Source organism: Phragmites australis, chromosome 2 (genome assembly GCF_958298935.1).
Source record: "Phragmites australis chromosome 2, lpPhrAust1.1, whole genome shotgun sequence".
In the NCBI taxonomy this organism is placed as follows: domain Eukaryota; kingdom Viridiplantae; phylum Streptophyta; class Magnoliopsida; order Poales; family Poaceae; genus Phragmites; species Phragmites australis.
Genome location: NC_084922.1, coordinates 46,218,673 through 46,289,660, shown reverse-complemented (window position 1 = coordinate 46,289,660; position 70,988 = coordinate 46,218,673). Strand labels below are relative to the sequence as shown.

At 44.6% G+C, this 70,988-nt stretch overlaps 4 protein-coding genes across 7 annotated transcripts; 3 read left to right on the top strand and 1 right to left on the bottom strand.

Moving 5' to 3' along the window:
• The first annotated feature begins 14,745 nt into the window (after positions 1-14,745).
• LOC133909275 (uncharacterized) lies at positions 14,746-18,828 on the top strand. The gene is made up of 5 exons (XM_062351638.1): positions 14,746-15,353; positions 16,105-16,563; positions 16,700-17,077; positions 17,165-17,232; positions 18,315-18,828. Exons 1-5 carry the CDS (start codon positions 14,949-14,951, stop codon positions 18,526-18,528), a joined length of 1,524 nt encoding a protein of 507 aa, XP_062207622.1. The 5' UTR covers positions 14,746-14,948; the 3' UTR covers positions 18,529-18,828.
• Positions 18,829-27,844: 9,016 nt separating this feature from the next.
• Positions 27,845-41,233, top strand: LOC133909273 (protein PSK SIMULATOR 1-like). Of its 4 annotated transcripts, XM_062351637.1 has the most exons (14): positions 27,845-28,213; positions 28,333-28,848; positions 29,110-29,149; positions 29,824-30,146; positions 30,304-30,396; positions 30,491-30,581; positions 30,980-31,073; positions 35,658-35,755; positions 36,592-36,661; positions 37,770-37,870; positions 39,841-39,966; positions 40,076-40,152; positions 40,248-40,292; positions 40,376-41,233. In XM_062351637.1, the coding sequence occupies exons 2-14, from the start codon at positions 28,619-28,621 to the stop codon at positions 40,884-40,886; spliced, it is 1,899 nt and encodes a 632-aa protein (XP_062207621.1). In that variant the 5' UTR covers positions 27,845-28,213; positions 28,333-28,618; the 3' UTR covers positions 40,887-41,233. The 4 variants fall into 4 exon arrangements, with proteins under 4 accessions (XP_062207621.1, XP_062207620.1, XP_062207618.1 ...); XM_062351636.1 differs by lacking the exon at positions 29,110-29,149 and having other exon boundaries at positions 27,847-28,213; positions 39,841-39,957; XM_062351634.1 differs by lacking the exon at positions 29,110-29,149 and having other exon boundaries at positions 27,847-28,213.
• Positions 41,234-50,119: 8,886 nt separating this feature from the next.
• LOC133909271 (uncharacterized) lies at positions 50,120-56,748 on the top strand. Its single transcript, XM_062351632.1, has 9 exons — positions 50,120-50,407; positions 51,172-51,284; positions 51,450-51,657; positions 51,732-52,287; positions 52,357-52,608; positions 52,759-52,950; positions 53,021-53,095; positions 53,185-55,572; positions 56,122-56,748. The coding sequence occupies exons 1-9, from the start codon at positions 50,265-50,267 to the stop codon at positions 56,425-56,427; spliced, it is 4,233 nt and encodes a 1,410-aa protein (XP_062207616.1). The 5' UTR covers positions 50,120-50,264; the 3' UTR covers positions 56,428-56,748.
• Positions 56,749-56,811: 63 nt separating this feature from the next.
• On the bottom strand, positions 56,812-59,560 carry LOC133909272 (probable magnesium transporter NIPA6). Its single transcript, XM_062351633.1, has 9 exons — positions 59,144-59,560; positions 58,881-58,937; positions 58,702-58,792; positions 58,465-58,625; positions 58,248-58,375; positions 58,026-58,163; positions 57,579-57,671; positions 57,376-57,493; positions 56,812-57,286 (listed from the first exon to the last, which is right to left on the bottom strand). The coding sequence occupies exons 1-9, from the start codon at positions 59,310-59,312 to the stop codon at positions 57,156-57,158; spliced, it is 1,086 nt and encodes a 361-aa protein (XP_062207617.1). The 5' UTR covers positions 59,313-59,560; the 3' UTR covers positions 56,812-57,155.
• Positions 59,561-70,988: the final 11,428 nt, after the last annotated feature.

The window sequence follows — 70,988 nt, the reverse complement described above, 5'->3', positions numbered from 1 at the left end:
GAGGTTGAGATCATTAAATTCGTTGGGATATGTAGCCCTCTAAGTAAGTTTCCATAGAGTCTGAGATCACCAAAATCACATATCAGGTTCAAAAGTTGTCGCTGTTTTTCAAAAGGCCAGGTGTGCAAATTTTAGAAGTTCCGATGTGTCGGGTGCTCCAATTTTTAGAAACATGAGGTTCTCGAGTTTGAGTTAGTTTTGGATCAGATGTTCTGATGTGTTGTTTTTACCGGATATGATCGTTGGGATTTGAAGGATTGGAAGTTTCAATCGGTGCAGAGTATGTTCAATGGCTAGTTTTTCAGAGTGGGGTAAGTTTTTGGAGGGGTTTGAAAGTATTTTTCTGGTGCTTGCAAAGACTTGAGAGGTGTTCGAATTTGGTGTTCCACCTTTGAGTGCTTTGCTTCTAACTCTAGGATTTCTTTGCGATATCCAAGACATTTGTGGCTTAGTGAATAAAGGAAGAAAGAGGTGTGAGTGGTGTGGTGATTTGGTGGCTCATGGTTGGCATATTAGTTGTGTTTGTTTGAGCACTAGACGCTGATTGTGCATGGGTTCAGGAGTTTGTTACTCTTGGAGACCACCGTCTCTTAGACAGTTTGGTGGTGTGATTGCCGTTGATCTCCTCAAATGAAGATTGTGAGGACGCTTGGAAGTAGTAGCGAAACTCAACATCTTCTGAGTGGATGAAGTGTTGGTCATAGTAGAGACGAGGAGTGCATTATGCAACCTCGTGAGAAAAAAGGTTGAAAGAGACACATCTCAAGTGTGATCGAGCTTGCTCAACGGAGACATAGGATATCGGTGGATATCTAAACTTCGTTAACACATTTGTCTCTGTATTTATTTACTCTTGTGCATTGCATTGATTTAATTACTTATATGCTTATTTGTATGTGCATTGAGTTAATTTTGTGATATTCTATCTAGCTAATGAACAGTACAAAATATCTGATGAACAGTACAAAACATCCGATTGGCTTTAGTCGGAACATCTGATCAGTAGAATCGGACCTTCCGATTAGAGTTTCTTGCATATTTTGCTAGATTCGAATAATCTGTCACCCTAATGTTGTAACATTAACATTTGTTTAGAGTGATTCTTCACTAGTTGAGCCTATTATATTTAGATTTTTCACTTGCAAAAAATTTATTAGTTTATTTCTGTTGCAAGTTTAGTCCAATTATTGAACAAAAGGACGAAGTTTTTAAAAACACTATTCACCCCCTCTATACGACATTATTGTCCTTTTAGCTGCTGCCACCCCAATTTCTAATCCAAACCCACCACCACCTCCCAGGCCCGAGATCTCTGTTGCCCCTCCACCATCCGCCGCTCGAGTGCCCCATCGCCCGTTCGCCCACCGCTCGCCTGTTGCACCTTTGCCCATCCGTCGCCTGAGTATGTCCGCCATCGCCCAATGGTTATCTACTGGTTGTTGTCATCTCCCTACCGCTGGAGCTTACCACCCATGTGATGACTAAGCCACCGTTGCCGTCTTCACCTCCAGTCATCAACAATCATCTACTATCGGTGTGGACCCTCTCACCTCCTCCTTCTACCCTCTACCTTTGTTAAGCCTCGCCGCCCTCTCCTCACCGTAGCGGGTAAATAGGTATACCCGTGAGCGACGAGTACTCCCTAGCGACATATTTGTTCCTTATTCTTTGCTCGTGGGTGTTCACATATATACTTATGGGTGTGCTAAAAATTGGCGGATATCATTATCCGTACCTATCACACCCGATTACCATATCTACTTCTTCAACTGATTCTTGGCGAGGCATCACCGGTATCCTTGCAACTGATCATGACAAAAAGTTGTTACCCTTTCTATTACACAGGTAGTACCTACCTCTAGAAGGTGTTCAGCTGTGGCTAACTTGGAGTCGCTGGTGAACACTTTAGGGGCAAAAATTACTTGGGTTTATTGATTAACGAGTCAACTATGGGCTAACAACAACTTCATCGATTGCTAGAAACTAAGGATCTCTGGGAAGATTTGTGCGTGCCTTGAAGCTTTGAAACCTACTTGAACAAGTAGCGGTGGTAACTAGTGTCAAGGACTGAAGGAAAAATACTGAAGGAGTACTGAGCTTGTGTCGAGGTCTGCCGAGTGTGCGAGCTAAAACGGGAGTTTTCTTTTGTCAAAGCAATTGCAAGTGCAGCAAAGTCCGCAACACGGCATGATCAGTTGGTGGATTGGAGCAAGACCAAATCCCCTGCACCCATTCAATGTGGGCAGTGGAGTTAGTGCGTGCCGCTTGCAGGCTTGCAACGTGCTCTCACAATCTCACCAGAGACAGGAAAGGGTGTGTTTGGTTGTAAAAATGGAATTGTATCGTATAGTCTAGCTGAGTGAAAGTGGTTTGAAGGAGTCATATATTTTTTGAGAAGAGTGTTTGTTTAGTTGTATGAGAGGATGTAATGACGGGTGCAGTGAGGATGTGAAGGTGTTTTGTTGTCTGTATAAATGGATGTAATGACCATATGATTTGAGAGTGACGAGTGGGTCATATTGACACTGTAGCCTATGCAGTCTGTATCCGTCTAGCCAGAATACGAGTGAAGCTCGATTTGAACGTATTGTATAGCCAAGATGACTCATACAGAATGTATCTATCATGTAGCCAATCAAACAGATTTTTGTTCGAGAACATATTAGCGGATACAAGTTGCAGGCTCAGATATAGTAAATCAAACAGAACCCAAGGTGCATTCAATGCTTGTCGCATCAACTGGAGCATGGCTTGACAAGGAAGAAAAGAAACCGAGCGTTTTCTGTCTCGTCATATTGTGTATCCATGGAAGTACCATCATATCAGTCCTCCTTCAAGTTGCAATGGTTTGAGCAAGATCTTAAACATAGTCTTATTTTAAAAAAGTCTTAAACAGGGCGATTAACACTACCATAGAAATAATAAAAGTATATAGAGTATCACAGACGGTCTTCTACGATCCGTTACTGATAAAAATATATAAAGATAGTTACTAAGAAGACATGTCTATAATATGATCTCTCGTATGGGTATGCCAGAACTCAGACAATTTTTAGAAATCTGTCTATGCATATGATAAATGCACAGACGAGATTTATCTAAACCTGTTTGTGTTTGGCACAAGTGACAGACGGTGTTGAGAAAGATCCGTATATGAATTGATTGCAAACACGTTTTATCTAAACCCTTCTGTGTATTCGGGCACAAGACACAGACGGTGTTGAGGAAAATTCATGTGTGATATTGTCACAGACGACATCTTGTAATGTTGATTCGTGGTTTGCTTCGATTTGCGTGTAATGTTGCTGTTGCGTGCATCGCAAATCTGCATACAATGCATGGATCACTTTTCAGTGCTATCAAGCGTTGGGATGATAGGGTCGTTTCTATGCCTGCTTCGACGGTCCGGATGTTTGGCGTCAATTTCGGTCCTGTGGAGCATATGTTCTTCGCTGTTGTGAAGGGCGACACCGTGGATCGAGTTTATATTCTAAATTGCATTCTTTTGTCATTTATTCTTGATGAAAAATTCTCTATTGGTATTCGTCACAATGGAGATCTTTTCATGAACTGCAAGACTCCACGAAAATGTCATCTCTTACATAAGAAAGGCAAGAAATTTAGAACCAATATTGTTTGGTTCTAATACATCCAAGAGTTAGTTAGGATGGAGCCTGATCCGGATGACAACAAGGTGTTATATGAATACAATTTTTTGTTGATGCTTTGAGGATGCCGAAACGCAAGCATTGTTATTTTTCTGTTATTGGTCAGTCATCCTCAAAGGTGGACAAAAGATCTAAGTATATTGTGTACAATGTGCTATTGTTGGGGTTTAATTTAATTTTGGTGATGGTGTAAATTCTGAACAATGTGTTGTTGATGGGGTCAAATTACTTTTAGTTTACTTTTGCTTATGTCTATTGTGGGTTCTGAGCAATTTGCTGCTGCACGCTGAGATAATGTGCTATTATGCGTTATATATATATATATATATATATGTGTGTGTGTGTGTGTGTGTGTGTGTGTGTGTGTGTGTGTGTGTGTGTGTGTGTGTGTGTGTGTGTGTGTGTGTGTGTGTGTGTGTGTGTGTGTGTGTGTGTGTGTGTGTGTGTGTGTGTGTGTGTGTGTGTGTGTGTGTGTGTGTGTGTGTGTGTGTGTGTGTGTGATGTTGAAATTGTAAAGAACAATTCTGGATAGATATCAAATCTAAAGATAGAATGTAATCTGTAATGTATCAAAAGACACAGACGAATTTCTTACAACAATTTTTTGTGTCATAGGTCACCGATGGCTACCTACATAAAATCGTCTGTGAGTTTTTCAGACAGAGACGCACGTTTTTCAGATTGGGCAGCCAATGTTGTCACAGACGGTGCCTTCTAAATCCGTATGTAGTCTTTACTCGAATAAATTTGGCACTTTGCCTCCCATAAAGCGACGAGAAGTTCAAGGGACACCGCTCGTCTCCCTCACTTGCGCAGACCGCTAGTCTCCGAATCCTTCGCTCTCCTTCGACAAAGGTACATTCGACATCGACCCCTCTCTGCTAGTCTCTGACCGAATCTCGATGGTGTAGTGTAGTGTATGATATCTAGGGTAGTATACGGTAGGGTATAGATTTGATTCGGCATCTACATTAGTGTATGGTAGCTAGGGTTGTAAATCTGCATATACAATGGCTTCTTAGGTAGGATCTTGAATTGTTTCATGTTGTTCTTGGCACATGATGATCTTGGATAGTTTCATGTTGTTCGCCCTCCTTGCAATGGAGTGTAGAAAATGTTTAATACGATAACGACACTTAGCAGCTTGTGCACTCCATTGAGGGAGAGCGAATTGCTTTTGCTGCTGCATTATGTTCCTATCCAAATTCTAATGCTATTATTGTTTGCTTTATTTAGTATTTTTTATCTAGCAATTTAACTTTTATTTCTGAGATGTTTTGGGTTTTAACAGCATGACATAAACATAACTTGAAGATAATGGAGTATTGTTTGCTTTATTCAGTATTTTATATCAAGTTGGAGAATGGTAGCACATATATAAACATGGGCTTTACCAGGTTGCTTTACCAATTAGGGAACAACAATACTTCTTACATGCTGCTATTACTGCTTTGCAGGACAATGACTCATTCTGGTCCAACATAATTCATCAAGATCTTCACTTTCCACAACATCCTTAAGATAGTAAGTATACATCTACGCCTCCGTCACAAAGCTTACATAACATTCTATTAAAACATATAATGTTTTCTCACAGTCATTCCCTTCTAAATTTATAGATCCCTTAGAATGAGATATTCCACGTTTTGCCAAGGTTACCTTAAGGAGAGGCGAAATTTTCCATGTGTACCTGACACAACGAGGTAAGACACTGGTTCTTAGGAATGGATGAATGATATTTGTAAATAGGCACAAGCTCGAACCAGAAAATCCGTCGCTCTTTCAATATAAAAGACCTCATGACTTCAATGTACTAGTATTTGACAAGGATGGATCTAAAAAAGCTTTTCCCGACCTATGTTTAGCAACCTCCACCATCACCATTTGACACATAGCCTTCCAACCATTAAGAAAATACCATTGAACAATGTACATATACATTATACAACTTGCGTTTCATACGATGCGTAAAGTATCCTTATCAGACCAACATGGTACATATGCCCATCTGGCACAACCCTAAACTCTAGCCAGATGGTTCTAGTGCAGATGTGTATCGAGCACAGCTTCATGTGCCCCTCTACGTTTGTGCTATTCAAAAAAGCAACTTGCATACTAACAATTGTTGTCTGATGAGTACATACATTTTCACAATGCAACTGCATGTCTAATTGCACGACTAGCAACACCTTAATATATATGGGCAGAACATCTTTGCAGAATATGTCACTATCTATTTACCATTCACTGGGTGAACTATGATTTTGAAACATAACGATGTTCAGTGGGTTGTTGAGTGTCCTCAGAGGAAAGTGTAGGTCCAAAAGGTTGGTCAGAGGATGGAAAGCATTTGCATATGACAACGGTCTAACCATAGGAGATCTTTGCATGCTCGAGCTCTAGTGGTATGATAGCAACATTATGATTATTCACATAGCCCGTAGTCAGGTACATAAAGTTAATAATAGCTTCCCAAAAGTTAGTTCAAGTATACCCATGTAATACATCTCCTATGCATTTCTAAAGCAACACCAAGTACAAAGGAATGAAGGACATCATAACATGTTGTCTTCTTCTAGCCCTGACATGCCATCTTTTTCTAGATCTAACATGCGCCTTCTTCCGGACCAAAGATTTATATAATTAATTAACATCATATCAAAACATTCGCACCATATTATGTCTATCATCGAACTATGTAATGTCATATTATAACCTCTTTTGAACTATGTAATATCGGTACACTAGATTTATATAATATATTTATCATCTGTACTATTTTCAGCTTATACTTTCCATCTACCTAAACTCTATATTTATATCATATTGAGATTATGTAATGTTCGGAAAGTGGCCGGGGTGCAAAATGGTAGCTGGTGGGGAGGAGCACAGACGATTTTTAAAGAAATATGTTTATGCAATTTGACAGAAAGAAAGTTTGTGTTATATGATATAGACGGTTTCTTACAACAATCGTTTGTCATTCTCTTTTGGTTATAGACGAATTGTTAACAACAACCGTTTAAGATGTCCCACATACAGATGGTTTCTTAACAAAAACCAATTATGAGACGTCCAAAACTCACATATGTTCAGATATATTACAGTCCGAGTTTTTATATAGAACCGTTTGTATAAAGTAATGTTATAGATGAATTAATCTCCGTCTATAACAAGATCAAGATTATAGACATTTTTATAAAAATAAAATTTAAATACATTTATGATAAGATTTAAAAAACCATCTATTTCAAATATTGTAGCTTGTTAACCATGCGTCCATGTCCGATAGTGCGTCGAACAGAGAACATGGTGTGGCCGAATAGTACGAGTCACTGCTAGAACCCGTGATGCGTTTGTTTTTGCAGTTCCTTTCCGGTTAAGCCCATACTGAATGTGCTTTTCTGGTAACACCAGGATTTACCATGTACAAGCTTGGAATCTTTGCGGTGTAATTTAGTGTCGGTTCTTGTTTCCGTCTACGTGAGATCACCATCAATCCTGCATAACCGACACCAGCGGTGAAGAAAAAGAACAGTGGATTTGGGCATCTGGACTGCACTGGATCGGGCCGGATCCAACCGGTCGGGGGCACGTAGCTTTCAGGGAAGTGCACGAGTAAGCACGAACCACCACGCGCGACTGCGCGAGTGCACCGTCCCCCGCTGGCCCCGCATGCAAGTGCTACGCGACCGTCCCATCCGTTCCATTCCATCCACCGAGCAGGGCCACACACGATTGATTGGGTGGCGCCAGCGCGCGGCGGCCGGGTTGGTACGGTGTCAAAACCCAGAAATTCTTTTTCACGCTTACGCGGTTGCTTTGCTCACGCCAGTGGCCGGATCCAGGATTTAGCGATTAGATATTTAATATTAAAAAAATATTCAATTTAAAATACGAGAAATTCATAATAGTGTAAATTTTAAATTATAAATTGTTTATAGTAGAGAAGTTTCAACTCATTAAGAGAAATTACAAAGTACTTAAAGAAAATTATAATTTAACTTTATATTTTTTTTATGGCTAGGAAGTATTTAATGATGTCATTATCCTTAACTTGCACAAAAAAATCACGCTCAACTGTTGACTGTCGAACTGGGCAGTCACAACATAGAGATCATGAGCTCCTGATGCTTATTGATATAGTATGAGAATATGAGCTCTTTTCAGTTAATAGGCCGAGTGAAGGATGGATAGTAGTTTCGCTCATAATTTGCTGGATGGTCTGATAGATTGAAACAGCAAACAAGTAAGTTGGCCTAATTAGAAATATATATACGTAGTATAGCTACTATATACTTAATTTTTTTGCAAAAAAGTTAGGTATTCAATTGAATACCCATGCATCATGGTGGGTCCGGCCCTGGCTCACGCCGTCCCGTGACAGACTCACTTTTCATTTTTTAGAATATTTTCTCGAAAATCTTTTCTAAATAACTTTTCTGAGTAATTTTTTTCTTATTAACTTTTTTCAAAAAAATATTTGAAATAATTATTAAAAAACTTATCTCGATATGATATTTTTTAAAAAAACTCTCTAAAGAAAGTTATGGAGAGATATTTTTTTAAAAAAATTACGTGTTAGTGTATAGCACAGTCCGTCGAAACCGTGCAGAGCGATTGCGCGAGCCCGTGACCGAGGCGCCGGGGCCCCTCCCAGTCCCACCACGCGCGCGGCCGGTGGGCGCGAGCATCGCAACAAGGGAGCAGACGCGGCGCGCTCGTATCGTACTCTCTCGCCCGCCTGGTTCTCACTGTGTGCGGAGGGCGACGCCCGTACCAACCACTCGGCGGGGGCCTCGGTGCCTTGGGAATGGCACCCCGTGGTGTCAAGTGCCTCGTCTGCCTCGGCGCGGCTAGCTCGCTGCTGCGGTGCAGGAATCGGACGTAGCGGCTTGGTGTGAAGTCTCGAGTATTCCCCGTATATTTCCTGTCGTGTTTGGGTTGGTTGGTGCCTTGTCGCGCGTACTCGTTGGGTGTACGCGTACAGGTAGGGAGGGGTCCTATGAAGAAGCCAGAACGGTCCGTGGCCACTGTTCGTTCCGTACGTTGGTTCGGCTCCCAGCACGGACCATCAATGATGATGTCACCTGTGCAACTACGAGTTTGTACCCATACGTGCGAGTGCGAGCTACTAAGCGCCTTTGCATGTGCCGCGAACTCAGTGCAGGAGACGAACCAGCCCTCAGGGCTCGACCCAACAAAAGCGCAGTACGCGGTTGGGTAGCTCGATGGCTTACCGCATACTCTACTTAACCGGTTACAGTAAAGTCCTTATCCGGACGAGCGGAAAGTCGTCCACTCAGGACGGTGGTGTTACGCTTGCACCACTTCACCTTTTGGCCCTTTCTCCGTCGTTCATTTTTGTGTCATTGAGAAGGGTCGATAGAGTGAGGCAAATTTTATATGGTTTTATTTAAAAAGATTTCTGTAAAATTTTATTCATGTCATTCATTTCGTGACAACGATTGAGTTGAAGAAGAGAAATAGAGTAAACTTGTATTATCATATGAGAGAAAATCTTTTGTAAGATCGATTCCTATAAAATTTGATTCTAGATGTAAAGCTATGTAGGCTCCACAGATAGGGTTAGCCGAACCAAACAAGAGAGAGAATGCGAGTGTTAAATCACGGTGGATTGGTCAGTTGATCCTTCCCTTGTCCCCCACTAGCCTGGTCCATGCGTGCCTAGGACAAGGATGCCAGCGCGGGAAGGCTGCGCCAAGTCAACAGCACATCGCATGCTGATTGCCGAGTACCGACCCTTTCTCCGCCGATCCTGCCTGTTCAGATATGAGTATCGATCCGTACCAGCGGCCAAGGCTGAATCGAGGTTCCAACACTGATAAGCAGCTATTGATCGGTTCCCTCCAGATTGCTGGCTAGCATAGGATACCGGGATGACCTCGTTGCTGGATTAGCTAGCCTGCCTTAAGGCCTAGGGCTCAGGAGTTGCACATGTTTTCTGTCAGTGGTTTAGTGCTTGTGGTTCTCTGTAATCTGAAGCCCGAACTATGCACGCATTACTTTTGCAATGATGATCATTTTACTTGATAAGAACTAGTTGTAACGATCAATATCTATGCTCAACGGATGGCGTCTTTGACGGGAATCTCGGTGTCTGGTATGCAAGAACCAAGGAGTGGACTCAGCTCGTTCAATTTACAGGTGGTAAGAGGAATGCTGGTGCCCATTGATTCGCTTTTCTCAAGCCAGTTAAGAATTTCTGTTAGTTGACTAGTTGGATCGGCTAGGGACTAGAGTCCGGTCAGTAAAATTGTTTACTCATTCAACTTAGATTGGTAGGAAACAGCACTCGCTTACTGTAATATGAAATGCTAGCGATCGAGAGGCAGTAATAGTGAGTTACTGCCAGTATTGTAATATATGTACTCCTACAGTCCTACAAATTGATCTATTCAAAGATGCTAGTTGAGAAATCTTATACTTCTTCCCGTTGTGGAATCTTATACGCCTTCCCCTTGAACCTTGCAGTTGTTTAGTTACTGAAGTTAGAAACAGCTCACAACCATTTCCTTGCTACCAGATTAAATACTAATCGTTAGGTAAATTCAATCAGATTCTCTTAACCTTGCAGTGCGGTGAACTATGCTGCACCTAGACACGACTAGCAGCTACCCTGCTTGCTAGGCATGATGCTACAGTACTTTGAACAGCAAGAAATAACAAGACTTTAGTATGTACCACTGAACAGCATAAATCACAATGATAAGCAACAGATACATCCATCTATAGAATTTTAATGAGTGGCAGGTCGCAACCACTCTATGTCATTGTTCATTTGCTATAGACGGGTGTACTGGAGACGCTACAGTTTCTGATCATGTGAGGACCGGAGGATGTTAAGGCCTACCGAACTGTGGCAGTTCATGGCAATCTTTTCTTTGTTTAATTATATACGCATTTTGGTCGCTACTACAACTCGTCTTGTATACCAACCTGATGGTACCCTCGCAACTTGCTGCATTATAATTTTTTTTGATTGATTTATCTCTATATATATCGATGAATCCCTGTGGTTGGGGTCGAGAGAGACTGTCAGTACTATAAAACTGGTCAAAAGTCGCGATACATCAGTACCGATTGTACAGAAATCACAATTGAAAATGTATCGGTACCGCCACACCCGAACAGTGATGAATCCGCTAAAAACCAGCACTGATAGTCCGTATAAGTGCCGGTTTGTAACATGAACCGGTACTGATATGTACTATTAGTGCCGATTCTAGTTACAACCGGCATTGATACTTCATACGGACCCGAAATTTTAGTTCATTCTAATTTTGGCTCAACAAATGTCTGACTTCAACTATCAGTGCCAGCTCTGATCACAACCGGCACTGATAGTCTATATGGACCTATTTTTTTTTTCAATCTAATTTTAGCTCACCAAACATCCGCCTTCAGATATTTTGCTCGGCTCTTATCTCTCTCGTGCTGTCTCTCAGACTCTCCTCTCTCTCGTTCCCCACCGCCCCCTCACTCTAGATCTCTCCTCTCTCCCGTTCCCCATCGCCCCTCTCTCTGGATCTCTCCCTCTCCCTCCCCCGTGATGGACCAGGACAACGACGACTGCATGGCGCACGCTATGAGCTGGCTTGGAGAAGTCGCGCACACTGGGCCACGCGCTGGCTTGAGCGGGGCCTCAGCTCAAGGAGATCCAGGTGGCGCTACCGGCGCTTGAGGCCACCATGAGCCCAATTCGCACGCCATGGGCCGAGCTCGCCGTGGCGACCCCCCACATTGATCACTCCGTGGGGATCGCCATTGCCGTGCATGGGCTCGATCTGCCGCTCCTGACGCACTGGACATTCTTGAAGCCGAGTTCCGCCACCTTCTTGCCGACCACTCGGCCCCTCTCGCGATGCAACAGCATGGCACCGCCCCTGCCTCGACTGTTCCGTCCCGCATATCCGCTACCGTCGTCCACAAGCTCAGCCTGATTCTTGATCGCCTCTTGGCCAACACTGGTGGAGAGGTATTGGCCTACCGGTTACTAGGTGTAGTAGTAGCTGTGAAGTGGATAGTGGAAGTGCTTGACTGCTTGCAGTGCCAAAGTGTCAAACAAAATTGTTGGTCTATCGTGTAGGATGAACACAAAGATTTGAGGTGTCTTAATTTAGTCCTTTGATGTATCATTAACTGAAGTTATCATAGCTTCTTTTTTAGTTTGTTGTGCTATTTATGTTAGTTTGATTTATTTGCATGGATGAGATTGAGAAGATTTAAGGTTGAGATGAGTCGATTTGACTCTGAGATAGTCAATTTAAGCTTGAGATGTGTTTGTATAGATGACAAGAGTCGATTTGAGCATGCGACAGTGGTGGCAGTGGCAGAAGCACGGCGGCAGGAGCAGCAGCCGAGCCGACTTGAAAGAGTTGGATCATTTGTTTTTTTGGCTCAGGAACCGTTTTCAATACCGGTTGGAGGCATGAACCGGTACTGAAAAAAACTTTCAAAACCAATTCTAGACCCGTGACTATCAGTGCCGATTAAAGAGTGTTGGTTGAAAAGTCTACACTGAAGCTGTTTTTCAACCGACACTCTTATGCTTTTTTTATAGTGTGGAGAGTATTTTTAACTGAACAGTACAGAACACTGAAGTTTAAAAAAAAAAGGGAAGTACAGGACTGTATGTGATATGTGACTCTAGTTTGGCAACGATAATGTTGTGTATTCCTGATTCCCCACTGAAGATGGGAATAAATGTTTAGCGTCAAGAATGTTTTCTGCACCAGTAATGCACTGCCGATATTATTTCCTCTCCTAGAAGTTTTCTGCCCATCTTACTGGCAAGATGCTGATGGTGTTTGTTTGTTTCGTCGGGCGTTGGCTCGAATTCTTAATTGGAATTCAGTTGCAGGTAGAGCAGCCCTATGTATGCAGGACGTGTGATAGTTCATCTCTACCAAACCAATGGGATACTAGTAAGCTACTTTACGTGTATAAGAAGTGTAATCCACTTTAATTTTGCGAGAGAAAACGCATCCATTTCCTTCAAAAGTGAAGATATTCACAGGCTAAAGGTATCACAAATGAAATTGTTTTAGGAGGAATCACGTTGAAGAATCAGCATGGGTAGTACAATTCGGTGAACAGCTTGAGAAAATTTTCGTTTTTATTTTTATTTTTTACATCATGTCTTAATTTCTTACACCAGATTATTTATTTATTTATTACATCAACGTGTCCTAATTTCTTAAGCCACCAGCTGCGACATATCCATGATACGAGGAGAATACAAAATCCAGTGGTAGTTGTGGGAAATGGGAGGCCATAACCACCAATGTTGTTGCTAATACTCTTCTACTCTTTTCTTTACGATGATCTCACCAACAGATGCCTTAGAAAACCAAAATCATTTGCATGACATCTTAGCACGTGCCAGCCCATTTGATTCCGTTGACACAGAAACCATAACGAGTACTTCCCTCTGATATAGAAATCAGTTACACCGTATCTCCAATTTCTCAACTTCACCTGCTCCTGTTCCGTCGCTGAACTTGGTAAACAATGACTGGATTCTGCATTCAGAATAAACCATGCCTGACTCCTCTAAAATACATGAATTCGGCTAGAATTGACTTCTGGAAAACAAACTAGACGAGGATCTCCTGTTTCCATCTGATTTTTCAAATGGCACGACTTGATCTACATCTACTGACGTTGCTTTCTTCGCATATTCGCATCATCGAATTTGTTATGGTTCGGGCACGGCTTTCGCGCTAACATTGACGAGTCTGTTAGGACTTTCCCAAGAACAGATATCGCGCACAGGTACGCTTAAAACTGTTGGTTGGTATTATACTCGCCGAGTCTTGTGGGTTTCCCTACGTGCGCGCGACTGCAACTGAATGACTGACGATAAAATTGTCAACGATAGCCTAACCGGACCGACCCTTTCAGAAAGGACACCGCTTAAAACACTGGGGATTCTGCATGATCGAGTCAATTCTGCAGCTTTTGTAAAATCAGCAGGTGAGGCCGAGCCCAATACGAAAGGAGAGCTTTAGCCCTAGCTACTCCTGTATATGCAACCTTTGCTACCTCTAAGAGATTTTGTTCTACAAGTTTTCTGTTTCTCGTCCTCTCTTCGTCGATCTGGTCGATGTGTCCTCTGATTTGTGCTGCCGCACCGGATATGTTGCTGCTTGCAGAAAGCATCAAGTCCAGCTTGACCAGACTTCAGAGTTCATTCAGACTGAAGTTGATATACATGGCAATTAACAAATTTACAGTTTAGGATCACACTCACGATGTCATCAAACAGTCTCGCAGATAAATTACTTCTGCAGTTCTGGATTTCATCTCCACCCTTCATGTTCGTCCTTACCATGAATTCTTCAAGTTTGTCAAAGCTACAGTAGTCGACTCGAGTGCACTAGCACCTAGGGAAAAAATCTCAGTTATTAATACTTCAACTTCACATTATATGTATCGCCTAGTTTTAAACATGTGCACCATCTAAGCCCAGATACATTGAAGTGTGCACTCGGATATTTAGAATTCTAGCTTCGCCCCGGTTGGTCCATATTGTGAAAGGAACCTTTCTTCAAGTGGAGCAATTGCAAAGCTTTTTTATTTTTACATTTTCTAACTTAAAAAATTAAATAAATAGACTCCGGATGAAAAAAATTACAAAAATAGATGCCTACCGCCCTTTCAAAGTATTGCAGCTCTTTGAGAGGGCGGTAGTTGTCTATTGCTGTAAATTTTTTCATCCGGGATTTATTTATTTAATTTTTTAAGTTAGAAAATATAAAAATAAGAAAGGCCCATGTTTCGCCAACAACGGGCCACTTTTACAAGGCTAAAAAAAACACGAGAAACTTGCACCCGCGCCTCGGGGTGGCCTGGCCATTATGTCAAGTCTCACAGCCCATGGCCCATGCGCGAGCGGGGAGGCTTGGCCCGTACGTGCCAAAGCAACCGATGGCCGGCAACGACCTACCCTCTGACATCCGGTCCATGCACCAGGTGCAGGACCAAAAGCCAGGGCGGCGAGACAGCGACGCGCCGGCCCGGCTCGTCTAAACGATTTGATTTCCCGTGGACCACGGCACACGTGGCTCCCGTAGACCACTCGTGCGCCATTCCCCACTTCGCCTCCCCAGGCTTCCCGACGAGGCATGGCGGGACGGGTGGTATCGCCAAAACCCTAAACCCCGCGCCACTCGCTGCCCCCGCCGCGGCCGCGTGGGCCGGCGGCCTCAACCGTAGCCGAAGCGCCATTGATGTGCCCCGTTCCTGCCGCCAGCGATGCACAAGCTCCTCCCCCGCGCCGCCGCCTTTCTCGACGCCACCACGGCGGCCCCGCTGCTGCTCTCCTCCCCCCACATACCCGCGCTCCACCTGGCAGGCCCGCACCTAGCCGCGCGCCCGAGCACAAACCCTAGCCGCCTTCACACCCCGCCGTGGCTGCGCTGCGACGGCGCGAGGAGGGGCCTCTGCTCTGTCGAGGCGGCGAGGCGCAGGGACGATGAGGGGGGCGAGAGGCAGAGGGTTGGAGCGGTGCCGGAAAAGAGGCAGAGAGGTCGGAGTGATGCGCCGATAGGGAGTGGGGAGCTGCTCGCCATTCCCGGAGTCGGGCCGCGGAATCTGAGGAAGCTCGTGGACAAGGGATTCGATGGCGTGGCACAGCTCAAGCAGCTCTATAGGGATAAGGTGTGTGCATGGCAGCATGAGCTTTTCTCGGTTATCTATTATTTTGTTATCTGTAGTGCATGTAGATTTCCTTTATTTGTTATATGGCAATTGATGGATTTATATTGCTTCATGCTAACAGCCAGCTCTATACTATGTTAAATCAACTCTATTGTTTTCTTAAGATTGTAAGCTGGTACATGCGTTAGGGTTTTTTAGTTGTTATACTCTTACGTATTCCAAGAGTTGACATTACGATCATATTATGTGTCAATTGATATCTAGCCTCGAAGTCAGCATTTAACACCAGTAGCAGTCACGAGGGATAAACTGATTTCAAGTGGCTAGCATTCTTGTTGGCGTGTCATCCTCAGATTGACATATTGTAAATACTGGATTTGTGCTTGTGATCAATCATTCCATGTTTTATTTGTTTATCCAATTTACCCCAAAAAAATCGAATTTTCGAGTTTCATTATGTGCTTGTGTGGTCTGCCAAAGCCTTACCCATTGTTCTGGTGAAGGTTAGAATTGTACTGTCTCATTTGTGTGAGAATCCAAATTTGAATCATTATCATGGTGAAATTCCTACTCTTTAGTATGAGGGAATCGGCACCGAACAGATTGCTTATATGGTTCTCTTTAGGGCCTACTTTGTGATCTTAAGTTCATTTTGGCAACCTTCTGTATGACTATTCTGGTTCTTTTCCACTGAATGATGTTTGTTTAATATAATTTGTGCTAAGTGCTAACATTTGATGAGCATTTCCAGTTCTTTGGCAAGTCTAATGAGAAGATGGTTGAGTTCTTGCAAAATTCAGTTGGCATCATTCACAAGAACCATGCTGAGAGTATAACTTTGTTCATTAAAGAGAGTGTTGATGAAGAGCTGAAAGGCACCGATACATCTAAGCTTTCTAAAAATAAGAGGCTGACCTTTTGTGTGGAAGGGAACATCAGTGTTGGGAAAACTACCTTCCTTCAAAGAATAGCCAATGAAACTATCGAACTGCGTGACCTTGTAGAAATAGTACCTGAACCTATTGCAAAGTGGCAGGATGTTGGCCCTGAACACTTCAATATACTTGATGCTTTCTATGCTGAGCCACAGAGATATGCATACACCTTCCAGAATTATGTATTTGTTACGAGAGTCATGCAAGAGAAGGAATCTGCAAGTGGAATAAAACCTCTTCGGCTGATGGAAAGAAGTGTTTTCAGTGACCGAATGGTAGGTCTATCTTTGCTTAAAAAAATTGCCTCGATGATGAATCCAAAGCTTTCATGTAATTTGAATTTCACTTTTGTTCTGTTTTATTGTTAATGTCTTGTCCTATTTTAGGAATGGATTTTGTTGATATTTTCAGGTTTTTGTTCGTGCTGTTCATGAAGCAAACTGGATGAATGAGATGGAGATCAGCATCTATGACTCCTGGTTTGACCCAGTTGTGTCATCACTCCCAGGTCTTATACCTGATGGTTTTATTTATCTAAGAGCTAGCCCAGACACCTGCCACAAAAGAATGATGGTTCGGAAAAGATCAGAGGAGTATGGCGTTACTCTTGATTACCTTCGAGGTTTGCATGAGAAACACGAGAGCTGGCTACTTCCATCCAAGGGAGGAGGTTCTGGTGTATTGTCCATCAGTCAGCTTCCAAGTCATATGCAGGGCTCCCTGCCTGCGGATATACGAGATCAGGTATTCTACTTGGAAGGAGATCACATGCATTCTAGTATCCAGAAGGTAACTTCCTCCTGCCTTTTTTTTGTGAGGATCTAGTAAGGAATTATTTGAATATTTGGTTACATGGGTGAGGCTCTTTCTCAATAGGTTCCTGCTCTGGTCCTGGACTGCGAACACGACATTGATTTTAACAAAGATATTGAAGCCAAACGACAGTAAGTTTCATACTTCATAAGTGTCAGTGTTCTTTTAATTTTGCTTTAGTGTTAACCATTCATTGTATTCAGAACTTCTTTCAAGGCGAATGAATTGGCAACTTCTCTACTCTGTTTGTTTTTGAGCTAGTTGTTAACTACTCCCTCCAATCACAAATAAGTGTTGTTTAGGACATCGACACGGTCGCCAAAACACATCTTTGACTACTGCTTTTCGGTGTAATATGTTTATAAGTTATACTATTATGAAATTACTTTTTGAGACAAATATACCTGTATTATTTTCAAATATTCAAACTCAATATATAAAGAGTAATTTGTAGCCAAGTTTGAAAATATTGACTCCACGCAACCCAAAACAACACTTATTTGTGACTGGAGGGAGTATTTGAAAATAATGATCCTTGTGTAGATACATGGTTCAAAATTGGAATCGGTGGCTAGTGTAGTTTTAATTGGTCTAGCTGATACAAATAGTGTAGATGAGCTATGATGTGGTAGCATAATGGGCTAATCGTAGGCTCGGTGTGTATATTGTTAGCCTATCGGTTTGTTTTTGGATAGCATTGGGGTTAGGTTCGGCCTTCATGTTTCCACAAGAGATTTTTTGGTAAAACGTTCAACTACTTTCTATTTGGCCTTATTATATCTGTAGTTTATTTCGTGGCTTTTGTTCCTTCACCATCTTATGTGGCCCTAATTTTGTAGTTCCTGACATCCTGCCTGCTAAAGTTTTTCTAACAACTAATTGATTGAAGAGTAGGTGTAGTTCCTTTAGAATACGAGTATATAAGTATATGTTTTTCTCTTCATGAACAATCTGCAGTTCTTTGAGATGCTACAATTACAGTTTGCTCCATTAATTAATATTGAATTGTTGAGTCGAAGGCTATCCTACGATGAACTAATTCTGGAGACTGATTTTGCATACATTTATTGTGGTGGTGACATAAATTGCTGTTTTATTTTGATTTTGATTTTCCATATTAATATCAAATGCAATTTTTATCCGAACACCCCATATGCTGTTAATTTTCTCAAAAATCCTACGCTTATTTTATATTTCAATATTTTCCTTGAAGATATGCTCGGCAAGTTGCAGAGTTCTTTGAGTTCGTGAAGAAAAAGAAGGAATCTCCTACTGCAGAGACAGATGATGGTGATAAGAGTATAAACAAACAGATTATGCTTCCCAACAAAGGTGGTTTGTGGGTGCCTGGAAACAGCCCTTTACCAGAATCTGTTCTAAAGTCTCTTGATTTCAGAAGGACGATGTCTTCCTTCCTCTCAACTTAGGGGCTAATAACATTCCATATGCACTATCGATTTCTGTCCACAACTTGGAGCCTTGCAAATGTTGCATGGTCCATCGACGCATCTGGATTGCAGAATAGGACCTTTAACTGACAATCCTGTAAATGTCTAAATATTACCCATTTAGGTTTTTAACTAGCGGTAGTGTGTGCTGTATGATAGTTGGTATCCAACTCCATGTGCCTGTAAATGATGATCTGACTGCTTTCGTGTCAGTACTTGTTAACATTGGGTTAGCATCAGATGTGCCCAGCTTTGTGTTCTATTTGTGTTGCAGCGCAATCTTGCTTCGTTTCATTGTTCTGCTTTTCATGACGGCCCGCTAGGCTGCCCAATTGCTTGGCGCAATATCTGTGTCATATACTAGAACCACATCCACAAAGCTTCATTTTATTTTATAGGACGTATTAGGATTTATTTTATAGGATGCATTAGGATTTAAGAAAGTCTTTTAAAATAAACTTTGACTATTAAATTCTCTTACAGTATATTATCAATTTCTATAAAATTAATATCTTATTAAAAGATATGTGAAATATGAATATATTGATTGATCTTTTATATATAGTAAATATGTATATAATTTGACTAATAATTGATCAAAATTTATAAAATTTGATTTTATCGAATTCTAATACGTCTTATACTTTGAAATGGAGGGACTACTAGTCACGTTGTTTATGCATGCAGTGGTGCTGCCCTACATTTCACTCCATTACCAGTCACGTTGTTTTACTTCGCCGTTTGGTTTGAAAAGGAGTACTCTAGCTGTCTCATGAAGACCTGAACGTGTCCCATACGTAGAGGTAGAGGGTTCAGTCCTTCACCCAGAAATCCTGGCTGGTGAAAACAGCACTGCCATCATGGAGCACGTACTTGAGTGAATGCACGATGGATGGTGCGTCGGTTAGTGGTTGGCAGTCCTACTTGGCAACCGTAGTACCGTACGCATGCATTTAAACGTATCATCATCTCAGAATACTATCAAACTTTTATGATGTTTCCTTCGACCAGATGGAACGTTCATTCGCTTCTTTGCAGAAGGACCGGATCGGGCGACCGTCCCTCTCAGGGCTGGAAAGAACACCGTGTCGACGAGGCACCCGCTAGGTCTCCAAGAACCATTTTTGTCATGAGAAATGTTGCTGGTCGCTGGAATTCCAGGTTCATAGTACGTCCGTGCATGGAAAACGAATGGCTTGTCCCGTCTGCTTTTTTTTATTTTAGCCCCTTTTTAATTAATATTTTAAAAACAACATATGAGATATTAAATTTTTAAAAACTAATCACTTTTATCACGTCAATGCATATGATATGACCAAAGTGAGATGACGTACACATTCTGATGTCTTACAACTTGATCTTTTTGTCATGCTAAAATAAATAACGTAACTTATAACTTGATCATGTCATGTGGTGAATAACGATACGTAATTTAGCTTAAAAAAGAGAATAGTTGCTAAAAACTTAGTGTCACACATGTTCTTTTTAAAATATTAATTAAAAAACTAAAATAAAGAAAAAGCCTCTCGACCGGTTCAGGCCAGGTTGGCCACTCGAGACTTGAGACTTGGGGAAAGAACGGCATGGAGAAGTGACTCTAAGATAGAGAAGCGTCTCATTTTATTGTTCTAGGGGGTATCGTATGTACGTGGAACGGGTGCAGGGGACGACCGACGGTCCTAGCTGAAACGAGTTTGTAATTTTTAATGTATCGGTTTGGGAAGCAAATTTTATAGTACTCTGTCTTATGAAAGTATTACTCTCATGTGATAACACGTGTTCAATCGTTCTCTCTATTCTTCAGTCTAGTCATTGTATTACGAGATAGATGATATGAATAAAGTCTTATAAAAGTCCTCTGAATAGATTTCTATCCATCTACTCATGCCGCCATAGCTAAAGCCAAAGTTCCTATCTCAAACCTTGGATAGATCCATCGTGCTCCTTCCCGCCACGACACCGACCTTCTCCTTGCCTGGTGTGCATCCGTCTTCGATGTATCGTAGGCTAGGCCACAGCAATGGCATATCGTTCAGGTGGGCGTGCTCCACACCCCGTTGATTCGTCGGGGGAAAAGTTCCTATATCTTCTACAGTACAGTAGCACGTTGCTTCAGTGTTCAAGCTAGCGTAGAGCGGCCGTCTGCAAGCGGGCACGCAGACGGCTGACGACTGACGAGCCAGCCAAGTCAACCGGTCGGCGGCGAATCTGGTTTGGTCTGCACGGGGAGGCCGGGCACCGTACCCCACCTCACGTCGTAGGCCGCTGCGCGATCTCTCGTGAATCTCACACCGTTTCCATCCACCCACCCACCGCCCACGGCCACCGGCGGCGCGACCACGGCCACTAGCCTCGCCAGCCGCCGCTTTTCACCATTCCTCTCGTCTCTCGTCTCGTCAGTCGTCACGGCCGCACAAGTGCACGGACCGGGCGACCAGAGATAACTCCATTTTCTCCGTGCGGCCACGCGACGGACTCGTGCGAGGGGGGCGGCGACCGTGCCACCGCCACCACCAGCGACCGAACGAACCTGTCAAAATCACGCGCGCGCGGCCAAGACGCCACGACCGTGAGCGCTCCGAAGCCCCGAACCGGTCTCTCCTTGGACTTGGTCTGCAGCGCACACGGAAGCGGCAATAATGCGATGCGATGGGCTGCGTGTGGTCGTCTGTCGTGCTGTACTCTTTTGATCGCACATGGATGCATGCCGCTTGTCGTTGGCGAAGCCTTTCGATTCGATCTCTCCTGATGCCAAGGGATGAGTGCCGTGTGATTTGTAAGACGCTGGACCGGTTCAAAGGCTCGACTGCTCGAGGGAGGACCGGTTCAAAGGTTTGGCTGTTCAGGCAAGAAATGTGAAGCGAATTTAGCAGCCGGTTGCAATCAACGCCCAAGGAAGGAATTGTTGAGCCTGCCGTTGATTTGAGTTGAGATATCGATATGCCTTTGCGGAAACTCATACATGCTATCTTTGTCATGATAACGAGGGATTTTTCCAGTGAGCTGGAAAGAGCTCCATGGAAAGGGAAACCGACCGTGTAGTAGCATAGACATTTCAATGAACTCATGACATTAAATATGTACTGTGACCAAAACTTAGGTAGATCTCATCACTTCTCCTTCTCTAAAGAATTCCATAGCTCCAGGCCATTTTTTTGACAAAACATCACTGCCAACCTCGTTTGGAATTTGAAAATACAAGTTGTTACGTCCAAAGAGTTGCAGTGAACTTCATTTTTCACCGAACTGAGAGTCCGAGAGGCCATTGGCTGAAAGATAGCTACAATTTGGGACTTTGTTGCTCACTTTTGTCAAATCCATCACTCTCACTGCAGGGACAAAGGGAAAACTTCAAGCAAAAGTTTGGAATCACTGACCATGTGAATGTTCAGATCACTGTAATATCGTCCATTCACTTCAAAACAGGTGCCCTTTCTGGCCGTACGCTCCCCCCCCCCCCCCCCTCCCTCTCCACAAAGTACATACCATAGACCAAGCAGGTCTTCATCATCTCATGGTCGAAAGTATCAATATGTAACAGGTGATTCAGTGAACGAACAATGATCTTGTATTCGCTTAGGCTCTCACTACTACAGAAATTGTTTTAAGAAATAGGTGGTAACCTGCTTTCGTAAGTATTTAACCATCCATTTCTGATCGAAAGTCTATGAAAAAAACGATTACCGCATATGTAAAAAAGACCATCGGTAGAAACCAATTACACAAACGGTTTCTTAAGCTGACCGCCTATTCTAATATATTACCACAAACGGTTCACTTATGGTTCCTTAAGTCGATCGCATGTCTAATATATTACTACATACAGTTCACTTAAGGAACCACTTGTGACACACAAGTGGTTCACTTAATTCGATTGTATGTGCTAATATATCACTATAGGCGGTTCCTTAAGTGAACCGTTTATGGTAATATATTTTCACAAACGGTACACTTTAGCATATGCCTGTAGATAGATAGAATACCACAGATGTGGGAACCCGTTCAAATAATATTCTAATTAATCATTAAGTCAGTCATTTCCTTAATCATAACTATAATGATTAATTATAATATCATCTCGGTAGTCCCGGTATGTGTTTTGTATCTAAGATCATAACGCATATCTTTCTAACATATATCATCATAATAAAACTTAATAAAGAATAAGTAATTAATATTATATTACAAGTTCTTAAGCATTTACAATTTCTGACAATTTATAACAAAAAGAACTAGAGGATCAACTCCTAGATAAAAGAGAAATTATGCAGCGGAAGACAAAAGCTATATACAATAAAAGATAGATTGAGCCATATGTCCTTAGGCTCTACTTAAAATAATATCATTTGAGTAGTTGCCTACTCATGTCCGCTACCAACATCAGTAGGCTGGAAAGTTCGAGATTTGTTCCGGGTGGGGGTGCTCAGCTAATCTTGACTTGAGTCAACTTGGAACTTCCGGGTTATACCTGGAACTTCCGGGTTGATCGGATATTTTAGGCGAGGCTCCGAGCGAGGGTGCACAATTAGAGCTAAACCGAAATAACTGGATCTTTCGGGTTTTAACCCGAAACCTCCGGGTTCTGGCTGATTGGAGTCTCACGATGTTCCGATGGCCGATTCAACTCGCATGTTAAATCTATCCCATATAAATATTTATATGCTTTAGCCCATCTAGACTCAATTTACACTCTAAATCATTGAGGTCTCCGAGTACAACCCAATTCGGGTAACCCGGAACTTACGAGTTAAGTCTGAAACTTCCAAGTTGTTCTAGAAAAGGTTTTTCACGAGGAAAATTTGATCAATTTGATTTGTGAGCTTCACCAATCCAAAGAGAAGCATGTTTGAACTGGATCAAGGGTATATGCATTCGAGCTATGAGATCCTAGGAGATTTAACCAATGTGCTTTGCTGAGACCGGTGACCGTCGTTTGAATGAGGAAATGGTGGAAAAGCTTAGGGAAGAGGAAAATGCCGGTGCTCCTCGTTCTTCAGCCAAGAATACCAAAATATGTCAAAATCGGCTCGAATCCTTTGGGAATACGCAAACAACTTGGACGGATGGTAAGCTTAGGAGCTAAGGATCACATTGGTACCACATATGTATCTCCGTTTCGCTTCTAGAGAGAGGAATCCGATGAGAAAGAGAGAGAGAGTTAAAGAGGGAGAGAGAGCTCCTTGCTCTTGGTCGGTTGGGAGGAGAGGAAGCACATGAGAGAGTGAGGGAGACGAAGGGAGTGGGTGGGGTTGCTGCCCCATTGAGAGATAGGGTAGTTGGCCCACTCATGTGTGCCCCATTTGCTAGAGAGACAAGATATTTTCAATGCAAGTTTCAATTCTTTCTCTTCTAAATTTCTTTCTCTCATCCTATTGACTCAAAACGAAATGTTCTATTGCGCTAGAACAAAATAAATCAAAATTAAGTATGAAACCTATGAAGCATAATTATGCCTAAATACATGATTACGGGTTTTGAGACGTGACAACAGACACTTTATGCATTTATTTTATTCCCTCTAGATTTTAACACAGAATTTTAAGGTAGACAACATCATTTGAACACATATTTTCAACACAACAGATTTCAACACAATATTTACATCGCAATATAATATTCATCACAAGCTAATATTCAACACAAGTACAACAATAACTCAACTAACATTACTAAAAGTCATTCCTCTCACACTCACATAGTCCTAGATGGCTAGCCAATTCATCTCGGTGGTTAAAGACTCTGTAGCTTTTATGGATGACTTCGTGTATAATAGACCGGTACATATCACGTTGAACGTTTTGGATATCACAATGTTGGAAGCTGGAGACCACTGGCAGGTACCACATCATAATAGCAGGACTTCTTCTCCTCTTCTTCACAACCAGTAGTACTCATCTTCTTCTTTGCGTGAGCGGAAGCATATTCATCCCCACAATCATCGTTCCTCTTGTATCGACTCACATTACATACTAAGAATTTATCCAAGGCTTCGTACTCTTTACGATAAAAGATACAACCCTTTGATTTCTCATACAAAAGTTCCTTTGATTCCTTCTATAATAACTCAGTATTATTTAAACCTCTCATGTCCCTTAAAACATGTGATTCTACATGACGTAATATTTCCTCTAAATCGAAATCATCATCATCTATCATAACATTAGTATCGCCTTCGACTCCCTTATCATCATTATCACCCACATGATCAACAGCGATGTCATTGTTTAGTTAGCATGTACGTTTTTCGTCGTGTTTAGACCAATATGTGTTATCATTGATAAAATCTCTCAAGATCAAGTGTGATTTAATTATGCTTAATTTGTCCCATAATTTCTGGTTCTTACAGTCAAAGTATGGATGGTGTATTTTCTTTGTCTTCTTTGTCAAAGCGTCTTTCTCGGTAGCTTCAATAAAAATATAGAGTTCTTTTATGTATATTTCTCCATATTTTGGCGAATCGAATATCCGTGCTCTGTCCATCTTTAACCTCAACGTAAAATTAGATACATAAATTAATCAATAAGAAAATCATAACAAAAAAGATTTTTCTAATAAAAAATAGGAAAAATGGGTATATTATGATTATAATATGTGTACGTAATTGAATCTACATTGATACAAATTTATAGAACAAAATAATGTGGATTATTACTCTCTGTGCTTTGCATCCAGATCTAGATCTAGATAAAAAAATCCTATTCATAATAAAACCTCATAAGTATAATGATAGAATCATATAAATCTACATAATTGAATCAATATTGATAATACATTTTAGCTAATTTGAGGATCTAAATAGCTAACATGAGCGTATCTAGATCACATTTAAACCTTAATTATGCCTTAAATCTAAATCTAAGCTTAAAAAATGCTAGCTAGAGATGAGATACTCTTACCTTAGATGTCTACTCAAAGGAATTTAAAAACAAAACATTCCCTTTGTATTCAAATTTCGCAGCCACCTTGAGCTGCACTATTCGGACACAGCGAGCTCGGTCTGGATGGAGCTCATCGCGGGTAGGTACTATTTATAGTAGATTATTATATGCGGTTTCTTATGTGAGTCTGTGACAAGATTTTTTACATGCGATTCTTTATATGAACCGTATATAATAATAGAATTATTTTCACACGTGGTTTACTTATCTGTGTGAACACGCCATTTTCACAGACGGTTTTTTATATGAACCACTTGTGATAATGAAACTATTTCTGCAGTCGATTCACATAAGTAACCACCTGTAGAAACTAATTTTCATAAGCGGTCCAAAATCGCATGAGGCTCCAACCTACTACTCAGACGGTTTGACATATGAATTGATTGTGGAAAAGAAATAGTTTTGATTGCAGTGTCTATTTGGAACACAGAAAAATATATTCCTATTCCCGCGAGAATTATTTTCCGTGAAATTCCTGCCAGCACAGGGGTAAATAAACCACGAAACTAATTGAATCATTATCCTAAATGACCGAAGTATCAGGAACATAGCTGCCACCTGAGTCGATCCTTAGGCCAACTTCAGCAGCATCTGTAGCTGCTGGAGATGAAAAAATAAGGGATACTGTAATAGTGTTTTTGAGGATGAAAATTTAAGGTAGCTGCTGGAGATGGCCTTAACCACTTTTCTTCATGTTGCGTCGCTGGAATGTTTTGCCAATCATACAAGGGAATCTCCGGTGGCCGTGCTTGTATACCAACGACCAAACTGGGCCACAAGTCCAGCATTTGACAGCGAAGCAAATATTTGTATTGTGTGACAAGTGTATTCCATCGCTGTTCATCAGTGCAACGGATAACCAGATAGAAACAATTGAGGTTCTTTCACTTGCTTTTCTTTTTTCCAACAAGGACAAAGGGATTGCTGTGAAAGTTGACCTGGTACAAGAAAACGACAGCAGGAAGGTAGGTATTCAAGTTGACTAAGAATCACAGGTATGATGCTTGCCTTAAAATCTTGCCTGGTTTTAGCTAAGGCATGGATCAGCATCCTACTCTGTCTGGAGTCTGGCCATGATCCACATACTAACTGGAGCTCTGTGCTCTTGTTCTCCTGCAAGTCCATTTTGGTTTAGTTTTTGGCTGCCCCCAACTCAACCTACTCACATGCAAGTGTTCTTATTTGGTTTGATTACTGAGAAAATGCTTTGGTTCATTGCATTGGGCTACCCTCCGACAACCCATGCAACTGCAAGTAGCTGTTCTGGATACCATAAGGTATTCATGGCTGAGTTGGGAATATATATCGAGAAAATACAAACAAATTTAGAAAGTCATACGATTACGTTGTATTATATCGATGTTTGAATATTTCTTATACTTTACATCAGCTACTACCTCCGTTTCATAATGTTTATCCACACCTATCATTACATACAAACTAAAAAATACTGAAATCGAGTAAAAAAATATAGTAAGATGATCATACTACCCCTAATCAATATAAAGATGAGAACAAGTAATTCATCAGCGTTGGAGTAAATGTATGCATACACTCAAGGGCATAATAGGAAAATAGACCATAAAGTATCCGTGGTTACCGCAATGGATAAACAATTTGAAACAGATACTCCTGAGATCATAGATAAATATTGGGAAACGGAGGGAGTATATTTTAAGACATAGGTTAAGTGCTAGTCAAACAAATCAATTGGACAATCCAAGTCATTACTGCACATGCTCACGAGGAAATAACGTAGCAAAACAGTGTTTAAAATAGCATAGACATTAATCAACACTAGATAGCTTTTGACTGTTCAAATATATATTTTCAGTCAAAGTTTGGAAGATCAATGGCAAAAAAAGAAAGAACAATTTACTTCAACTCCATGAAAAGGAAATATTTGCTGAATCCATTCACATCCAAAGCGAGAATCCTGTTCCACATCCAATCTCGTGCCGTTGTCGTTTAACTATCGGAGTGCGCGGGACGGTTGGATTAGGGTTCGGGGTTGTGGTCGGACTCCATTGCCCCGTGAGCCTAAAGGGAGGTTCGGGGGCGACGGCTGGCGAGACGGAGGTGGCGGACGAGGGGACGAGGGCGCCGTCGGTCAGGCGGCGATGGAGGACCGCCGATGAATGGCAGAGGTGGCAAAGCAACAGCTCGATAACATCGTGTTAGCACGGTGACGAAGTGAGGATGAGCACATCAAGATAGAATCGTCAGAGACGAGAAAAAAAAAAAGACAGAAGAGAGCACCTAATCATTTAGTTGTCGATGCGAGGACTCGTTCGCTTGCTAACGGACAGGCGCCAATTAGAACCTTCCCATCCTAAGCATGCTACTCCTAAGTCCTAAATGCACTAAAAAAATATAGCGTGGCTACAGTTGCTAACCTTCTTAACTGCGTACACACGGACGGCGGCACGGCCGCTGTGAGGCCGCGTGCTGTGCGTGCGCTGCTGTGCGTGCGCCTCCTGCGTGTGGCAGTAGCAGTAGGAGTAGCAGCAGCAATTGGCCACCGAGCCTGCAGTGGACTGGACCCTCCCTGCCGCCGCTGGTGGAGTGGACGCTCGGCTACTCTCCCCCGCCCCGTTCTACTTCAAGAACCACCCACCTGCCTATCACCTCCTCTCTCTATCCTCCCCCAAATCCGCCAATTCCCCTTGCGAAAGCACCGCCTTTGCGCTCGATTCCGTCCTGCATCGCCGATCCACCGGCTGCAGGTGTGTCCCCTCGCGCCAATTTCCGGTAAAAATGTGTTTTGGTGTAGAAAAAATTCCTCTTTTGCGCGGAAAGTTCGTGCCTTTCTTCTGACTTAGCGCTATTGCCGTGGAGTTCGCAGGTGGGCGGCTTGCCGGCTGGAGCCGCTGGGATTGTGCTGCGGCCGGAACCCTCGTTCCGAGCTGGTTCGTTTCCGCGTGGATCAGTTTGGCGTGGATGGGAGGAGGCGGTGTAGGGATCAGGAGTGTTTGGGTTCGTTGGAGGTGAGAGCCACCGGGTGCGACTGGGGGATTAGGGTTTGGTCTTAGGCGGGGCGAAGGAAATGGGGGGCCTTTGCTCCAAGGGATCGGCGGTGGACAAGTCGCCCAGTGACACCACGCTCGGCCCCGGACGGTTGGTCGACCACCATGACCGTGTGGTGGTGGTGGAGGAGAAGAAGACTATGCAGGGAGAGGCTGCTGCGAAGAGGATGCAAGAAGAGCAACAACAGGTGCAGCAGCCTGTATCAGTTTCGCAAACTGCGGTGCCTGGAGGTGCCGTTGATGCTGCCGCAGCACCTTGGGATGGGGTGCCGCAGCTGGCACGATTGCCGTCACAGAAGTCGGGGATGGGTGTGGCGAAAGCTAGCGCTGCCAAGGCAAGTTTCCAGCACTTCTTACTTTGTGGTGAACTTAGATCCAATGTAGCTTAATCCAACTTTTATCATCTCATATGCTCAAAAAATGATTTGTTTATGGGCCTGTTTGGCAGAGCTCCAGCTCCATTAATTCTTGGAGCTGGGTATCCCTAGCTCCAAGAATTCATGGAGCTGGAGATGTGGGTACATCGGAGGTGTTTGGGTGAGTCAACTTGTTTCCATTTTAGACTAAAAATAATGACTTGATCTACTTTATTTTAGCCTACAAACTCCATATCTGAAGTGGAGCTGGGATGTAGAGGTCAGCCAAACAGGGCCTATATCAATGCATTCTGTTATTGCTTACGCCGCTAAGGGATCGTCACACCATGCGCATGGGAAGTTTAAAGTTATGTCTGTAGCATTACCATTTCAGGATATGTTAGACTAGCAGCTGGCCTGCTAGCATCCTTGCAGAAAGTCTAATAAGTTTGCTGCTTCACTTTGAGTGCTTGGGTACAAGGCATTTGTTGTTCTCTGCTGATCCTATTCTCCGTAGGAGTCTAACGCATCAGCCCAATATAGCGCTCTTAATGTTTTTTCCCTTTATATTTGCTAAGGAATGTTTTTTCCCTTTATATTTGCTAAGGGAGGGAATTGACGCATATTTGTGAGTGCACATCCTTCAAGTCTGATGCAATGTTATTGTATCGATCTACATGCCTATCATTTTGCCAAGCATGTTGTTGTAGGTTTTGCTCTTTATCGCCGCATCTACTATGATTTGATTACTTTCAGTGCCATAAAATGAATTGTTATGCCATACCTATGAAAGATATAAATCTTTATGAGCCTTTGTCATTGCTAAATAGAAATATTTGCCCTTCACTATTTATCCATGACGTTTGTTCCTTGAATGTTCCAGAAATGTTGCTCAGTGAGAGAGATTGCCAGACCCTATGTCATGTTTCATGTTTTCTTGCCATGCTGAAACAGGTTTCAGAAGTAAGCTCTATTCTGGGTAGAGCTAGTACTGCTGGTCTTGGGAAAGCAGTGGAAGTTCTAGACACACTTGGTAGTAGCATGACAAATTTGAATATAAGTGGTTTTGGATCAGGCACTACAACAAAAGGCAACAAAATATCTATTTTAGCATTTGAGGTTGCCAATACCATAGTCAAAGGTTGCAATCTGATGCGCGCCCTTTCAAAAGATAGCATAAAGCATTTAAAAGAAGTTGTGCTTCACTCAGAAGGTGTTCAGAATCTTATATCCAAAGATATGGATGAATTACTCAAGATTGCTGCTGCTGACAAAAGGTTAGTGTTCAATCTCTGCTGCTTTTACAAACTACAATAGTTGCCTAAAAGGTTTATTTATTTTCATTTTAAGTAACTTCAACCAGGTTATATAAAAAAATTGTACTTCAACATGTTTTTATACTTGTAGCTGCTGAAGTTTTGTTTGGTCCAACAGGGAAGAGTTGAAAGTATTCTCTACAGAAGTTGTTCGCTTTGGAAATCGTTGCAAGGATCCTCAATGGCACACCTTGGACCGCTACTTTGATAAGTAAAGTTCATTTTTGGCCCCTGCACCTGATAAAGTCAACAATTTTTGGGTATTGATAATTAACTCAATGCCTTTATGCATCAAACTCTTTCAGGTTGGCATCGGAACGGACTCCTCAACATCACTTGAAAGAAGAGGCAGAATCAGTGATGCAGCAATTGGTGACCTGTGTTCAGTTTACAGCTGTAAGTACTATTTATGTGCCTTGGAAGCTGTGCCCTGTAGTGACATTTGTCTACCAGGTCTCAGGTCTGTAACTGTAGTTTAGCAGACTCTAAACAACTAAACATAATCAAGCTGAAGCTTTCTTGGCAAATGATAAGCCACATATTCTATGAAGATGTAGAGAGGTCAGAGGAGTCTCAAGATTGTTAGTGAGTCACCAAGGTTCCATCCTAAGCACTCTGTGACTAAAATGTTCTGTGGACCAGTTTTATTAGTGAAGAAGTAATGATCTTAAAATTCATCTGCCTGTAGCCATGAAGTAGTATAATTTTATTCGCTGTCATTCTAGTGGCATTTATCAGTTCTGTTCTTTTCACCTTTTTGTTCTAATTCTAGACTTTTTTCCTCTGACTTTTAGGAGCTATACCATGAAATGCATGCCTTGGATAGATTTGAACAAGATTATCAGCGTAAACAGCAGGAAGAGGATGGTTCAAGTGTAGTCCAAAGAGGTCAGTTTGTTTTGCATGATAACATACAGGAATCATCTGTAAGAATCCCATGATATGCTAAACTCCTTTGGTTTGGCTGAAAAACAGTTTCGTGCCTCTTTTGTTTGGTGGCTTGGTGCTACTCCTGGTTCTTTTTCAGATCATTTGAAATAAAACTTTTGATTGAACATAACACTTAGGAGTCAGGTCATTTTTTTTAAAAAACTTTTAAAAGATAACACTCGGGATGCCTACTTTTGGGCCATTGTTGTAGAAGACATACTTGATGTTGTTAATCACTGACATCAAAATGCATTTTCATCATTAAGATTGTCAGTTTGACTTTGACAGTTCTATGCGTACATAAACAGAGTCAAGGCCTCTTTCTTATGCTGTCAAGTGTCATCTATCAGACTATCACTGTCAACTGTCTCTATAATTGTCATTAGGTGAGTAGCAGCTAGTGTATTTTGACCAATTTATCCATGGGCTACTGCAATGGTTGATGATATGGCTGAAATCTAGCAGAGTTAGACAACTCACTCGCCCTCCAATGGAGGCTCTGAGTAGTACTTAGGTCTAAATTCCTCCCCCTTTATTCATGGATCACGGCTCATTATATAGAACTGGCTTCCTAACAATCCCATCTAATAATCTCTCGAACTAACTTATCTCTAATTGATCTCAATCTGAACAAACTCTGAATTTATCTGAACTACCTGAACTTATCTCTAAGCATCATGGATGCGGGCATTCTGTGGTAATGTCAGACAGTAAGCCATAGGCCCGACACGCTGTGACACCTGGAACGGTCCATAGTACTGTGGTGCGAGCTTGGCTGTGGTCTTGTCTGTGATCGCCGTTGCCGTGCAGTGCTGTAAGCACAGCCAAACCCAATCACCCACCTCGAACCGGACGTTGCGGTGGTGGTCGTCGTACTGGCGCTTCATGACGTCTTGAGCTTGAAGGAGGCGACCACAAACATCTTCCAGGAACGTGTCCCGGTCTTGGAGCTGCTTGTCGACTGCGACTACCTTTGACACGCCCGGTTGGTAGGACAGCAAGCCGGGGGCTCACGTACATAGACCATTTGGAACGGTGTTGCCTTGAGCGCGGACTGAAATGAGGTGTTGTAACAGTACTCAGCCCACGACAACCAACGGAGCCAGCTGCGGGGACAGTCACCAGCCAGGCAACACAGGTAGACCCCAAGGATCCGATTGGTGACCTCAGATTGGCCGTCTGTTTGAGGATGTAATGCGGAGCTTAGATGCAATTTGACCCTAGCCATCTTGAACTATTCCACCCAAAACGCGGTCGTAAGACTGGATCACGATCACTCACACTGGAGCAAGGGATGCCGTGCAAGCACACGATCTGGTCGAAGAACACCTGGGCCACCGACACCGCAGTGTAAGGGTGACCGAGTGCGATGAAGTGTGCATATTTTGAGAACCGATCGACGACCGTCAACACCACCGACTTGCCGCTAACCTTGGGAAATCCTTCCACGAAGTCGAGAGCGATGTCAGACCACATAGAGCGGGGAATGGCCAACGGCTGCAGCAAGCCTGTCGGATGGAGATGCTCTTTTTTTTTTGTGTTGGCAGACAGAGCAACCCTGGATGTAGTCGTGCACCAATCGCATCGCGTGAGGGCTGAAGAAGGATGCTCGGAAGCAGTGAAGTGTCTTCTGGACGCCCTCGTGGCCCTGTCTGTGCGCCACCTCCAGGATTTAGGTCCATAGGGAGGACGAAGTGGGTACAAAGATGCGCCCGTTGTAGAGGACGAACCCGTCAACCATAGTCCATCCGGCAAGGGCTGTACCGGCTACGATCTCCTCCTTGGCCACCATCTCTGGCAACGAGGTGGCCTTGTCCCGGAATGCGTCGAAGAGGGCGAAGTCTAGTACCGAGAGAGCGCGTCCTCGTCCCGCCGAGAGAGCGCATCCGCCGTTGTGTTCTGTTCTGGCGAACCGGTCGGAACTCCACGGAGAAATTGTAGCAGAACTGCTTGCTTAACCACGTGTGTTGTGGGATCGTCGAGAGTCGTTGGCCGAGGAGATATTTCAAGATGAAATGATCCGTGCATCGTGCACACCATGAAGGAGCGTGCCCAGAGGTAAGGACGCCAGTGGTGAAATGCCTTGACGAGGCCGATGAGCTTGCGCTCATACGCAGCAAGCTTGGCGCGCTGCGGTGCCACAATGCGGCTGAAGTAGGTGATAGGGCCACCGCCTTGGTGCAGGACCGCGCTGAACCCCAGCTCCCGACACGTTGCAATCCACCACAAAGCTGCGGTCAAAGTTCAGGTGCTGGAGTACCAATCCTTCTGTCAGCGCGCGCTTTAGAGCGACAAACACGTGATCTGCCGCCACCGTCCACAGGATGGCCTCCTTTTTCAACAGCAGCATTAGAGGTCTGGCCACCGTGCCGTACTCCTTGATGAACTTGTGGTAGTACTCGGTCAAGTTGAGGAACCCGTCGAGCTCGCGCACGGTCATCGGCTTAGGCCATGCCTGGATCGCCTCCACCTTGGTCGGGTCCATGGCCACACTGTCGCTGGAGATGACATGCCCCAAGTAAGACACAGACTGCATGCAGAAGAGACACTTGGAACGCTTGATGGTGAGGTGATGCTTCCGTAGGCGGAACACCAAGCGCACGTGCTGCAGATGCTCAGACCACAAGGAGCTATAGATTATAATGTCGTCGAAGAAGACAAGAACAAACCAGCGGAGGAAGGCTTTGAGGACGTAGTTCATGAGAGCTTGAAACGTTGAGGGCGTGTTCCTCAAGCCGAAAGCCATAATGAGGAACTTGTAGTGGCCGTGGTGGGTGTGGACGTGGATGTGTGGCTCATGCCCCGTGTTGAGGCCACACCACTTGACGCGGTGGTCGTGCCAGAATGACATGGTCATTTGATCGAGGTCCCAAAGGATGGGGCCCAGGGTTCGCAACCAATGGACCGCAAGCACCACGTCATAGTCGAGGGCCATGACGTAGAGGTTGATGCGGAACACTTCGTTGCCGATGCGGACGCGCGCTGCCTGGCAGATACCATGGCACGGCACGCGGTCACCATTAGCCACGCCCACACCAAGGCCTGGTTGGGGGGGGGGGGTGATGTCGAGGCAGCGCCGTCGTGTCGTGTCACTCGCGATGAAGGAGTGGGTCGAACCCGTGTCCACCAGAGCACATATGGCGGAGTTGCTGATGCTGACCGTGAGGTGCATGGTCTTGGTTCTGCAGCTCAACGTCTACTTGGAGCGGATTGCGAAGATCGGCTGTGAAGATCGCGATCTGGTGCTTCTCCGCGACGTCCTCACACCGGGCCAAGAGCGCCAGGAATTGCTCCAGGTATTCGGCCATTGTGCCCGTGCGACGGAGGCTGATGAGTTCACCGAGTGTTGGACCGGATGGGTGGCCCAAAGCGTTGATGGACGAACTTGACGAACTTCGGCCAGGTTGGAACGACGCGATTACGCTCCAGGCGATAGTACCATTGCTGTGCGGCGCCATCCATATAGAACAAGGCCAGCCAAACCTTGCCCTCCTCCGGCGTCTGTTGTGCGCGGGAGAACTGCTCGCACCTATTCAGCCAAGACAATGGGTTGTCCTAGCCGTCGTATTTGGGGAACACAAGCTTGTGGACGTGTTGCACTGCAAAGGGGATTGCATCACCCGAGCCGGTGTTCGGCTTTCAGTCGGCATCTTCTCCCTTGGTGCTCGATGAGGCACCGGTTTCCAGCTGCTGGGACTGAAGCCGATTGACCACCACGTTGAGGGTGGCGTACTGGGTCTTGATGTGCTTGAACTCGTTGGAGTTGTTGATGGCGAGCAGCAGCCTGTCCATCTTGTCCGCCAGGGACTTGAGGTCAGGGGCGTTGTTGTTGGCGCTCATTGTCGGGTGGGAAATAGGGAAGCGATTGGTGGCGGCAGGAGAGGTGGATGTTGCATGATCAGAAGTCTCTGATACCAAAGATGATATGGCTGAAATTTAGCAGAGTTAGACAACTCACTCGCCCTCCAATGGAAGCTCTGAGTAGTGCTTAGGTCTAACTTCCTCCCCCTTTATTCATGGATCATGGCTCATTATATAGAACCGGCTTCCTAACAATCCCATCTAATAATCTCTCGAACTAACTTATCTCTAATTGATCTCAATCTGAACTAACTCTGAATTTATCTCTAAGCATCCTCTGCTGAAGTTGTGGGTGCCAGCCCAGCCTTGCCACGGCGCTTTTGCTGGTAGGTGCGGCCCACGAAGGCGTCCAGAACAGTTGACTTGACTACGACTGCACCTGACAAATCCAAAGCAGCCAAGTTTTTTCCCCTGTGTACAGCACTTGTTTTAATTGTTCTTTTGAGAAAAGAATATAATCAAATTCTGTTCCGCTCAGATTGACCGGAATGACATTCCATTGAACAATAGAAGATTGTGCTTCATGTTAACTGATATGATGTTGATTTAAAGTATATGGAAAGCACTTGTCTCTGATACCTCCCGAGTCAGTCTGTTTACTGGTTGACGAGTAGAAAGTTTTTGCACTGTTTGTTGTCATCATTTGATAATGATGCTTAATGTGGTTCTGTTAATTTGCAGGTGATAACCTTCACATACTAAAGCAGGAAGTGAAAAGCCAACGCAAGCATGTTAAAAGCTTGAAGAAAAAGTCCCTATGGTCCAGGAATTTGGAAGAGGTTGGTATGTAGTTTTATTATAATTAGTCGGTATGCCTTCGCGATTGTATGACTAGATTTAACGATGTAGTCTTAAGATTTTAGTTGCTTATATAGTCGTAACATTAACTATAGATACTCTATACTAAAAATAGATTGAACCTGAAAAATAATAAATTAGCTAAAGTATCAACGAAATCCACTTGCTTGTAGAAATCTTTTTTTGCCCTCTACCGTCAATCAATGTGAGTGATAGAAAACTATAAGCAAACACAAATGCCTTTATTGGTCTCTTTCATGTTATAATGCTAAATAAAGAAAACCATAAGAAAAATATTACCTCCTGGCATCTCTCTTCCATGTTGCAATCGTGGCCTACTACCATGGCGCTGCACCTCCTTTGCACACCTGCAGATATTTCCTGATGATGCAGTGGCTAATATGTAGAATTAAAGTCAAACTAACCACTCGACATGGGTTGACTGAAGTTTAAGGGATAAATAGGGTAATCTTATTTCTGCTGATTATTATCTTGTTTGGGTTTATATGGATTTCTTAATAACATCTAATTCATATCGTGTTAAACAATAGCAACAATTAGCCAAATTGATGATGACCTGATATATATTCTCTAACATCATCCATTGGCTATGGTTTGTTAACCATAATAAGGGTTCACTTAATTTTTGTGAGGATTTTTAGCATATCTCTCTTTTTTCCTTCGCAGCTGTGAGACACCTATAATTGATTTTTACCATATACTGGACTCACTCGATGCTCCGAAAAAATATTTGACACTAGATTTGCTCATGCAATGCTGTTCTTCTAATTCAAAAAATAATATTTATTCCTCCTAGGTCATGGAAAAGCTTGTAGACATCGTGCAATTCTTACATTTGGAGATCCATAATGCCTTTGGGCGTTCAGGTAATAAGCTTTGCAATTATTTCATATGAAACTTTTGCACATATTGAGCTGTTGGTTAGTTTGTCGTCCTGATTGCTTTACTGCTGAAGGCAATTGTTAGCTACGTAATCAATACACCTTGTTACTAATATGTTGTAAGTCATAACTTCAGTTTCACCTTCATTCTAGTTGCCCTAGGATAAGCACCAGGACTGAAGGTTTACTCCAAAAATGTTTTATAAGCAATCAGTTCAGGTTCTTAAGAATCAAGCTTCCTAGTTTGTCACCCCTGCGATTTAGCAGGCCTTGTCACACTCACACCCTCTTAAAGAACCACGGCCATTTATTTATTTTTGGTCACAGGTGTATGAAATATTCATCTTGTTACACACTTACGTGGATTTCTTAAATAATACAAGGATGTATTTTCGTGTCTTGGTTGAGTCGTCACTTGTGCCATTTTTTTAGAAGAAGCAACTCCAAAAATCATAAATTATGGCCTAATTAGCTAGTTAAATGGACTCATGATTCCTTGTATATTGTCAAAGAAGTTGAATTTTGTTCCCCTGTTGATAGTCTAGTGGTAGGGAAGGGCATAGAAAAATAAACTAGCGGCATGGAAGGTTATGCTTGACCACCAGTATTGCATGGAACACAAATTCAAAACAAGAAAACCTATCGTATTCTGCCATTTTTGAGTTGTGTGAAATTGATGTTAATGATCGAAATTTTCTTATTCTTTAATTCTCATTGCATGCCAACTAATTTATACATAAGTCGGTTTGGCACTGCAAATATATACTACCTAACATCAGGATTTCATTTATCATTGACATTGAATTGTGAATGGCATGATCTATCCCAACTGTGGACCTGACTTACTATTTTAGCTACAATCCAAAGCAAGAATCTTGGGAGAACTAGCTCACAATTTTACATGCACCTTTGATCTATGAACAAACTTAAACTGTTTTTTTTTTCATTCTGTAATTTGCATATAGTGAAAACATAATCATATTCATGGTCGAAACTTTAAACAGATTATGGTTCTGTGCTGAATGCTATGATGGTTTTGTTCACTATTATTGTATATAGAATGATTAAAACTTGTGCTCCTAACAATATGCAGACAATGAAGAATCACAGGAACCTACCAAGCGACGTAACAGATTGGGTCCAGCAGGCCTTGCACTGCATTATGCCAATATCATCACTCAGATCGATACTCTTGTAAGTTCCAGAGTCCACTGCTTTATTATTTTTGCTGTGGCTTGGTGAGAATCCAATAGGTCATTTTCTCTGTATCAACAAACAGTTCACATGCCCCTTACTTTCCAATATTTAATCAAGGAAATACAACTTTTCAACGAGGATTGAGGATTGGTAGTGTTACAATCCATGGGTTAGTACTAGACTAGTGTGATTTTTTTTTCACTTTAGCCCTTTTTGAAAACTATTTTTACAAATAGACTCTGGTAAAAACTTTTTGCAAAAATGGACCCTTACATGGCGTCAAAAGACAAACTGCCGAGGGTACATGGCACATCATTGCCTGGCAGGACGCCGGGGTGGTGCCACATAGGAATAGATGTGGACGAGCCTGCTGATGTGGCTGCTACCTCGGCGTTACGGGAGCCCACAGTGAGCTGAGACATGGCAGCGTAGAATCCTGCGACAAGAACTGAATGAAAGAAAACTAGAGCTATCTCTGCTCCATGGAGATTTTTTAACACTCGGTGGAGACTTAATTGGAGGTCTCCCCTGATCATTCATCCTACACCGAGCACATTAGAGTTGATGTACACATTTCTAATAATTGTAATACAAACAGATTTTGTTTACTCCACAAAATATGTATGCGGGAAATTTTACAATTTTCCCAATCCTGTACAATATCACTACAAACTACAGAATTTTTCCCTCAACACAAGAAATATGCTAAAAAACTAGAATATTTAGTACAAACACAAGTACCAAAGGCACCATCTGCTCAAAAAGTTTCAAACAAAAATAACAGAACAAGCATGCCATGGATCTGGAGGCCACGGGTTGCACATGTCTCGATCTGGAGGCATCGACCAGCTCCACTCCGGATGGCCGAGCTTCACCAGAACGAAAAAAACACAAATTTTGTATGCATTCCAGATTTCCTGGAGAGTAGCTTGAGGGTGGGAAGATGTAAGTGGCCAGGGGGAGGTACATGCGGGCAGCCGGACCGAAGTCTGATCTAGCCACCATGCTTTGAGAGCAATTTGTGGTGGCTGGTGGGCCGCCGTAGGGTACACCAGCCCCAACGTGTGCGCGGCACTCCCTGGCCAGCGCTGCTCACCTGCTCCCCAACGGCAGAGAGCACGTTGTAGGCCCATGCTGCACGTCGGCCCATGGTCCCCCATCGTCCTCCACGCCAGCATTCCCTGCGCGGGCATCCATATCGGGCTGGGCCTCGACGTGGATCTTGCCGTCTCCATCCCAAATTGGAGTTTGACCTGTGTCTTAGCGATGCGGGCATATATTTGGAGCCACCTACGCTAGTGAGGGAGGCAAAAGGCGCATATTCAACTGCCTCCGGCCCAAATCGGAGCCCGCAAACCGGGCACTCCTCCCAACGGACCTTCATTGGAGGTGGGCCAGGCAGGGGCTGTGGGCACGGTGCCCTCCCCTTATCTTTGCCGGTCGGCCTTACAACGGTGCAGAGTTCCAGTTGCGGGCCACCAAGCCACAGCCAGTGGGCACAACAGCGGTCAGACCTATGCTGGGGAGCTAGACGGTTGAGGCCTGAGTGTGACAAGGGAGAGCTTTCTCTCAGTTTTTTTTTTAATTGGAGAGTAGAGGACGGGAGTGAGGACTGTGGAGAGAGAAGGGACAGGCCAGGGTGAGATAAAGCCATGCAACATTTTCTATTTAAACCCTCGGTGTCAAAACCTACGACACTTACGTACGTTCGTTCGGTGTGAGGCCTTACGGTACCGAGGTCTTGTCCATGTCACCTTCGTCGTCTGATGTGGCATATGGTCGGCGTCATGGCAGTGGGCGCCGAGACATGTACCCTTGGCGTGCGAGGCTGTCACGCCGAGCTTTGGGTCCATTTTTTTAAAAAAGATTGTACAATGGTCTATTTATAAAAAAAGTTTTCCAAAAGGGCTAAGAAATTCAACTCTGCTTCTTTTCTGGTAGTCTAACAAGGGTTGATCAATTGGCAGGTTTCTCGATCAAGTTCTATTCCTCCAAACACAAGGGATGCATTATACCAAAGTTTGCCACCTACCATAAAGTCGTCTCTCCGTTCTAAGCTACATTTGTTTGGAGTCAAGGAAGAGGTATGCGGGGTAGGCACCTATGACTTAAAAATGAAAGTAGACTGTAGCAGTCCACATCATGCTATGTTTGCTACTTGTAACTGTAAAATTGATGTAAGCTTTTACTGGATTTGTGTAGCTTACTGTTTCTCAAATCAAGGCTGAAATGGAGAAGACCCTGCGGTGGCTTGTCCCTGTTGCAAATAACACCACTAAGTAATCAAAGCTTACATTCATAGCATTCAAAATCAGCTACAGACTTTTGCCTGTTCCTTTTTTGTTACTGAATTTGTGATGATCTGTCCTACCAGGGCTCACCATGGTTTCGGTTGGGTTGGAGAGTGGGCAAATACAGGGTTGGAATCCAACTTGCATTCAATTTTAACAGGCAAACGATATGACTAGAATATTGAAATAATGATCTTTTCGTCTTATGCAGGTCTGATGTGAACTGCAAGCCAACGGGGCAGATGGACCTGACCCGAATCGAGACACTGTACCATGCAGATAAGGACAAGACTGAAGCATATATCCTTGAGCTTGTTGTGTGGCTTCATCATCTGATCAGTCAATCCAAAACCACTAATGGTGAGAGGTCTCCGATCAAGTCTCCTGTCCTGTCTCCTTCGCAAGGGGGCCCCGCAATCACGTCTCCAAACAAAGCCAGCAGCAATTCATCACCTCTTCTGACACAAGAAGATCAAGATATGCTAAGGGATGTCAAGTACAGGAAATTTATCCCTGGTATAAGCAAAAGCCAAGAGTTTGACACTAAGTCAAGACATAACAACCAAAGCAGGTTAAGCAAAAGTAACAGCCATTCACCGAGCAGCGGCAACAGGAAAGAGTTGCTATCAATCAGGAGGTTGCTTCCTGTGATTGACTTCGAGATCGACCGGACAAAAGCTCTTGACGTGATTGATAGAGTTGACAATCTAAAAGTGCAGTGATGAATCAAGGTAAATCGGTGCCCTATCTATTTCTGAGAGTGCTGCGATCTGTGATCTTGAAAACCCAAATTGTTTGAAGGATACAAGAAATCTGCTGAGCTTGATTGGCATGTATCTGCACTTCGGCAGCATGATGCCCGCCTGAGATGAACCAGCATCATGGTGCCTATTTGAAGACACCAAGATAGGTAGCGATGCTGGCCATGGGCTCATGTCCAGGCCAACTTTGTATGATATATGGTGGGGTGAAAAGAAAAGGGAAATTTTATTGTAAAAAGGGATTTGTTGTGTTTGTTAGCTCTTGTACAAGGAATGCAAGTTTCGAAGGGAAAAAAGAGTATTAAAGATCTCGCTGTGTTTCCTTGGCAAGCACAAGGATCATGTTGTCTTTGTTAGCCTCATCGGAGGCTTGACATAGTGATCTCTCTCCAGATAGTAAGATTTTTAATTAAGGCCACCAAGCAACGTCTCTTGTGGAAGTTACTTTGTGCTTCCGCCTCCTATGATGTCCTTGCATGTCACCGCTTGCGACGACGGCTGGCTATGACGGTGGAAGGGGTTACTGAAGGACCACGGTGTGGGCTGAGGTTGATGTGGCCCAACACGTGATTGAGCCCAAACAAGTGCGCTGAGGCGGCCCAACATGCAATCGAGCCCAAACGAGTGTGCTATGGCAGCTCAACACGCGATCAAGCCCAAATGAGTGGGTGTGAGAAAGGAGAGAGTTGAACGGTATTTGTGTGAGGAGAGGAGAGAAGTGGATGCAAGGAAGCACAGAGTTGTTTAAACCCATCACTTATCCCAATCCTCAATTGTTTCCATTCCTTCAAACTATCGTTTTTTATAATCTGGTATCAGAGCTATTGATCCTAAAGTTTCTTGAGTACATATAGGTGTCGTGCTATCGGACTCATGAGCAGCATCAGATGGCGGATAGGGATCAGGAAATGGCGGATATCTTTCGATCGCTATCGCGAATTGAGCAGCAAAACACGATGACGCAAGAGATACTGGCCGCGCTGGATGCGCTCACCAAGTGGAAGCCCGAGATGGAAGCCACCGTGGCGGAGCTAAGGATGGAGGTGGGCGATCTGCAGGGGCAGGTGAGCCGAATCACGTGCAATCCAGTCCTCAGCATTCAACCAATGGATCTCCCTCTGATCTTGCTGCAATCGAGCAAGCAGACGATGGATGAGGAGCTTAAGGATGAGTTTGGCGGGTGCAAGGACAGAGAGATCGGGTCGGTTTTCCATCGCTGGAATCAAGAGATCCAGGGGTCAGGACACGGAGTGGACACCACTCGGTTGTCATCCTTGGGCAATGGTGTGAACTCCGCTTCTAAACTTCTAAATTCGTCGTGCGATGTGATGAACTAGGGGATCGGCACGCCTACACTCCACATAATCATAATCCTATGTCCAAGTTGGATTTCCCCTAGTTCAATGGCGATCATTCGTGGTTGTGGAAGAAATAATGTGAATCTTACTTTAGAGTGTTTGGGGGTGGTTAGGGAGTCATCGGTGCATATCGTAGCAATGCATTTTGTGAGGGGTGCGACAGTGTGGTTGGAGAATGATTGAATGCGGGTTGATCACCTTACCTGGGATGAATTATGTGACGTGGTGTGTGAGAAATTTGGGAGAGATGAGTTCACCCAAACCTTGCGACATTTCTTCCATATGCGCCAGGTTGGGTCGGTAGCCAATTACATAGAGGTGTTTGAGAGAATGATGCACTCAATGCTTGCACATAATTCACAATGGGATTCCCGATTTTTTGTGTCTCGATTTGTGGACAGGTTCAAGGAGGAGATTAGAGACGTAGTTATGTTGCATCGTCCATAGGAACTCGATACTACTGTTTCCTTGGCTATGTTGCAGAAGGAGGTGGTCGCAGCCGAGAGGCATAGGGAGACGCACAAGGTGGAGCCCTTGGCCATGGCATCTCGAGGGGTGTCACGCCAAGACTTTCCACTTCCATCACCACCAACGAGGCATGGAAATCGACCGACACAAATGGTAGATGATCAAAAGGGTGTCGAAGGTGTGAGGACGGTGGGAAGCATGGATGAGAACCTGACCACTCCGAGGGCATACCGCAAGGCTCGAGGCGCGATCACAAATGCGCTACCACAGTGCAGCTGCACGTTATCAAGGAGCTTCTAGGCCTAATGTCGGCGAGAGCGGATGACTGTGATGAACTGAAGAACAATTCAGAGATTAGAGCGGAGGACATCATGTCGATATCCGAGGCAGCCATGTCAGGAGAGGAGATGACGAGGCTGCAAGGGCTAATCTAGCGCAGAGTGGTCCTGATGTTGGTCAACTCCTAGAGTTCCAACAGTTTTGTCAGCGAGGAGACTACTCCCAATCTGTCTGTAGTTCCGTGTTCGACGAAGTCCACGAGTGTGCGTGTGGTGGATGGGGGAGTTTTGACATGTTCAGAAGAAATTCACTACTGTGAGTGGTGGATTGACGGGGAAACATTCCGAACAACTTTGAAGGTGCTGCCCTTGGTGTGCTATGATGTAATTCTGGGAATCGATTGATTAGAAAGGAACAACCCCATGGAGGTTCATTGGCTACAAAAGAGCATGTCCTTCGACTAACAGGGCCAGACGGTGCAGTTGCAAGGAGTGAGGCCCAATGTCAGTCGATGTGAGGCTATGAATGGAGCTCAGCTGAGAGGATTTGGGAATAGAGGGGCGATAGTTCACATGATTCAGCTTTGTGCCATATCAGAGATACCCGGACCAACTCAAACACCACCAAGCATTCATAGTTTTGTTCAGCAAGTCAGTGACTTATTCAAAGAGCCTAGTGGACTACCGTCGCCGAGGCCATTCGACCATTTGATCCCACTGATCCCTGGGGTTAAACTGGTGAATCTGCAGTCGTATAGGTACAACCCTTTCCAAAAGGATGAAATCAAGTGCCAAGTCAATGAGATGCTGAGACAGGGGGTGATCCAAATGAACTCCATCCTGTTTGTGTCACCGGTGTTGTTGGTCTAGAAGAAAGACGACAGCTGAAGATTCTGCGTCAACTACCGCCACTTGAATGCGGTCACGATGAAGAATAGATTTTAATTGTCGGTCGTCGATGAGCTGTTGGACGAGCTGGTGATGGCCGTATGGTTCACCTACCTAGATTCACGCGTAGGCTATCACCAAATCCGTATGCAACTCGAGGATGAGCATAAGACGACGTTTAAAACACACCAAGGATATTATGAGTTTCGGGTGATGTCTTATGGCCTAACTGGCGCGCTGGCTAATTTCTAGGGGACGATGAACATTACTGGCGCCAATGATGCAAAAGGGGATGCTCGTCTTCATAGACGATGTCCTCATCTATAGCTCCACACTGTAACAACATGATATGTTGTTGAAGAAGGTATTTGACATCCTGACGGAGCACCAATTCAAGGTTAAACCATTGAAATGCTTGTTCGTGCAGAAGAAACTTGTGTACTTGGGCCATGTGATCGGCGGTGGGAAGGTGGCCACATATGAAAAGAATATCAATGCGGTCAGGAATTGGCCTGTTTCCACTACGGCACATGAGGTGTGTTGATTTCTTGGACTTGCGGGGTACTATCGTAAGTTTGTGTGGCACTTTGGTGAAATTAGCCTGCCTCTGACCAATTTGCTGAAGAAGAACGAAGTGTTTGTGTGAACTTCAGATATGGAGACTTCCTTCCAAAGTTTGAAGCAGGCGTTGGTGATAGCTTCGGTCCTGGTGCTATCCAACTTTGACAAGCAGATTGTGATCGAGGCTGACGCATCGGAGAAAGGAATTGGAGCAATCTTGATCCTAACCACCCTGTAGCATTCCTGAGCAAGGCTCTAGGCCCGAAGACTCTTGACTCTCGACATATGAGAAGGAATGGTTGGTGATTTTGATGGTGGTGGAGCAATGGTGATCTTACTTACAACACGCTGAGTTTCTGATCCAAAGTGATCAAAGGAGCATTGCACATCTTGAGCAACAGCGGATTAGTACCCCTTGGCAACAGAAGTTGGTGGTCAAGCTTCTTGGTTTGTAATACATATTGATTTACAAGAAGGGAGTAGATAATCGAGGGCGGATGCGCTATCGCATTGCCACTAAGAAGAAAAGGAGGAATTGTTAGTAGTCTCTACCAGTGTTCCGATCTGGCTTGATCTGGTTTGGACGGGATATCACACCGACCCTGAGGCACAACATCTACTGACGGAGCTGGCTCAGGGAGCGCCAATGGGGGGACCTTACAGTTTGTCTAATGGTGTGCTTATATACAATGGAAGAGTATGAATGGGAAGCAACGAATCGACTCGACAAGAAGTGCTGAAGGCAGTGCATTCAGAAGTAGTGGGAGGACATACCAAAATCGAGGCCACTTACCAAAGGGTGAAGCAAACATTTGCATGGATAGGTTTGAAGGAATCGGTGAAACGATTCGTCAGTTCTTGCCACATTTGCAAGCAAACGAAGCCGGATTTGGCCAAATACCCAGGGTTGCTCTAGCCTTTGCCCATGTCGGAACACTCATCTAAGGTTTGCCGTTGTCTAACCACTTCAATGGAATATTGGTTGTGGTTGATAAATTCTCCAAATATACGCATTTCCTTCCATTACCTTATCTGTTCATCGCACTACAAGTGGCAAAGATCTATTTAGATCAGGTGTACAGGCTACATGGGCTTCCGCACACGCTGGTGTCGGATCATGATCGAATCTTCACAAGCTCGCTTTGGAAGGAATTGCTCCAGCTGGCGCGCATGGAGTTGCGGATGAGCTCCGCCTATCACCCGGAGACTGATAGACAGACAGAATGCGTGAACCAATGTTTGGAGACCTATCTACGCTGCTTCATCCATGCATGCCCATGACAGTGGAGCACCTGGTTGGCATCGGCGGAGTTCTGTTACTACATCGTGTGCCATTCGGCGATGGGGAGAACACCCTTTGAAGTTCTGTATGGGTAGCCACCACGGCAATTCGAATTCATGAACTTACAAGTGTGTCGGATTCCTGATTTGGCAGCTTGGATGTAGACCAAGAACTGATGAATGATTTGGTGCGCCAACACCTGACTCGCGCCCAACAAAGGATGAAGTACCAGGTTGACAAGAGGCGGTCAGAGTGAGAATTTGCAGTTGGAGATTGGGCATACTTGAAAATCTAGCCTTACATACAAACCTCTGTTGCTCGTTGATCTAACCACAAGCTAGCATTTCGGAATTTTGGTCCTTTTCATGTCATTCAGCGTGTGGGGGTGGCTTATAAGTTGCAACTGCCGAAAGAATGCCGCATACACCCAGTGGTTCACGTTTCCCAGTTGAAGAAGGCCATGCACTCGACTGAAAGGTGTGTCGGTCCTCTGCCACTAGCTCCAGCAAGCTCAGATGATCAGCAAGTGCCAGAGGAAGTCTTGGAGCGTACTCACCTATACAAGAAGGGATCCTCGGCATCAAAACATGTGCTCACGCGATAGACTGGCTTACCGGTGGTGCTCTCGACCTAGGAAGACCTTGTGGCTTTGAAACACCGCTCCCTGATGTGATGGCTTGGGGGCAAGCCATTGTTGAAGGGGAGTGAGATGTCACTACTCACGTCTCAGTTCATGGGACGACGTCACCTGGTCTAGCTACAACGGAGGAAGGGGCTACTGAAGGACCATGGTGTGGGCTGAGGCTAAGGCGGCCCAACACGTGATGAAGCCCAAACGAATGGGTGTGAGAGAGGCGAGAGCTAAACGGTATTTGTGTGAGTAGAGGAGAGAAGGGGAGGCAAGGAAGAACAGAGTTGTCCAAACCCTGTAAACCTCTACTGCCTCTGATCCTAATCCCTAATTGCTTCTGATCCTAGTCCCCAATCGCTTCCCTTCCTAGTCCAAACTTTCGTTCTTGTTACATTGCATTGCAACTACTAGGTTAGGACTTAGGATCGATGTCACAAAACACAAGGTACAACCTGCACCTTCAAATCTGGCGAAGGTCTGTTGCATTTAGTGTGAAACCTTGCAATGCTACATATTAAACGCATCAAAAATTTCTAAGCTTGTTTGGTTTAATGTCGTAATTCTGGATTGCTACATTTTCTTAGCACCATACCCCACATCATAGCCTCAGTTTTCTGTCAAAATTTGTTACATCCGTAGCGTCAATTTTCTTTGCCATAGTTTTTATGGCACGCCACCCTATGAGACATAGTGTGCCAAACTGGCTCATGAATATGTGATTTTCTTTGTATGCCTATACAAGCTAACAAGTTGATTTCTATCACAACCCTTAGCCGCCGACGATGGTCGCTGGTATGTGAGCCAACTACAAATCCGATCTAAAGAGAGACATGAGGAAGAAAATGGCAGGAACTTTTTCTCTATTTTCTTTGATAATTCCATATGGGATACAATATGTGGTTATAAACACAAAAACCAACACATTGCCCTTCGGCCCCGACTCACACCTATGCTAGTGAATGGCTATACGACAGCTAAGACACACCTATTTGAGCCTATTACTCTACCTCCTCTGTTTCTGCTTCTCCATCTGCTGTCACCAGCGCCACATGCGTGACAATTTCATGTGTTTTAAATTGTCTACTAAAAGCAATGTAAAATGATCTATATAAAAGGTAAATCTTTTTTTATATATATTGAGGTGCATATTTAATTTTCCATATAGGTAAATTTAGAGATTTTAACTAAAAACCACCCTCCAATAACTCTCCAAACAGGACCCCTATTTTTATCATTCCCCTAAACAAACCCCCATCCTAGCTACATATAGGGAGCGAGCTTCGTTCCCAATCCATCCCCTCATCGGGTTCCCGCACAAGGAATTCCTTCCCGCGCCAACCCAGCACCCAAGCGGTAACCTCCGTCGGCCGCCACCACCCCGCCCTCCCATCGTGCGTCGTCAACCACCACCCTCCCGCCGTGCAGCATCGACACCCACTATGAGCTCAGCCTCCGCCTCGTTGGGAGCTCAACCTCTGCCCACCTCGAGCTCGGCCTCCGCACTACCGGAGCATATTGGAGCGTGGACAGCGCGCCGGAGAAGTAGACGTTCATGTGGTGCGCGAGGACACCGCCCGCTGACTCATTGACAACGAAGACTCTGCTCACGTCAGCGACATCGGTGAGCTAGGGGTCGGCGCCGGCCTTATCATGGAGCCAGAGGAGGATCATGGTTGCGTCGTCGATGGCGACGGGCAGGTGGTGCTCGGACGTGAGACGGTAATCTCGGATAGGATGATGGCGCCCGGCTCCATGGAGAGCCTGTTGTAGGCGGCGTGGAAGATCGTCCACGCGTAGGAGCCGCTGCAGAAGCTGCCACTATAGAAATAGACCACGACAGGGAGCTTCCTCTTTCTGGCGTCCAACTGCATCTGTTTGCTCGTGAAGAAGAAATGTAGGGATGACATGTAGGGTCTATCCGTCAGTGACACATAAGAGAAAATATAGGGAATAGGGTATTGAGAGTTTGTTGGAGATGAATGAGATTTAGAGAGTCAATTTTATTAAAAAGACTCCCTATATGAGGATATATGGAGTGAGTTTTTAAGTGTTTCTTAGAGATGCTCTTAAAGACACTTATTTTTCTCAAGGGAACTCGTAGTAAAGACCTATTGGAAAGATATGGTTGTTGAGAAACAAAACTTTTGAGTTTGAACCAATATGACCCTATTTGGGACGAATAAATGCAAAACAGAGTATGGATGAAAAATACAGGAATATGATGCAGTGAAAAATGAAAAACTAAATGAATCCAAAACATAAGAATGAAAAGTTTGGGTTGTTTGGATTGTTTTTTTTTCTTCACAAGCTGTACTTTACCATGGTTAGTGTCGAGAGGGAAAAATTGATTGTATGTCATAAATTTAATTGCGTTTTGAAGATTTCCTATCCTAGCCTACATATTATTAAGAGAGGAATAATATTTTATCGAAATACAGCTAAAGTAGTGACATTCAAATCCAAAACCCCGTATATCCTACACGAATCCTTTGATCGAAAGGGAAATTGCCACCATACCATTATGTTGGAGCTAGTTTGCCAAAATACCATCCAAAAATACGTTGTTGCCATAATACCAGTACTGTCCATCATCGTTACTTAAAATAGCAATGCCATTCAACTCCGTGAGTTTTTTTTGTCGGGCTCTCTTTTTTTTTTCCACGTTGCAACTTGGTTCTTCGTCGCCAGTCACCTAGGCCTTGTTGGATCGGCGATCCTGCGCCACCTCCTCTCCCTCAGCTTCACCGACATCGTCATCGGCACCCACGCCGAGCTTGACCTCACCCGCCAAGCCGATGTTGAGGCCTTCTTCGCCGCCGAGCGCCCCCGCTACGTGGTCCTAACCGTCGCCAAGGTCAGCGGCATCCACACCAACTCCACCTTCCCCGCTGACTTTATCACCGCCAACCTCCAGATCCAGACCAACTTCGTTGATGTGGCACTCAGGTGCGGCTCCAGTGCTCGATCGCTGCTTGCCCCTCATCGCCGCACATGGGCCAGCGCGATAGCCAGGTGCTCGACCCTGGGCCATCGCACGACGGAGGCAAGGCACAACACCATCCTGTTCCCGTTCCTGCCACCGGCGACGCCAGCGAAACCGTCATCATCCACCGGTGGCGGCACGGCGAAGAACTCGAGGCGAAGGGACCTGGCGCACGGGCACCGCTCCAGGGAGCGGAGGAAGCAAGCGAGCCCGTGCACGTATGCCTCCATGGCACGGTCCTCGTAGCGGCCGACTCGCTTCACGAGCACCCTCTCCCTCTGCGCTGCCGCCCCATCGTCATAGCTGCCGTGGGACCTGGCGTCGTGGTAGAGGTCTAGGGTACCCTTGTACTCCAGTGGGAGGTGGGCGGAGACGGAGAGGTCGAAGACAGGGAGCCAACGGATGGGGTTGAGCCGCTGCCAGCATCAGGAGAGCATGGACATGGATACCGCGGTGCGTGAGTCATCGATGCGCTCGAGGATGAGGAGCTCGTCGGGGAGGGCGTTGAGTAGGTCGACGTCACTGGGAGGGCGACACTGTTTAGAATAGGAATCACCGTTAGCTTCGGCTAGCTCATAATGCTATTTTAGAGTAACATAGATGAACAGTAATAGTATTTTGGTAATGTTACAATTTTGAATAGTATTTTGACAAACTGACTCTAAATGGTATAGCGGTAATTTTTCCTGGCTTATCCAAACGCGGTTATTTGTTTTCGGTGGCAATCCTAGTGGAAGAGAAGCTATAGCCCCGCTGCCAGAGCCTTCTCGAACCCATCAAAACCGCCAAGCAAAGCACCGGCAAGTCAGCAACCAACGAGAGGCTGCGGCGATCGAAGTGGTAGAGCGCCCAGAGGCCGACGCCGGCGACGTGGAGGACGGCGGCCTGCGATGGACGCGCCGGGCGAGCTGCAGTGCGTGGGCCGGCTGGAGGTTGCCGCGCCGCCGCCGGCGCGCTACCTCCGCGTGGGCTCCCTCCCCGTCCCCACCGACTCCTCCGTCTCCCTCCCCGCCCTCCTCCCTTCCCCGTCCCCGTAAGCTCCTCTCTCCCCCACATCCTCGCTTCCGCGTGCGTGCTTAAGGACGGGAGGCGCGAGTCTAGGCATCTAGCTAGTGTTTGTGCGTTTGTTGCGATTGGATGTGGCTCCTGATTGACTCCCTGGGATGTAGCCTGTTCCAGATCACGAGCGACTGATGCTTATGGTTTTAAGCCTCTCAACGTTTTGGTAGGATTTTAAGGACTGATGCTGGGAATTTGAGATATAATGCGATGGAGCGAGCGCCCTCTAGTTGTGCAATTGGAGTTACTTGTGCTAGTGATTTGATATGGACTATGGAGGACCCTGGAGAGAGTAGGCGAGTTGAGTGTTGGGGATAAGGTTTTGCCAATTGCTTATTCAACTCGTAAATAGTTATGAGAGGAAATGGTGATGGAATCGTTATGGTGAAATGAATAGCAGCCATGTGCTGCTGTTAGCGAGGATTTTTCTGATGGATGGATGCAACTTACCTGAATTCAGTTGTTATAACTTTAAAATGAACAGAATTTAGAGATATTTCTGGCGGAACCTTTAATGCTGGTGGATACTGGATTCAACTTCCCCGCTTTTTGTTTTTTTTATCTTCTGTATGGTAATGACTAACAAGCACGTGCTCACAATCATATTGAAAGATAAAAATATAAAATGGCACTTCTTATGATCCTATCCAATGGAATTTCATACAGCCTTCAGATGTCTCATTCCTCATTCAGGAAAATTGCTGTTTAATTTAGCTCTTTCTGTGAAAAATAATGCAGGATTGGAGCTCCAAGGTATCAAATGCTTCCATTGGAGACTGATCTCAACACGCTTCCCATGATTCCAAACATCCCAGAGAAGGTTTTTCCAAATGACGCAAAGAGTACTGAAGGTGACCTCTTTCGACACTTGATAATTATTGTCTGATCAACAAATGAAATAAAGAATACTGGGTTGTGGCCAACATTCGATTTGAGCCATCCAGCACTCGTAAATGATTATAGGTATTGTGCGCAACAATACGTTTCTTATCGTCACCTTTGTTCATACTCTTCAGGATTACGGTATGACAATGGATTTGTCAACCAGAACTTATCAAGGAAGTGTGAAGCACTAGCTGTGTCAGGCCTAGCGGAATATGGTGATGAAATAGATGTGATTGCCCCAACTGATATTCTGAAGCAGATTTTCAAAATACCATACTCCAAGTCACAAGTATCCATTGCTGTGAACCGTATTGGAGATACTCTCATTCTAAACACAGGGTAAGTAGCTAATTGCATTATAGTAATCATGCTCGGTATAGTTAATACTAATGCGATGATCAATCGTGTTGTAGGCCTGATGTTGATGAAGGTGAGAAGATATTCAGAAGACAAAATAACCACCCTAAAGGATCTGATCCATCAATTCTTCTGAATTTTGCAATGCACTCAGTGCGAGCAGAGGCTTGTGATTGCCCCCCAAGTCATCAACCTTCACAGGAGAAGCAAACAGCATCCACTGTTTTCTGTGGACCCTTTAGTCATAGGGAGGGTTCTTTTGATTCGCCATCATCATCTAGTTTTAGCACATCGCCTTATCTGGATCAGAATGTCAGTCAAAGTAGAAAAACGTCGCATGGTACTCATGAAAGCCTGTACTTGGGAGCAAGAGAAAATAAGCAAAAAGTCAAAGGACCTGATCCTATCAAAAAACCCACTCATGTTGGTGAAAAAACCAGATGCGAGGTGCAAGAATCTGAGAAGAGCAAGAGAGTGGGAAACAATGGATTTCGGAAGGTTTGCTTTTGGCAATTTCACAATTTCCATATGCTTTTGGGCAGTGACTTGCTTATATTTAGCAATGAGAAATATGTTGCTGTCAGCTTGCACCTTTGGGATATTTCAAGACAGGTATGCTTTCTTTATTATTGAATATGGCTTCACACTTTCCTTCCCCTATTGACAAATTGTGTTTCATAGGTTACTCCATTGAACTGGCTTGAAGCTTGGCTTGACAATGTAATGGCAAGTGTGCCAGAATTGGCCATATGTTATCATGAGAATGGTGTTGTTCAAGGTTATGAGCTTCTGAAAAATGATGATATATTTCTACTTAAGGGTGTCTCAGATGATGGTACACCTGCATTTCATCCGCAGGTTGTCCAGCAAAATGGCCTCGCTGTCCTGAGGTTCCTTCAGGATAATTGTAAACAAGACCCTGGTGCATATTGGGTATGGCATTTTTTTTTTTTTTGACTGGCTGTGGGAACTATTGTGAAGATGTTAATTAGTCCCTTATCTGCATCACCTAAATAGCTCACCCTTTTCACCATAGTGATCATGCTTGTTCTTGTGCATTATACTGAACTTTTGCTTTTTCAGCTGTACAAAGGTGCTGAAGAAGATGTCATACAGTTGTATGATCTGTCTATCTTACCTGAAAAACATACAGCTGTTGATCATAGATCTCCGTGCAGTCCTATGTCATCTTTCATAAACAAGGGGAGAAGGGAGTCATTGTTCTCTCTGGGCACACTCCTCTATCGTGTTGCTCACAGGATGTCCTTATCAAAGGTACTAGAGAATTATCTTTCTTCTCTTTCATACATCTTTATTGACTATTAATATTATGTATGCTTTGCAGGTGCTTAGTAATAGAGCCAAATGTGCAAAATTCTTCAGGAAATGTTTGGACTTCCTCAGTGAGCAGGATCACCTGGTATTCTATTCATCATGTCATTATTTTAACATTTTCCTCTATTATTGTATCAGTAGATTCATGTCAATACTTGTTTTGTTATCATCTAGGTTGTCCGGGCATGTGCGCACGAACAGTTTGCAAGGCTCATCCTTAGATGCTACGAGGAGTTGGAATTGACATCTGAATCATTTATGATTGAGTCGGAAGTTACCCTCACTGATTTGGATGATGATTCTCCAGAGTTGAACCTCGAGAATTTACCATCAAAGGAAAATGATGTATTGCCAGAGATTGGCAAGAATGAGCCAGCAACGTTAGATAATATGTTGGAATGCTCACAGTCAGAATCTTCTGGTACAACAAATAGTTTAGTGGAACCAAACCATGTTGATAGTGATTCAGCATCTTCAGTTACAAAAGAAGATGTTTCTGCAGATAGTTTGGTAATGTGTCAGGCTGGGACCTCACAGATATCAAAAACAATTGCCGATGCAATCTCCTCTAAGTTGGCTGCTATACATCACATATCACAAGCTATCAAATCCCTCAGATGGAATCGACAGCTGCAGAACACTCAGGAAGGTCGTGCCGACAGTGCAGATACCATTTGGGAGAGATCAGTCAACTTTTCTTTATGCCGGTGTGGTGATGTTGACTGCATCGAACTCTGTGACATCAGGGAGTGGCTGCCAAAATCGAAAATGGATCATAAATTGTGGAAACTTGTTCTTTTGCTTGGGGAATCTTATTTGGCACTTGGAGAGGCATACAAGAATGATGGGCAGCTTCAGCGCACCCTTAAAGTTGTTGAATTAGCTTGTTTGGTATATGGGTCTATGCCTAAACATCTTGATGGTGATGAGTTCATCTCATCCATGTCCAACAATTCATTGAGTCGTGAAGATGTTGATCTAAAAACCAAATTCGTACTTGATGAGGCAAACTACTGCAAGAACACCGAATGCTTCAGTTACGAAATTTCTTCTCAACGGTTGCCTCCAAATTATTTATTTTGGGCAAAGGCATGGATGCTTGTTGGTGACGTCTATGCAGAATATCACAGATTGGGTGGTCTTCAAGCAAAGGAGGTACCAGAACAAAAGTCTCATGGTGAAGTTAGAATGTCAAATGAAGTTGCAATGGAGGTCAAACGCCTTAAGAGAAAACTGGGAAAGGATAAGCAGAATTGCGGCACATGCTCTCTGATAAACTGTAGCTGCCAAAGTGATAGGGCAAGTAGTGGCAGCAGTGCAAGCAGCAGTAGACCTGGGGCCTCTACATTATATGGTCGAAAGAAAAACAAAAAATCACTTGGCAGGAGCATTCATTCACAATCTAGAGGAACTAATGAGAGCCCTAATGCACAGGAAGCTATGCAGCAAGGCTCTGAAAAAAAGCAGCACAGTGTGAATGATACTTGTCTTGGAAACCTCTCAGGATCAAATGATGATGTTGATCATTACAATCATGGCATGAAAAATCAGTCAGCAAATGCCGGTGGGGTTCCTGATAAATCTTATGAAGGTGTTTCCAGTGCGAAGGGTGGTGGTATCTTCAAATTCCTTGGTGGTCCCAAACCAGGAGATATTGAGTACAACTTGTCTTGTGCCATTCACTGCTATGGTGCAGCTAAGGGAGCATCGTTTACATTTCCTGTGCATTCAGCAGAAACGTCCACCATTCTTAAGAAAAGAGGTTGGGCATTTAACGAACTGGGCCGTTGTAGACTTGAGATTAGAGATCTGGGTAGTGCTGAGATTTCTTTTGCTGATGCTATTAGAGCATTTCAAGAGGTCTGTGACCACACAAATGTTATATTGATCAACTGTAACTTAGGTCATGGTAGAAGAGCCTTAGCAGAGGAATTGGTGTCAAAGATAGATGAATTTCAGAAGTATGATCTTCCTGAAGGTGCATATATGCAATCCATTAAGTCAGCCAAGTCAGAATATTTTCAGGCAATAAACTACTATTCAGCAGCTAAGAGGCAACTGACATATGTTAATAATGAGGTCGATGAAGTACTGTACAATGAGGTTTACACACAGTATGCCCATACGTACCTGAGGCTTGGAATGTTTTTGGCAAGGGAAAGCTTCTTAACTGACAGTTATGAAGGTGGACTTGTCAATGAATCATCTAATAGAACAGTTCTTGAGATTTCAGCAAGCGATGCTTTTCGGGAGGCTTTGTCCACATATGAATCCCTTGGTGAGCATCGCAAACAGGAAGCTGCTTTTGGTCATTTTCAGCTCGCTTGTTATCAGAGAGATCTGTGCTTAAAGTTCCTAGATTTAATTGACAAAGAGGTGAAACAGAAGAATGAGGATAAATATCGTCAGAAAAGCAAGTGGTATGGTTCACTAGCAGAGAAGAACTGGCAGAAGGCTTTAGAATTTTATGGTCCAAAGACACATCCTACTATGTTTCTTAACATCCTTATGGCGCAATCTGCCATTTCTATTAACCTTTCTGATTCCTTCCACTCAAGTGCGGTATGTTCTTTTTCCTGGTCTTGCTACCTCTTCCATCTCCAGCTGTTCTGTATGCTAGATTTAAGTTCAGTCGCTGTTCTGTCTGGCATTTTTGAAAAGGGATTTCCTATTCAAACTTTCAAAGGCCTTGTTGTTCAGTGTGCTATTTCACCCTATGTTTATTGTACAGAGCAATGCTGTATGTGTAGCAGAATCATAGCTGAGTTATGCTTTATATTTGATATGATACTATTACGTCCGTAGTGGTAGCCTGGTAGGTGTAGTTTTGGTAAGTAACTACATTCTGTTTCTGCCAAGGAGTTGTATATTTTCATAGAGGGCGAACTCTGAAAAGCCCTTTTGGTAGTATAGAAATCTCAATTGGTCAGCACACACTGGCTAATAATAGGCTCATTATAGTTACCAGTAAGTACCAGGTCGAAACCGGGTGAGCTTTTTTGCTACGAGTTCGCCTTTTATTTGCACCTTGTTCTGGCCATCATAAATGTATACAGCCTGGAAGTGAATGTTCCTTTTTCATTTATTTGATATTTTGGGTCTTCCTTGTAGATGCTTGAAGCTGCGCTGGCTCACTTGTTGGAAGGCCGCCATGTGGTTGAAGCAAACGAAGACTACTCCAGCGATGTGGATCTGGATATAAAGCCGAAGTTCTGGAGCCAGTTGCAGAGCCTGTTGAAGAGCATGTTGGCGGCAGCACTACCTAGCAGTAGCCGCACAGGCAGACTAGTTTCTGTCGGCCAGGCTAGCACCAGCAACAGAGGGGAACCTTCTAAACTGAAAGAGATGTATCGTCTGTCTCTCAAATCTTCCTCTCTGGGCCAGCTGCATGCGTTGCACAAGCTTTGGGTCTCTTAACACCTTCATTTCAGAAATGGTTTGCTGCCCATGTTTTGTGTCGTCAGCATCTTGTTGTATGGTTGTGATTGCACAGTTTTTATTCGTTGTTCATTGCACGCTTGTTCTCTGATATGATTTCCAGGCCAGGTTGTAGCTGAATATCTCCAGAGTACACTTAAGTATAATCGCCAGGAGGGGAAAACACACTAGTTACTGTGATTGTGGTACTAACTTATAAACAACAAATAAGGACCTCCGATGAAAAGTGCCAGTGTAATATATTGTTCCCAGAAGGATCTATGTTCAAAGCACTCAAGGAGCTTACTCCATATTCACGAATACACAAAAACAGGGCAAGCAGCTTGCTTGGTTTCAAAACCTCACTGAGCTTTCGTCAAAAAAAAAAACCTCACTGAGCTGGGGGTTTTACATACACAATGCATAGCAAAAATACAAACCACAAATACATCAACTTACATTCTGGAGAGAAGAGTTTTAAAAGATACTGTGATAGCGATAGGAAGCTAACAACTACATAATTGACATTCTATTGGGTCGCTAAATCCTTGATGAACTTCCTACAATACCTTCGCAACTTGTCAGACTAGGATGCTCAAAAGTTAATTTGTGGCCACCAGCTCAGATGAAATGCATCGAACACAATCCGACATGAAATTTCGCAATTGCTTTGAGCTGGTGTCAACTAAGATGGGTCTTGTAACAGATGACAGGCTTCAGTATCCAACCTACACAAAGTAGTCTTGCCGCACAACAGTGATGAATTCACATGTAAGGGAGTCATCCTCTTTTTGTTTCCCAATATCGCCATTTCCTTGGATGTGCCAATATATTTTTGGAGGGAGTGGTGTATACATGTCTGCAGTAATAGACAGAAAAGTTCACGAGGCAACAATTTGGAGAAGATATTTGCCATACGAGGTTCTACCAAACTGGACAAAGATTTACCTGCTGATACAGTTTGATCAGGATCTCTAGTCGAATGTAGCACGACAGTACCAGCAAGAACTGTAAGAAATCCACAAATTTCAGATGCGATGTTGCTTGCTCTCTGCCCAGACCAGTCCTGTATAGTCACCATAAAAAAGTTTACTAACAAACTAACACAGGACTACCATGCTTTACTAAATTTTTAAAAAAATTATGCTCACCTTGAACATTATGGCACTTGCTAAGATGGTGAGGGTTGTAAACATGGCATAGTAGATGGGAGAGACAACTGCTGTATTGAAAGTATCCAGTGCCTGAAAATTTAACACAACAGGCAGCAACACAGTAAGTACATTAGCTGCTAAAGAAGTAGCCTCTGTAAAAAAGAACTTAACTAAGTTAGCCAAACACTAAGATTAAGTACTGCAATATCACGAACTGAAATTAAGTACTGCACAATCACACGACCAACGATGCAATAAATTAGCCAATGTGAATGTGAATACGTGACCTCTGAGACGATTTTCTTTTAGGAAGCATATGGCACAGTTTTCAGACAGCTTAGTTTAGATCTGTTAAGGATGCACTATTTTGTGAAATACTCCTATTTAAGAGTGACAAGCTTCCTATTAATGTATATTGATTTACTGACCAGGCATGAGGTGTACCTTGTTCAGGTAAACTAATTGAATAACTATACATGTTGCTGAAACCACTGCAAATAACCATGTCTGGAAACAGCCGGCCTGGTTCATGCCCTCAATTGTAAGCTTGATGGCAATGCCCACAGCCTTGATGCTCATTACCTAATGAAACACAATAGCAAACAAACTTCATATTGGAAACGAAACAATTAGAATACCAAAAGCAGAGGCATGCACAACACTTACCGTCAGGGATCCAACCACCGAGCAAATCCCAACATAGACCATTATGTTCGTCTGTCCATACCGCGGAGAGCAATATAGAATCAGAAACAGTGATACTGCCACTGCTACGGCAGCATAGCAAAGGAAGGCTGCAATGGCAAAATTACAGAACAAATTCAAAGCATAATTTCATTGTGATGACAAGTAGTAGCTACATGGAAAAACCTTGGAAACTCACTAGGTTGTGTTGCCAAGTTCCAAATCTGTTCCACTGAACCAGGGGTCCTCTCTTGGGGAGCATGGAGGATGATCATTGTGGACCCAACAATGCAGAGACCACAGCCCAGCACGCCCACCCGATGCAACTTCTCATTCAGTATGAAATGGGCTAGAACAGCACTGCATCCAACAAATCACCATATAAGCATACAAAGACACATTCAGAACAAACCAACTTGAACATTCACCAATTTACCTGACGATAATGCTGAGCGCGCCCAGTGGTGTGACGAGGACGGCCGGCGCAAACATGTAAGCCACGAAATTGGCAATTTCCCCGACAAGCACTGCAAAGTTCCAGTTTTGTACAAACATTTCGGCACAATTCTAGCATGATTAAGAACAAACAAGGCTACGGGAATCGTTGCTGCTTACTGGTGACCATCCCTACCCACCAGAGCGGCTCCAAGAGGTAGCCATACCCTCCGACACCTGAATTTTTCAGCAATCCAAGGAATGTCACATCGTATGTTACATGAAATCGACCCGTACTGGGCATCAAGGAGCGGCTTTGTCACATTCCGCAGCATGTAGGGTTCGAATTAGCATTCGAGAACCAGAGAGACCTAGAGCTACGACGCGAGAACGAGGGAGCCAGCGCCTTCGGGACGCGGGGACGGAGAGGTAGCGGCAGATACCTGCTCGGGTGCCCGCGGCGCCGGCGCGGCGGAGACCTTTCTTCTTGACGATGAAGCTGACGCCGATGAACGCGGAAGAGGCGACGGCGAGGAGCGAGCCCTTGAGGTTGGCGGCGAAGAGGTCGCCGGCGGCGGCGGCGGCGGCGGCATCCGTCGCGTCGGGGCTCATCGGTGGCGTGCGGTGGCGGGTCGCGGCCGGCGCATTTGAAGCGAGCCTCCGGGCTCAGGTTCGGATTTGGAATCTGGGTTCGAAGTGGTGCGCTTTGTTTTTGCCGGCGATGTGCGCGATGGGGTCGGAGCTGGACGGAGGAACGAGGGAACGGAACAGTGTACCAGGGTCCAGGAGGGGGAGGAATTTAGAAACCTAATTATTTAATCCCCATTTCGGGTTTTGCCTTGCAATTGCTTGGAGTACATGGATACGTATACTGCCAGTCTCTGCCACCAAGTGTCGTGTTCGACTTGATGTTTGGAACTTGGGTGTGGAGGAGATAACGTGTGCGCGTAAGTTACTACAGTAATTAGTAAACTTTTCTTGCCTTCTAAATTTCAAGCGACTGAAATTTCAAAATTTTACAGTCAAAGGTGTGCTCCTTTATCCTTATCTCCGGTCACTATCGATCAGGGTTCGGGATAGGTGTTCTCTAAGCTTAGAGTTATGCCCGAGGCTACAATCAGACCGGTGTGGGCAACGGAGTGACGGTGCGTCATAGCATTGACGTCGGCATCGCAAGTGGCAGGAGGTCGGTGGGCAGGTCAGTGGCAGAGGCATAAAAACATATCGATTAGTGCGAGGGAGGACAGGAGGAGGCGGGCTGTGTGGGGAAGCAAGTGACGCTGTCATCATGGAGAAGTGTGCATTGGGTGGGAGGAGGAAGAAACAATCTCATTCATCCGGTGCAGATCATGTGGCTAAAAACGTTGACTGAACCGATCGTTTTTTTAGTAGATTGAAACATAGCATTGCCCTAAACTTTTTTTTTCCAATTCTGGTAAGTACATATCAACTGATTGGTTATTACTCTTCCACGCCTTTTAAATTTTAGGCTCTTTCACGCCTCTTAAATTTTACATGCTTGAAATTTAGGAGATGCGGTCCGGTGACGGGTTAGTGCCTGCGGGGTTAGGGTTTTAGGGTTGACCGTGGTAGCTTTCCGATGGGCGGTAGGCTTAGAGGAAAGTTGGTGGCAGTAGTCCGATCTGTCAGAGGAGGTGGGCGCAGGGGCAGAGCAGCGAGACGGAGGGGAAGCCACCGGCCGTTGGTGGGGGAGGACAGTCGATGGACGTGCTTGGGCAGGGGTGAGTGGAAACGGTCTGACGGAGTTAGGTTACTGCAGTGGTGGTGTATCCAATGGTAGGAGTGTCACTAAAGACAGATGAAGATAGATAGGAAGCAAGGTAGCAAAGTTGATGTCAGGAGAAAGGGACATCGTCGGGAGATTGAAAATAGCTATGAGCTGTTGGTGCCGGAAGTCTAAATTTTTTTCAAAAACAAACATATGTTCTTTTAGCATCTGCCTTACTCTTCGGTAGCGGTAAACCTGGAGCAGCATGACCCGTCTCACTCCCAGCGCACTCGTCAGCGTCTGCGCCAGCACGTCCTACGCTGTCCGTCCGTCCGTCGGGGAGCGTAGCATACGATCCAGATCGCGTGCCGGCCGGACGCCGCTCGTGCTACCCCCCCCCCCCCCCCCCCCCCCGGGGAGCTAGCTCTTGCCGCCGGCCGGAGCGAGCGAGCAGGTGACTTTCTGCCTTTCTGTTTGTTTTAGCCCGCGCGTCTGGACTTTGGAGGAGGACTCGTGCCGGCTCGCTCGTTGGGTGGTCGTTCGTCTCGTCTCACGGCACGCCCCATTGGCCTCTTCGTGCCGGTCATTGGGGGCCGTGAGCTCGAGACGTGGGGGGCGGAGACAACTTCAGGTGGGATGGGACAGTGGACTGAAGGCTCGGCTTTCTCGTCCAGCGCTGGCGTTTTTTGTTTGCGGCGCCTGCAGGTGCCAATTGTCTACTCCGCCGCTTTCACGCGATGGCGCCATCGTCGATCACGCGCCAAACGACCCGGCCCGTGAAAACCTCAACTCTCATGGTGCCAGTACAGGGATATACGGCGACAAGGAGAAGATGGATGGACAAATTGCACGGCAATCGCCCGTGAATCTGTTCGTCGTGCAGAACATCGACCTTCAGAGCTCGGTTCACTCTAGTGCCCTTGGTGACAGTGGCGCCGTTGTAGCACATGTATCTGCATCAGATTCCCAATAGGGAAGCACCACGTAGCAGGGAACAGGGAAGCGGTGTCCTTTTCTATGGTCCCAGACCTTAACCGTTGCTAACCATGCGCTAAAACAAACATCAAATCTCCATTACCAAAGCTTCGTCCGCCAAAAGGACATTAGTTGCTGTAGGCTCACAATCGAGGCCCTACAACAAAGTTGGCTAATAATGAAGCATCTACGGTCCAAAATAATATAGGAGCACAGTTAAAAATCTAACATAACAACATGCATATTCTCCTTAGTCAATGTACGTATGCCATGGCAAATCGTTTGATTTGAAAAGAGCCAAAGAGGAGTGCTGTCTTAAGACTACAAGTAAAGACGGTTATTTGAGAATGCACACACAATTGTCATTCAGGCCTGTAGAACCATTGGATAATACCGACCATGTTTGAGCAGTTACATGATTTCATCATCGTACTAGCTAGATTATCATGATGAACGATATGTTACTTTAACGTCACCTTGAGCAACATATCTACTGTTGCTATGCAGCCACAGTATTTCATATGAGAAGTGGATCTCGGTTCAACTACATTTCAACCTTTATGCTTCCTTCTAACTCCGGACAAGCAAAGCGAAGCGAGTAGCGAGCAGAGCACGTAAGCCAAGCAAAACCCCTTCCTGGAGAGTTGGTGCGCAATTCCGACGAGCGCCAAACTCTTATTGGGTGCGATCGAGGCAAACTGATGGAACGAAGTAACCGGCCCAATTGACAACTCCTGCCCCATGGCCACGTCAGGCGATCAGGTCAGGTGTGCGGACGAGAGAGTCGCACGCGAATCCAGCCAAGCATCGCTGCATCGGGTTCGATTCCTGGACGAGGGAGGCAGCCGAGCCGAGGCCGAGCAAGCTGCCCCGCCGCACGCCACGCTCCCGTCCGCTCCCGTCCTCTCCTCTCGTATCGTGTAGAATGGACGACGCAAAAGCGAAAGCCTCCCTCGCACGGATGAGACGCCTGCTGACCACCACCCGACGCTGAGGGAACAAGGAGTGGCGGAGCGGGCTCGCGAGACCCCGCCGCGGCTTGTGATTCCGTGACGGGTACTCGCGTCGTTGGACTCCAGCGAGGTGCGCCGTCTCTTCGCATGCGGCCGCGCGGCGCCCGGTCGGCCTCCCGATCTGCGCGGGTGGAGACGGCAAATGCCGAGAGGAATCACGCAATGCACCGAGGATTTCAGCCACCGAGCCACGCCATACGGGTAGAACTCTCTGTTTGGATGAGAACTTTAGATTCGACGGTGACTGGTCTTCTCAAACTCTTTTTTTTTTGTTGTGAAGCCGGTCTTCTCAAACTCTGTCCACACTGCTGATGCCCTTACAAGAAAAGAGCTCGGGATATCAGTAAATCCTCCCAATTCGGTACTTCGATGGCGGAGCTAGTTCGTCCAGTACAAATTATACGTGTAGCGCTCATCTGCTCTGATGGCCATACCAGATTCCACACAACTGTGGGCCGTATGGCCCGCATCCCGTTTGGCCTATCCATGTTCAGTGGGGCCGGCCTTTAATACGTGAAAGCACCATGACCCACCACCACCCCCACTTGGCTGGGCTGGGACCACCAGATAGCCGTCAGGTCGGCTCAGTGGTGGGTCCACCGGTCAGAATAGGTGGGGCTGCCTCCTCGAGCCCCCCACTGGAGTAGCAGTACGAAGTTGGAAAGCGTGAAGCCTCAGAAAAAACACATCGAGAGAGAGAGTGAGGTGACTCGCTATGTTTCGATTTTTAATATATATATGTATTGTTTATTTTATAAGGTATTTTAAAATAATTTATTATCTTATAATCATTTAAGAATATAAAAACTAGTAAGAAATCACTTTCATTTATCTCCTCTTTAAATAACTTATTATATTAGCTTTTTACTTACATATATATATATATATATCTAATTAATATTTCATAAACCAGTTATATTGAGCATATATTGAGCATCAGGGGTAAGGATGGCAATGGATCTGCTCCCGTCGGGTTTTGCTGGAATGGAACGGAACTCGAAACCCGACTCGTCAAACCCGATCTGAACCCGAAATCAATATCGGGTGCAAAACCACTCCTGCCTCCGGCCCCGACGGGGACCCGAAACCCGACGGGCAACCCGAAACCCAGTAGTGTGACGGCGACGAGTCGGGGCAGGGCGGGCGAGCGGGGTGGGGCGGGCGCGGGTACTGGGTGGGTGGGGTTTCGGGTTTCACGTGACACCCACAGGTGAAAAAACAGACCTAAACTCGAACCCAACCCGAGTTAAGATCCGACCCAACCTGACCGATAGCATTGCGAGATTTTTTTTCACCGAACCCGCCCCGTCAAATCTGAAACTCACGGAGACCCGACCTGACGGATGAAACTGCCACCCTTAATTAGGGGCGTCAGGGCGAGGCCTGAGGGGCGTCAGCGCTCATGGACGCGGGCCTGAGGATCTCTAGTGGTTGCGTCTTTGTGGCCTAGATATCAGTGCAGCACACAGCACAGTAGGAAACGTCTATGAGGTCAACGGAGTCAAAGTCGGTTCGATTTTCTTCAAGCATGGCGGCTGCTACGAACCGCAAGACGAAGCGATAAAATTCTCTTGCTAAATTAAATTCTTCACATGCTTTTGTTTAAAAGTATGATACAAGCTCTACCGATTATATTAAAGAAGAAAATTAACTTAATTTATGAGAAGAAATTAGATTTGAATATTTTAAAACTGTACGAATTATTAGAGAGGAAACTAGCCAGATTCGGACATAGACGACCTGAATCAAAATTGATCCAATAACGGTCCCTATAGCACTGAATACAACTCTATTAATCAACAAGTCCGACATAAATCATTGTTAACTAGCACGCGTCGTGACGTGGTAGCTCCAACTTCCAGAATGAACCACAACTGCTGCCTTAACTTCGCATGCTTAACATCTAGTTTTGCATCGTTAGACCATCTCTAATTATATTCTCTTCATTTTGTTCTTTTCTTGATTTATTTTCTTATTTTTATTTTCTTTATTTTTTTTATCTCTAACAGTTTTATTCAATAGGAATCGCGAAGAAAAAGGAGAGAAAATCCTGTTCTGGAGGGAATGATCTTCGAAATACCTTCGTGACAGAAACTGTAAAGGGAAATCGTTGGAGTGCTAAAGAGAACGAAAATCCCGTCGTGAAAGAATTCTGAACTCTAAAAAAAAAACCGTTGAAGATAGTCTTAGTGTATATCTTTTCCTTCCGAAAATGCGGTGCAGTGTTAGTGCATATCTTTCGTTTATTCGTGTTGATAACTTCTCGATCTCTTTCAAAAATATCAACTAGTGTGGCTATTTTTAGTCAATAGTACAAGCACGTAATCTTTTGTTTTCATTTGGATCTCTGCAATTTGCCTATTCAAGGATCATTTTTTCCTTTTCCTTTTTATTCCGTGCTAGTCAATAATATAAGCTTTTTCGGTGAGAAACGTTGTTTATTTCCATCCAACATTTTTCTGTAAGGCCCTGCGCTATTGCTTCTAAAATTACAAGGATCTAGATTTTGTTGATACGAAAAGATGTCACATCAAATACTGAGTATTTTATATGCAATATCCGATGACCAGCACTTAAAATACTCTAGTTGTGACGCTACATCGTTAGATTTTCATTGTCACGCATGCTCAAGAGTGACCATGTCGTAGCGCGGATGGCCAGTAGTTTGTTATTGGTGTCGAGATAAAAAAAACATGTAGCAATATAGATTAGAAAAGAGAACATGACTATAAGAGCTAGACAAAAGAGATAAAACGAAAGGTAATGTAAATTATGTTTGATTGATTGGTATCTCCTTAATCGGTCATGACCCTCTAATATTTAAAGGGTGACAGGTCTTAACTGTATAAGACCAGGACTCATAATTCAAACAGTATAAGGTTTACAGATATGATTTGGCTATGTCTTCTGATCTCCAAACTTTCTATAGCTAATATATCTTTTCTAGTCGACAACATAAACTCCCATATATCTACTTGAGTATCCTTTATTGCAGTTTGTATTTCCTGGATTCGACTACATGCTCAATACAAACATCTACTCGTGTACCACCTTCTCGGTCTGACTACCTGCTCAGAGACCACCTAGTCGGAGATCACCTGGTCAGAGTCACCATGGTTGGAGATCACCGTGGTCGAAGCTCACTGAAGATCACTGTGGTCAAAAATAACCTGGATAGAGACCACCAGCTCGGTTTGACCACTCCCGTGCATTTGACCAATCCAATCATTACTGCAATAATTATTACAGATATCAAATCTTGCTATTAACACATACCTCCCAATTTTTTTGGTAAAGCTTGCTTACCAAAAAATATAATTGCATGATAGAACTGGTATAGACAATGCATTACCTCTCCACTTACATTTCTTAGGACGATGATCAAGACACTAGCCTCAGATGCTCCTTAAGGCGATGACAAAAAAAAAAAAAACCATTGACCAAATAACTTCACATCACATCTACTCTAAGCATCTTGCCATACACTAGGATAATATTTCTTCAAGTATCGTCCGTTAGTAGCTTTATGCAATTTCTCCCCGTGTAAAGTTTCTAACAAATAAGAATTTTCGGGGACAACACTTACAACTCTGTATGGACTTCCCAGCTCGAAGACCACTGACCAAACTTATTATCTTTTAATCTAATCGGGAGGATAGTCTTCTATACAAGATCTCTAATTTGAAATGACTTTGCTCTTACCTTCTTATTGTAAGCTTTGGCTACTGTAAGAGGATAAACTCCACAAGCGGGGATCCGGATGGACCCCCTTTGAGATTCGGCCAGGGGGATGATTCTGAATCTACCTCGTACGTGGAATAAATGGGAGTAAATAAGATGCAGGTGGGTTGGATGATCGGATGCAGAAGGAAATAAGTGCTCCGGGAATTTTAGACAAGTTCGGGCCGCACGGAGCGTAATATCCTACTCCTGTGTGTGTGCGCTATAAATGCTCAGGGAATGTCTCTCTAAGGATCTCTTGTGTTACAAGGATGTTTATCTAAGTCTAGAGCTTCGTGCTTCTTGTTCTTCGTCGGCTTGTCTTCTGTGTGTCTTGATCTTCTCCAACTTCTCTGTCTTAAGCTCGAACTGAAGGACCCGATCGATCCAAGTTGTTCCTTCTCCTTCTCCAGGGATCCTGCCCCTCTTTTATACCCCGTCGGGGCGGGTGGCGTGCCCAGAAAGGATGTCGCGAGTTCCAAGGTGCCATAAATAGAAAGCAACCATCATGGGCTGCAGCTTGATGTTACGGGGAGGGTTGAAAACGCGCCCCCGTCCGGTCTTGTCGTCATCGTCCTACTTTTCGACGGGTGCCCCGCGTGCCCACCCGGTCGGAGCGAGCCTGACACAGCAGAGCGGCACGCGATATGCCTCGAGCCTGCGACGTTATTCCGAGGCGCGCCGGATGACGCGCGATGAGACCCGCGCATTAAATATCCCCATGCCTCCCTGCCAGACCGTGGCAGGGACTAACAGCAGGCGTGAGGAGAGTGGTTGGAAGTGACAGGCCACGCGCCCTCTTAAATGCAGCATCGGGCCTCTCACCAATTGACACCTCACCGCTGAGCCCCTATGGGGCCCACCGGTGAAGGACTTCTCAGGTCCTCAAGGAACTGTGAGTGCTCGGGGACTACTGTTCACAGCCCCGAGCACTCTCTCCCGGATATGCTCTTCCTTGGTCCTCGGGGAACTACGAGTGCTCGGAGACTACTGTTCATAGCCCCAAGCACTCTCTCCCAGATATGCCCTTTCTTGGTCCTCGGGGAACTCAGGTGCTCAGGGACCACTGTTCATGGTCCCGAGCGCCCTCTCTCGGAACTTGACTGCTCGGGTCCTCAGGAAACTCGGATGCTTGGGGACCACTGTTCATGGCCCCGAGCATCATCTCCCGGAACTGTGACTACTCTTGTCATCGGGAACTCGGGTGCTCGGGGATCACTGTTCATGGGCCCGAGCACCCTCTCCCGGAACTTGGCCTTCTCATACCTCAGGGAGATAATCCCCGAGGGAGGGCGCCACGTGGCACTCTGCTGTCCTAGCCTCGGGACTCAGGGACCCCTGGTTCCCATGTCACCGACAGCTACTCTTAATTTATTCTTCTAAATTTCTCTTAAAGCTTGTAATCTTTCATTTGTCACTTCATCAATCATGTCTATCATTAGATCATAATAATCTATAGCCAACATGTTATTATGCTCGGCTAACCTCAAAGCACCATGATTTACTTCAACAGGTAGTACAGTCTCTTCCCATAAACAAGTTCATAGACATTACTTTAGTGACACCATGTCTAGAAATACAGTGTGCCCATAAAGCCACTAATAGAACTCCATGCTATCTTTTGGGGTGCTCCCTTATTTTCTTCTTTATAAGCTTAATCAAAATTTATTACTAGACTCGGCCTAACCATATTATAGAGACGAATTGAGAAGCTTAATTTTTAATAACTGGCAAATTCACATACTTGATGTGATATGAATGAAGTATCTTGATTCGTAGTTAAAGTTTGTGGAATGCTGAATCGTTGAATAATATGTTCTACAATAAAAGCAATGACCTCTTTATATGTCATATTCTTGAGAGGAACAATTTTAGCTCACTTGGTGAAATAATTAATAGCCACCAAAATAAAAGCGATGATCTTTAGACGATGGAGGATGTATTTGACCAATAAAATCCAAGCTCTGTCCCCGGAATGACCATGGCTTAATAATAGGATGCATTATAACAGCAGGAACTAATTGAAAATCACCAAATTTTTGGCATGGCTTACATCCCTTATAATACATGAAGCGATGATTCAGCATAGTGGGGCAATAGAATCCAGCTCTTTTCAATACCACTTCATCTTATGTGCTAATTGATGTGTGCCACATATGCCTTCATGCACCTCTCTCATAGCAATTCTTGCTTGATATGAATCTAAGCATTTGAGAAGCAAACTATCTACAACTCGGCGATATATATCAACATCCAACAAAGCATATTTGAAGGCTTGCCGCTGAATCCTTCTATCAACACTTTTGCTTGAATCCTTCAAATAATCAATCAAAGGTCTTCTCCATCCATAGATTCAACCACTCCCACATTTTCTCTCACTGGAGAAAAAATAATTGAACCTAAGAATTCATATCTGGCTATACAATGAGGAACATTTTCAAGCATCGGTCTTTCAATTACAAAGAATTTACCACTATCAACTTGATAATCAGATGCTTGTTGTGCTAAGTCATTAGCTCTAAAATTATCATCTCTAGACACACGCCTGATAGCAAAATCATTCATGATGACAACGATGTCTAGATATTTGTGAAGATAGCTATTTAGTGATTCGTCAAAACATCGATAATTACTAGAAACTTATTGCACAACTAGCAATGAAACATCAAAAGCTTATTGTCGGTGTATTCAGAACCAGGGGTCCCTAAGTCCGGAGGCCAGGCCGGCTATCCACCACATGTCACCACCCTGCGAGGTAAGAAAAAGCTAAGTCCCGGGAGAAGGTGCTCGGGGCCGCCGCCTCTGGTTCCCGAGCACCCTAGTTCCCCGATGATCTGCAGGGTCCAAATACTAAGACCGAAGTGCTCGGGAGAGAGTGCTCGGGGCTGCACGTGGCAGCCCCTGAGGACTCGGTGCCCCGAAGGTCCCACCAAAGTGCTCGGGAGAGAGTGCTCGGGGCTGCACGTGGCAGCCCCCGAGGACTCGGTGCCCCGAAGGCCCCACCAAAGTGCTCGGGAGAGAGTGCTCGGGGCTGCACGTGGCAGCCCCCGAGGACTCGGTGCCCCGAAGGTCCCACCAAAGTGCTCGGGAGAGAGTGCTCGGGGCTGCACGTGGCAGCCCCCGAGGACTCGGTGCCCCGAAGGCCCCACCAAAGTGCTCGGGAGAGAGTGCTCGGGGCTGCACGTGGCAGCCCCCGAGGACTCGGTGCCCCGAAGGTCCCACCGAAGTGTTCGGGAGAGAGTGCTCGGGGCTGCACGTGGCAGCCCCCGAGGACTCGGTGCCCCGAAGGTTCGCGCAAGATCATTCAACGACCCGAAGGGTCCCGTCGTCAGGGTGTCATCCAGTCAAAGGCCCAATGCCGCATTTAATAAGCACACGCGGTCTGACATCCTGACATCCTGACATTCTCAGCTGCCCACGCCCCAGTGTCAGACCCTGCCATGCACTAGCAGGGGGCCGTGGGTCCATTAAATGCACGGGTCCCGTCCCGTTTCATCCAGGTGCCTCGGGATAACGTTGCCAGAATCGAAGCACTCCGCCTGCCACCCTGCCCTGGCAGAAGAACAAGACAGGGTGGGCGCACTGGGCACCTCTGAGGCTGACCGGTGGACCCCTTTTAGGGCGCCCCGAGGCTTCCGCAGCGGCTGGTGGTCGAATGCGCGCCGCATTTCTCCACCGCCCCTGTCACTTCGCCAAAATGAAATGATTACGCCTTTCTCCGTGGCACCTTGGCATTCGCGTCCCCTCTTTCCCATTCAGGATATGTTGAGGTCGGCGCGCCTATAAAAGGAAAGGATGGAGAACACTAAAAGCAGGGAAAAAAAAAGGCCTTCGACCACCAGACGACCAACAATCTCCGACGAACCAGGCCAAAGATAGATCGACAGACACTCGAACCAGCTCAAGTTAAGCTAGAACATAAGAGCCTCAAGCTCTTTGTAAACAGCTCTCCCCTTAGAACCAGATACCTCCTTGAAGAATTCCCTTCAAGGATAAATATAGTGTTCATACAGGAGTAGGGTGTTACGCCTCCGTGCGGCCCGAACCTGTCTAAAACCCGGCGTACCCACTTTTTCTTGCATTAGGGTGATCGTCTCCCGCCAGCCATCGCATTTATTTCCGTTCCCGCTTATTTCCCAAACAAGTTTTTCCAGGATCATCCCCCCGGCCGAATCTCTAAAAAGGGGTCTCTCGGGATCCCTGCGACAGGAGTTCACTCTCCGACACTTATATATTCTTTATACCCATAGAACTCAAAATTTCTAATCCTAATAAGAGAGCTTCATATTCGATTTGGTTATCAGTACAAAAATACTCCAAACGACAAGAAGTTTAAAAAATAACACCTCTAGGCGACACAACAATAAGACCAACACTTTGTCCTACCACGCAAGCCGAACCATCAAAATAAAGCTTCTATGGTTTAATAGACATATATCTGACTTCTAAATCATGTTTATCATTAATCCTATTATCAACAATAAAATTAGCCATAATATGGCATTTCATAGATTTCAAAGACTCATAAGATAAATCATACTCTATAAGTGCACAAACCTGTTTGCCAATTCTACTACTTAAAATTGACTTTTGCAATATGTATTTGACCACATCGGCTTGATATGCTACTACACAAGTACTAGATAGCAAGTAATGCATCAACATTGTGCAAACATAATACAATGATAATCATAATTTTTCAATAAAGACATACCTCGTCTCCGCTTTCAAGAGACACCGAATCAAGTAGGTAGCTGCATATTCCTTGCCATTAATTTCTTATGTCAAAATAGCACTGGTCATGTTCTCTTCCGCATGAATGTATAGCTAAAAAGGTAATCTAAATTTAGG

Bases quoted from the DNA above. Each gene is read 5' to 3' on its own strand.
- LOC133909271 (XM_062351632.1), top strand. From the start codon at position 50,265: ATGGACGCGCCGGGCGAGCTGCAGTGCGTGGGCCGGCTGGAGGTTGCC. The intron at 51,285-51,449 runs GTGACCTCTTTC...CATACTCTTCAG, and splicing joins TGACGCAAAGAGTACTGAAG to GATTACGGTATGACAATGGA. The intron at 55,573-56,121 runs GTATGTTCTTTT...TCTTCCTTGTAG, and splicing joins ATTCCTTCCACTCAAGTGCG to ATGCTTGAAGCTGCGCTGGC.
- LOC133909272 (XM_062351633.1), bottom strand. From the start codon at position 59,312: ATGAGCCCCGACGCGACGGATGCCGCCGCCGCCGCCGCCGCCGGCGAC. The intron at 58,626-58,701 runs GTAAATTGGTGA...TGTTGGATGCAG, and splicing joins GCGCTCAGCATTATCGTCAG to TGCTGTTCTAGCCCATTTCA. The intron at 57,287-57,375 runs GTAAATCTTTGT...CTATTACTGCAG, and splicing joins TGATCAAACTGTATCAGCAG to ACATGTATACACCACTCCCT.
- LOC133909273 (XM_062351634.1), top strand. From the start codon at position 28,534: ATGGGGGGCCTTTGCTCCAAGGGATCGGCGGTGGACAAGTCGCCCAGT. The intron at 28,849-29,823 runs GCAAGTTTCCAG...ATGCTGAAACAG, and splicing joins CGAAAGCTAGCGCTGCCAAG to GTTTCAGAAGTAAGCTCTAT. The intron at 36,662-37,769 runs GTAATAAGCTTT...AACAATATGCAG, and splicing joins TAATGCCTTTGGGCGTTCAG to ACAATGAAGAATCACAGGAA.
- LOC133909275 (XM_062351638.1), top strand. From the start codon at position 14,949: ATGCACAAGCTCCTCCCCCGCGCCGCCGCCTTTCTCGACGCCACCACG. The intron at 15,354-16,104 runs GTGTGTGCATGG...GAGCATTTCCAG, and splicing joins AGCAGCTCTATAGGGATAAG to TTCTTTGGCAAGTCTAATGA. The intron at 16,564-16,699 runs GTAGGTCTATCT...TGATATTTTCAG, and splicing joins GTGTTTTCAGTGACCGAATG to GTTTTTGTTCGTGCTGTTCA.